A 72,089-nucleotide genomic window follows, 5' to 3' on the forward strand; every position below is an offset into this window, starting at 1 on the left:
AAAATTTTTTTGAAGTTTAATACAGCGAACACGGCAGTTTCAAGCAATTAACAAACATTCTTATTTAACTAAAATCAGATAGACATACTCAAAATAAAAAAACTTCTGGTTAACCTTCATTTTTTTCAATATTTATTTGTTTTATTCATATACTAAGTCATGAAAAATAAAATATCTATAATAAAAAACTACCTATGAATCTATGAAAAAAACACTGCTTCTAAAACTTCTAACATCAATGGCAAATCTGAAAGGAATACCATATTACAAATAGCTTATAACCTAATGCTTAGCCTATCTTAGCTTAGTGTTGCTTGTGTAAAGAGTGTATATTTTGTGACGCTTGTCAGATATTGTGAAACTTTACTTTGATTTGTTTATTTATTTTAGACATGCATATTTTAGTCTGCTTTTAGCCTAAAATACACCCACTTTTGCTGAATATATTAGTTATTAGTTGCAGTGCTTGCAATGTTTTTTTGTTTCTGCTCAGTTCAATTTTGTTGCTTGTCATATGCAGTCTCAAAGACAAAAAAACCAAACCATCATGATTTTTTTCTTTGGGACCAAATTTTTATATTCATCTACTAACTTTTTCATATTCCAACTTGTAAAAATCTTTTTTTACAGTGCTAAACACCCTCCACATATTTCTGCACAAGCCAGCATCAAACATTCAAAACTTCACTGCACCATTTGAGTTGATCATATGTGCTATATAGATTTTTAAGCACTTTATAATTCAAACTCATTTACACCACTGGTTACTTTTCCTAATAATTTACTAGCCAACTGTGATGCGTTCTTTAAACCACATTCTCAAAACTAATATTTCATCGCATCTTTGTTGACCTTGAACAAAAACAAATGTTTTTTTCTTTACAAATCTTGCTTATATTGTAACATTTTATCTTGTCGCACTACTTTAAGAACTTCCTGAGCAGAACAAATAAATTTATCTCTTCTCTTTTAACTATTTTCCATCGATTAATACTTGATTTCCTCAACAAACCTTAGAGCTGCCACATTATACAGCCACTGATATTTGCTAACAGGAATCACATTTTCAACTTTAAAGAAATGTATGTTTAGGCTGTGCAACTAATTTTACCAACAGTCACATTTACAAAAAGCTTGTAAAAAGCTGCATGAAAACAAAAACATTTATTGGCAATTGAAAAATTCGTTTTTGGTGAACATGATTTATACAAACCTGAACAAAATGTTTATGCTTTTTAATTTTTATATAACCCAACCTGAAACTGAAACCTTTGCTTGGCAAAAATATTTTTGATAATTTTTAATATACATATATATTTTTAATAATTTTAATATACATGTAAACACTAAACACTGGTTGCTATTTTAGTTAGTTTAAATCATTTTTATTATATAAGTTCAGCTTTTTATATAAGTTAATTATGTTTGGCATAACAAGTAGGGCCTTGTTTTCTATCAAGTCACTGTATAATTGGTTGCAGAGTTATTTCTTGTTGGTTAGAGTGAACATCTTATAATAACTTGTGAGTTGCAAGCATTTATATCTGAGATAAAGGAACTTTTCCTTATTGATATTAACAAGCTTCAGAAACAAAAAAACTAGAGTGAACAAGACTTTTGAGCATTAAAAATGATAATCAGTGTAACTATATTAAGTGAGCTATATTATATATAAAAGAAGTTTATGAACATAAATTTACGCTTGTCATTAACTTGGTTTGTTGATGTCAAAGTTTGTTGTTCATGACAATAGTTTCTTTTGGTTCATTTTGTTCTTGATTCGTGTCGTTGGTGTTTTTCAGCCTCTTTTTGCAATCCTTTCAACTATCGGCTTTCACAGATTGTCTCCTTCTCTTTGAATTTAGGTTTTTTAAAAGATAAAATCGTACTATCATAACAACTCTTAAACAAAATCATCACTGAAGGAAACTAGACTACAAAATGACCAATAAAAATCAAAGAGATGCAATTTTTATCAAATATTATTTTGTAGCTATAAGCTGTTATATTATTTTTGCAAACTACAGTATTTTTGGAGCTTTTTATGCCATTAAGATGTAAAGCTAGTTTGATTGGGAACTAGAACCTGCCCAATTTTTTTCATAACATTTGCAGTTTAGGAGTTGGAAACAGATAGCTGTTGTTAGATCTACTGTCTTAAGATCATCATCAAATGCTTCTGCCATTTTGTTCTGAAACAATTTTTTAAGTTTTGTATACAAGCACTGAAAGTAGACTAAGAATGTAGCCAATGGTAGCACACTTACCTTTTCAAAGATCCTGTCTTTTGTAAAGTATCGCAAAAGCTATACCAGCAGTGACCTGCTGGTAAATCAATTAGTAGCAACTGGTAGCATAATTGCCAAGTCACCATTTAGTTGTGCAATTACTGTTTGCACCACCAAGTAACAAATTGTAACATTTTGAATACATGTAGCTATCTCTAAACCAATCGTCTAAAACAAAAATGTGTGAAATTAAAAAATAACCTGTTCTCAAACTTTAGTCAGAGATACTTTAACATACATGTAGTTACCATCTTTATGTGTAACTTGATATTGCAGGTCAGTATATGGATTAATATAATTTGAAGTATTTATTAATTAGACATTTATTAAATGCAATAAAATTAAACCAGCTTTAGAAACAATACAAAATTTCTTTTTGCGGAAGTGACCAAGAATTTTTGTTTAAAACAATAAAGCTACCATAAGCCTTTGGTTCATCTTGCAGTGCCCCAATTTACAAAAACTCAGCTGCACTAAAACTTATAATTCTTTGGTCACAAATATAACATGGGCTTATTACTCTTTTAGTTCTCAATACATATCTCAGGGTCTGTAATTGTGAGATCAGGTTCATTAAGGCAGATATTATGTACCTCACGTCACTACAGAATGTCACCACCATCTTTGCCTAACATTTAGTATAAATTAGTTTTTTTAATTTGCAAAAATTTTCTTTAAATTTTACTTTGTAATTTTTTCTTGAATTGATAAAATTAACATTCTAAAATTAAAAACATTCTAAAAGTTTAGGTTTTGATTTATATACTCTCAAAGACTATATTTTTTTAATAAAAAACTAGACACCAATCAGCCTTGTTGAGTTAATAACATCTATCAACTGTCTGAAACTAGCTGACTGTCCCTGATTGTAACTGATTGTCCCTGTAATGTTCTTGGGGAGCAGTTTGTTGTAGAGTGAAGGTAGCAAAACTACCCTAACACAAAGTGTTTTGTGTTAGATTTATTGAATAGCTAACTAGTCTATAACTCTGCAGTTTGACAGTGGCACAACTGTAGATAGCAGCTTGATGTTATTGCAAAAACCTTATTATCTATTATCTATTTACCTGTTGTGTATATTAAATTTGCAGTAAAGAGTTATCTTCTCTAGTATGATTTGTTGAGTGTTGCGCAAACAACTTCTGGATTAACCACACTATATCTTTGGGTATTCTAAAGTTTAGTTACAAATGAAAACAAGCAGGAATAAAAGGTTATGCCAAAATCAGTAGTTATTTTTTAAGCAAACTCAATTAATGCTCGTAGCTAAATGAGCCAGAGCTGTAATTTTAACTGAACAAGTGTGTGTAAGTGAAAATATATTACCAGCTACTACAGCTCGTGGCAAGAAATATTGACTTAGTGAAATGTGAGCATGTAGCGGCATTAGCAGAGAGGTTGCCTTTTGAAACTTTTCTCTACGTAATTTAACCAAATTTATGAACTGTTTTTGTAATACGTGACTAGAACTGTATATTTATAGGCAGGCTACAAATGCCTCTAAAATAGCTCAAGGTAGTCATCTAGTGTTAAAATTGTGTAAGTTGAAGCTGTTTAAAGTGATGATACAAAATATTTAAATGGGGAAGTTCATTAAGTAGTTTCCTTTTATTTTATTCCTAGTAGCGTTAGGCCTGCATCAGTGGTAACAAAAAATCAGGCAGTCTGAAGGAAGGAAAGACAAAAGGTACTCAGTGTTAGAGAGCAATTTTTATAGCCTCATTTTTATCATCTTCCATGAATGACCAGCTCAGACAGGTTAGTCTGTCTATACTCATGATAAGTAAGTTAAACTTAGTTTCTATTTATTTTAAGAGTTATCTTCTCGTATCATAGAAATAGGTTGTATTTAAAAACAACATTCCTTTGTTCTTGTTGTTACTAGGCTGCATTATGCTGCTATTTCAATGCATTCTAAAGTGCTAGCAAAAACAATCCCACTTCAGGACCTACTACAACAAATACGATCAGCAAAAGAGATGTTATTAGCAAATTGTTTTCAGGTTTGAGCTCTCTCAATACATGTTTAATTATTGATGGTAATTTTTATAGTAAGAAACTGTTTCTTTCACTTTTTTGCAAATGTGATAGAGTCAGAATGCAAGAATTCATAAAAAAGTTCACCTACCAAAATGTTTAATTATTGAAAAGAACTACAATGTTTTGAACCCGATCAGTCGAAGCGTCTCCTAAAAAGATTTGGCAAGTTGAAAGTTTTCTTAATGTTTCAGATCCTTGTGTGAAAAAAACTTTAACTTTTATGCTATATTCATACACTTATACACTCATATGTATGCATCAAAAAACTGCAAACATAACGTGGAATTCATAAAATTATATAAGATTTGGTTAAAGCACATAAATTACATAATTTTTTATTATATATTTCAATACATCAGAGTCTTGTCTTTCGAATGAGCCTATATTCAATACACAAAGAATAATAGAACTATGAAAAACGGGGTGTCAAAAGTACGTTCTGCTACAAAAAACGCTTGGTTCAGGTACTCAAAATGTGATGTCATAATTCTCATTTAGCCTTAGGTCGTCGATCCCTTTCGCTGCCATTGAGGCTGCCTTTTTCTGTGACAACCGGTGCTGTTAAACCCAGAGAGCGCTAATAATAGGTAAAAGGTAGCGCAAGTAAAAAAATTGATATCATGATAGGTATTATTATAGTCCTTTATTTGTGTTTCTTTTGACAATCATCAACATACTGTTAGATTTTCAATTGTATTTAAAAGGCTGCAAACTAAGCACACAAACACTTTTTAAAAGATTTGTAATGTTGGTTTTTCTTAATAATCTAACTACCAAAAGTGTTATGAAAATTTAGCTGTAAGCCCTGTAATATTTGTAACAACTCAGATGCTAAATATGCTATTTGACAAAAAATAAACTCAGCTAAAATTTCAACAAAGCTCAAATACAACAAACTGTTACTGTCAATTTGTCTGTTAGAAACAAATTCAACCTTCAATTGATGCAGGTAAACTCAGGCGTGCTGATTGTCAAATGTGCTTTACTAAACAAGTTTTGCAATTAGTACCCCAAAATTTTGATGTAACCAAATAAAACCGAACCGCAAACATTTAAAGAATGATTATAGTTTTTGAAAATAGTGATAGTTATTAGAAACTATACAAGCTTTAGAGGCACTGATAGTTTCCTCTTTTAAGACCTGAATTCAGAGTTTTAAAAAAGTACATATTCAAAATTCAAAGTGCACCAATTTTGCATGTACGTTTAGTACTTACCTCATGTCATTCAAACTACACTTACTTTTTAGACAATAGAGATAAATGGAGGCAATTAGGTACTGGTAGCTATAGAAGAGCATCGGCACTATCATAACAAGAAAAATGTGGAATGAAATTTTGACAACTCTTTTTTAAAAAAGTGCTACCATATAGAATTTCTCCATGTAAACTAGGCTTTAATCATTGATCCTTTAGTCTGTTTGTGCCCAAATTGCCAATAGATATATCAAAGTTGACTGTATAAAATTTTAACTTTGCAACTGAATTTCTTTAAACCACTATATTCTGTGTGGGTGCATACTAGTAAGTTTGTGGTAGACTCTTTATAATAAATCTACTGGTACTGACCAAACTGTCATGAGAGAAATGCCATTACAACGTATTGCTAATTTATTTCATCAAATGTGCAAAATACCTGGTGATTCAAAGAAGACTTAAATTTTAAAGCCGTTATTTCATGCCGCAGCGTAATAAATAATTTTCAAAAGATCAAGACTTATTTTGGTGGAGTGGCCACTTAGATGCGTAACTAACATACTCAGTGATTGGAGGTAATACTGCTCTATCTGTCTATTTACATACACCTTGTAGCTTGTCAAAATGTCTTGCTACCTCAATTAATAATGTTTTGATAATGCTATGCTCTATGTATTTGTTTTCATATGACTTTGAAATTAACTTGTTGCAAAAAATTTACAGCAAATTGGAAACAGCATTATTTCAAATATCACATAGTTGGCTCAAGCTGTTTATGGTTAATAAGAATCTTTTTTTGGAAATTCTTTGTTCTTTTGAAATATTTGCCACTGGTAAAAATACCTTTTGCAAATTTTATTATAAACATTCTTCTTTCTATAGTTGGGCAGCATGTACTGCCCAAATTCCTCATTGGTCTCTCCGAGAGCTCATTTACTGCTCGTATTCCTTATTGGTCTCTCCCAGAACTCATTTACCGCCCCTATTCTTTATTGGTCTTTTCCAGAGCTCATTTACGGCCCCTATTTCTCATTGGTCTTTCCCAGAGCTCATTTTCTGCCCCTGTTTCTAATTGGTCTCTCCGATAGCTAATTTACTGCTCCTATTCCCCATTAGCCTGTCCCAGAGCTCATTCACTGTCCCTGTTCCTTATTGGCATCTCCTAGAGCTCATTTACTGTCCCTATTCCTTATTGGTCTCTCCCAGAGCTCATTTACTGCGCCCATTCCTCATTTGTTACTCCCAGAGCTCATTTACTATCCCTATGTTTTATTGGTCTCACCCAGAGTTCCCTTAAATCAGAATGTCAAATATATTTCTTGTGGTTGCTGTATCCACTTGTCAAGCCTAATGTATGGCTAACCGTAAGTGATTTGCGGTACATCAACCAGATAATATAATTTGTTTTTGCTTGAATTGACTTATCATGTCAGGTCAGGAAGGTCGAATATTACTTATAGCATTAATTGTTATTAGTTGTTACTTTAAACTGATTTTTTTAACCCTTCTAGCAGTTGCAATTGTTACAGATATTGATTAGGCATATGCCAACCAACATGATGCAAAGCAGCTGTCAAGCTGATTGGAGTTTTTTACAAGTCCGGTAATAGAAATGGAGAAAATTATTATTGTGTGGTGCTGACTCGTTTATGTAAAAGCTGTGTTCAAAGTTGCTTTTATAATCACAACTAAACTAGACACGTTTATCACTATAGAGCAGTTAATCTTTAACTTGGAAAGCATGATTTATGCATTAATTTCTCTCCCCCTTCCCCATACATCAAGTTAAAAGGTCAGCATTTACCAGGGACTGAAAGCTCTCCAATATTTCTAAGTTTTTGTCCGCTTCAATAATAAAAATTGAATTTTTCTGACAAATTGTGCTGCAAAAGGTTAGATGAGACTTATTATACGGTAGATAGTACATAAACCTCTGGGCAATGCTTTACTTATAAAAAAGAAGAAATCCGAAGCAAATGGCTATCTTTTGCATCATTTTAGTAATCATTACAGCACTGTTCAATGCTACACTAAAAAGCAAAACATTTTAGTCAATGGTCTAAATAGAGACTGCCTTATGGAATTAGGTTGCATTGGTCATATATTGGGTAATTGCAAAAAAGTCCTAATCTCCTGCATATTCAAGCTAATTTATATCATTTTTTGGCAAAAATGACAGATTTATGCTTATTTTATTGGGCTTAAAAGATGATTGTTTGACAAAGCTGTTGGTAATCATAAGAGAAATAAAAAAATCAGCTAAATATTTAAAAGGCAACTAAGCAAGAAATACAGTTCATCATATAGTAATAAAATATTTTAATCTTATGTTGACCCCAACATAGAAAGCCTGTCTCTACTGCCTGGTGTTTATGATAGTTCAATAAAAGCCTGCAGAATCTTCTAAAAGTGTGTCTCTGACCAGTTGAGTAAAACTTGCTTTCAATAGCCAATCAATTATTTAGTTGGGTATGGTTAGTAACATGTAGCTGTTTTATCATTAGCCATAACTTCGAAACTAAGTTTGCGAAGAATATGAATTCCTCTTCATTAGTAGCAAAATATATTGTTTAGTTTTGTGAATAGAAAAAAATTATAATATCCCATTGGCCAAGTTAACTAGGTAGATGTAGAATATTATTGGCAAGAATGATCAGCTGCAAACTCTGTCCTGTTTTATTGTGCCATTGAATTGGATAGTGTTTGAGGCACAATCTGCCTGCTAGCAGCGCTGTTTTAGACAGAGCATGAGCCAGGCATGACAGTATTGGTTGCTTACAGAATGAGACAAATTAGAACCGATGTTTATATAAGCATTTTGCAATTATCGAATCGCATGACAAAATATTGAAAAGTAATTACATATATTGTTGAATGAGTATTTGTTGTTCAGCCTTGTGTGTCGGTGAACGTGGAGTTGGTGTAAAGAGAAAAAACCACACCCTTATTGCTGTACCGATAGCAACAAATAAATCTAATAAAAACAATTTTGCAATATATTAAACGCGACTGTTTTAAGTTCGCCTTCTCCAGCAATAAATTATCAATAAAATTTTGGTCCACACCTTTCAACTATGCACTATACATATGCATCTACTGTAAATGAACCCTTCGCCGTTTAGCTATTATTTACCATGATGCATTCGATCCACAACACAAAAATACCCTTTCCCTTTTACATCTGAGTAGTACATTATTTGAGTTTGAGTATCACACATGCACCCCATGGCATGCCCCTACACTCAGAGAATTCAAAGTTGTCCAATGCATAGCTACGCTGGAGCATGCAATATAAACTGGCAGGCTATCTGTAACAAGCTTTAAAGCTCTAATGATGGTCTAATGTCAGACTTGATTGCTTAGAGCTCATAACACAAGTAACACTAGCAACACAAGTAACGTTAATATTAATAACACTAATGTGAACTTGTGAGGCAAATATTGATTATTGACATTGTATGTTGAGTAATTGGTGTAAGAAGATGTATTTCTTGGTTATGTTTATTATGAAGACTAGGTTTGTTTTATGAATGCCATACAATTATTTCTCCTTTAGTATTGCAGAAAAATACATGACTAGACACAATTTCATAAGCCACAACCAAAAATATTTTTAGTCACCTTAACAAGTGGGAAAAGATAAAATGAGAGCGAGAGATAAAAAGAGCAAAAACGCAAACGAAAAAAAACCAAAATGTCCCATTGTTTACGCATGTTGCACTTCATAGCTCCGGAACTACTATTTTGAAAACAGTAAATTTTAAATTATCTGAAAGCCAAGAAAGCACTGCATCAATTAAATTAAAAATTTTTATAATGGGAGCAAATGTGCTTGTGTAGTCGGCATCAAACAACTCTAAACGTCAAATTATTATTTATAGATACTCCCAAATAGAAAAATAGAAATAGGGGGAGAGGCAATAATGAGACTAACTTGCAGTAGTATTTTGAGATACAAGTGTCTCGACATACGAACAATCTGAGGTACAAGGAAAATTTTGAGCAAATTAATGCTTTCAAATGCAAGACTAATTTGGGATATGAGAATTCAACACAGTTTTTGATGCGGTCGCTAGGTGGCCAGGTATGTAAGGGGCTACTAATAAAAACAACATCGTTCGGTATTTTTAGTAGATCAGCACAAAAAAGTTTTAAAGAGGCAGGTTAAAAGTGAAATTAAAAGCGAGGCAAAAAGAGTTCCAAGAAAAGAAAAAAAGGGAAAAAAAACAGAAACAATATCATAAGTAAGTTTCATGTACCATAAAAATGAAATGTTAATTTGGTGTATAGTATGTTAAGTTCATTTAGTTTAAATTTATAGTTTGTGTTATGCTAAAAAACCGAGTGTTTGCTGTCAAGTCTTACTTACATCATTGTTAGAGAGCGGCCAAGGGAGAGAGGGAAAGCGAAGGGTAGAACACACTATAAGCTGGCATTAATTTTGACATTTACACGCATCAAACCTATAGCTATCTCCATCCCTGAACTGTGTGAAGCGCAAGCTTGACTGAGTTTGTGAAAAATCATTTCCCATTTTATTGGCTTCACTGTCATAAATTTATTTCAAGTGAACCACAAAGTCAAACATTAGTTACGTAGCAAGCTGCATTCCAATTAATGCAGTTTTTTATAATTATTACATGTAGTTGTGCACTGAGCATACTGTGTAGTTGAATTATAAAGTTTTCGAAAGTAGCAAACTCTATCGTACTGGTTACAATTTATTTTATCACTTTGCTGGTTTTAGAGGGCATATTTAACTTTGGTGACCATCAATAGCAATTCCCATGACAAGATTCTTGTTGCTTATCAAGTGTCTACTGCTTAAACTCCTAATAACCTTTCTTTGAATCAACAGAGGGTGTTTATGACAACCAAAACACATTAGAACATTCATTTGAAGGTATCAAACCAAAGAGACCTGAAGTCTTCCCAAACTTTTTCACAAAATTATATATTTACCAAAAGGGTGCATTTGTTTTTTAGATTCTCAACTTTGAGTTTTTTTGTTTGATAGTATTGTTTGATAGTTTCTATGTGTAACATAGAAACTATCAATCTTTGCAATAAACAAGCAACAATATAAACTTACAAAGTGAAACTATAGTACAGAGTGTTGTCATGGTTACGCTCAAAGACAAATCTTCATTGAAAAGTTTTGCGAACATGTTAGTAGTTCCTCCTTTCGGAGGACATCCAAGCATAAAAGACTCAAAAACTTTACCGCCAGTGTGTCCCATTAGCTAGATTATTCCATAAGCTATCTGCAAGTTTTGCGAAAACAAGTGAATGGATGGGTTCTCTCTGGAAGAGCTGAGAAAGCAAATAGTTAGAAGTTTTCACAAAAAATATAATTGCACCACATCAGCTATATCTGGTTAATTGAAGTATGAAAATCTTGTATTACTAGAGGCATTATAGTGAGCTGTGATAGCAAGTTTATAACATGAGCTTGTGGTTTTTCAAGTTTTCTTTTATTGTTTTGAGGTTGAGGTCATTTCTAGTCGCAAGCATCATAACAGACACCTGCAATGAATAAGAAGCCGATCACAGAATTCACATGCGATCCAACTAGTCTAATGTTATAAACATAAACTTTTGTACCAATGAATAATCAGATAAAACAGGAACCTCTGAAATACCTTAATAACTGATCTATCCAAGAAATTCCTACCACAAGCAAATACTTTGCAGCTTGTCATGTTTGTTTTCTAAAGCAGTGACAAATATCCTAAAGATTAAAAAATATTGACATTTAACATAATTAGTTAGTCATGATAGCATTAGGTCATGAGAAAATAAAGAAATGAATAAATGACTTATTAAAGAACTGACATATTTTCTTAGCCAAGATAATTTAAAAGCATTATTGCAGATATACCAAGGCTACTATAAACATATGTTTAAAAATACTACATGTACTATGGTTGACAATGGAATACCAAATGTCATCATTGAATTTCAGCATTTCATCACAAAAACTTGTTATATTTTTACTGCTAATCTACGTATTAGATGGCATATGAACAATTTCAAAAGCTAAACAAGTGGCTTGAGAGCAAACAAACAAACTATCTGTCTCGAAACTAGTTAGCAAGATGATAATCTCTTAGACCAAATAACTGCTAATTTTATAGCACAAATAATGTCTGTCTGTTCATGAGTTGCATCTCTAAGAGCATGTGAAAGATGAAACTTGAAATTTTTTGAGTTGTGGGCAGACCTAATTGGATTTATACATTAAATGGTGCTAAGTTACATGTTTTAATGCATAATGTTGGCTTTTACAGCCAACCAACCGACATGTTGGTTTTAGTTTATAGTGATTGATCTCTTTTTTATTGATTCTAGTAACGCTACCGCTGCTAACGCTGCTAGCAGTATTTATACAACCAATTCAAAATGTAGATTGGTTTCATGATATAAATACAGACTCAGCTTCATGGATTGTGAGTAACAGATGTAATAGAAACAATATCTCTCTGTATTACTCGTTACAATGATTATGGCCACTTCATGAACAGCAAGACTGTAGTTTCTGTAGGCAGGAAAAAACAGCTAAACTGGAGCTATCTTTAAAACTATAATCACGGGATTTCCATGCTTTGAATGGGTTCCGAGTTGACCTATGCCAATAATTTTGCACTCCAATGTTCCAAAGATTCGAATTTGCAGTTAATCAATTTTTCTAAGACTAGCGATGTATTCCTCAAAACAGAACTCAAAAGTACCCTCGTTTTTGGGTTACATTCAATTTTTAATTTATGGTTTAATAAAGACAGTTCATGCCTTGTTTAATAAAACAAGGCATGAACTGTCTTTGGCTTTTAAAATTTATATGAAGGCTAAAGTTATACTGTTTTATACCTTAATTATAAAGCACATGCCTGAGTAAACTGCTAACAACTTATTTCAAATGTTCTTCATTTTTTTGGTTAAAAATATCTTCCAGGTAAACCATAAAGTTAAACATTAGTTATACGGCACACTGAATTTCGTTTGAAGTGAATTTTAATAATAGTTTTTTTGTAAATTGCAAATGCTAGATGAAGTGAAATATTTCAGAATGTTCCAAATTTGATCACACCAATTGAAATATGGTTATTTGGTGGTTTTCAAAAAACACCTTCGACTTTCTTGAGTATTAGTAACCATTCATACTAGTGATTGATCACTGGCCCTTACACAAAAAATTGTATTTATCTTTTTGTGAAGAAAGTTTATCTTAATTTATTTGTTTAAATGAATTTTAAAACATTTGTGAACCCTAACAACTTGCTGGCATGTAAAATGTTATTAAAACTATTCCAATGTGATGTCAGTAAGACATAATGTCACAGCTCAACAAATGGTCTGAAGAGAGAAAAGTTTTCATTTCTCCTAATACAGGGCTTTCCGATTAGGGGTGCAATTTTTTGTTTGTAGGGTTCAGGAATCAATCATAAAGACAAAGAAAATGTATTTATTGTCACAAAAATCAATGGTAATTTTTTTTATCGTAGCTGGTCACAAACTTTCAGCAAATTAACAAACAGAAAGAACTATGCTTTGTTTATACAAATTCACCAACAAGAAACCACATCTTGGTCAGATAATAGCAAAGGAGAGTAAAAAAGGCACGTTTTTCTTTGCGTTTTGTATATTTTTGATCAGTCAGAACAATAGGTGCGAGATTGCTTTTGGGGAGGTTCATAAGGATAGTCATAGATGTTCGGCAATGAAAACAAATAGAGAAACACTGTTCTTATAACACTTGATGATACAAGTTAAATCATTGAAAAAACATCTTCAAAGTTTATTTATGTGCCCATACTTGTATCAGAAAAGACAATGTGAAAGATAGACCACATCATTAACAAAAAGCTTACCAAGATCATGATGTAAACATTATAAACCGTGTCGATGAGTGTACAATGTCAGATTACTCGAACTGGAACGCTACGGATGTAGACATCCTTACAATTGCCTTCAAGTGAAGCAGAGAATCTCAAATGAGAATATCCTATATAGACTGTGGACCCTAAGAAAAATAGCAAATTCTCAATGCTTCATAGACACCATTGAAGGTAATACAACTTTAGAGCTTCTATGCCTTAATCTATGGGTTAAACGATCAATGAGCTTTTCAAAAACTCATCAAGTATGGTGCATTGTGTAGAAATGTAGAGCACACTTTTTACACATATTCTACCTGTGTAAACTATTTCAATCTATACTATCCTAGAATGGTAGAATTTTACGACAGATCTAAAATCTTTAGAATATTTTTGTCACATGTAGATAACATATTTTTTTGATACTTGACAAAAATTTACAAAATATTTGGTTTTTTGCCTACTAACACAGTTTGTCTAAATATCTTCTACAGATAGTAGCAAGTGCTTTGTTTGATACTACCATATTGCATGCAGAAATCAAGTTATGTGTGCCTGTTATCTTGATCAAAATTTAAACCAAGAATTAGTGTTAACGCTAAAAAGTGTTTGCTTTTTCTCATCTGTAAACTGACAAGTGTGGATTGCAATAATATATGAACTTACGAATCTGCTCAGTCTTTTTTTGTTAAGCAAATTTTAATTGTTTATATTTCACATTAAACCTTGCGTCAAGACAGTAATCAGGTTTAACCTAAAACACAAAAAAACAAAAAAGATGAAATAGCAATCACTAATTAATGGGTAGGCAATTCAAAAACATTTGTTATTAGCTAGCTATCTTTTGAGGAAACAGTTTTTTTTAGAAAAATAGGGCATTTCTCCCCATTTTGACAAAAATGAAGGGACTATATGAAAAAGTATGTTAGATAAAGGCAAAAGATAGAGTCTCATTAGCAAGTGATTTTTTCTCCCTTTTTTGACTATTTCTATGAAAAATAAAAATTTATTTCAATTTTGGGAAGATTTGCTTTGATATATTCTGATAATTTTCTTGCAAACTATATGTAAACCCAAAAAGTTTGGAACACAATTAAAATATTTTGGCTATAATGTACCCCTTTTTAATATGGAGTTATCTACATCTTCGTTTTGAGTAATCTAGCAAGCTTTACAGGCTCAGTGTTACAGGCTCTATAACGGAATGCTTCAACAAATTTATATCATCAATGTGTGGCTTCACAAGTGCTCAAAAAGGCTGCTCTGCAGGAATCGAGCATATCTCAGCTAATTCATCCGTCTAGTCGCCTTGCGGAGAAAGAAACTTGGTAGCAAGCACTTGGTTTACTGAAATTGTTTTTGTAATTTCTCTCATTTGATAAGCCCATTTCTGCCAGAGTGAGGTTTGTGTTAATGGCTTCTTGACAAGAGACTATTAAAGCTGTATTCTGTAATACACAATCTACCATGACATACATATAGACAATGTCAAACTTGGTCTAAAAATTTAAGATGCTATGCAATTTGGTCATTGCAGTGGGAAAATAAATCAGTAAAATTTTGAACTAACATAAATTAATTTTTTGTTTTTATCTCAGTTGATTTGCTTTATCGTTTGATTAAAAGAGGATGTGGTTTTTTTGGCTTAAAGTAACCAAGCAGCTACTAGTAACTCTTTTTTTTTAATCTAAAAAAGCACTATTTAAAGCTGCTAATGAATGTCAGATGTATCCACTAAAATTTACATAAACGAGCTTTGAAGCGTGGGAGATGAATTTTACTATTTGCAAAACCAGAAAAGACAAAAAGCAAGAGTTTTATGGACTTAAATTTGAATGTTAGGTGGATACAATTAAATAGGAGCAGAACATAAATTTTTGCTCAAGGCTTTCCAGTAAAGAAAAAATTCAAAGCTCAAACTGAAAAGTATAAATAATGACTAAAAATTTTGGATATAAAATAGTCTTTGTCTCTTATGAAAGAAACACAAAGATTTACTAAGTCGTTGTGAGGACAACCAATTTTGCATCAATAAAGCAAATTGCCTGTTAAATCGTTTTGTTATTTCAAAGCAAAAATTGATAAATCTGTAAAAAGGCTGCAAGGAATTGTAGAATCTTTATGCTTTACCTTATTGTTTTATGACAAATTACTTTTTAGTTTAGTTGAACAGCAACTGTTCACTCAGCTGCAGTGTGAACATAAGTGAATATGTTGATGAAGTACGACACTGCTCAAAAGAAGTGAGCTTAGCAGTTATAGTTACAAAATTTTGTGATGGTATAACAAAAACTTGTAACACTGTTTTTATCTCTTTCGTCGGTGAACGATCTTCTTAAAACATTTCATTATCCCCGAGATGTTGTTTCCAAGCTTGAAATTTTGACCACTAATCCATGACTGCTCCTAATCAAAATCTACATTTCTAAAGTAATCAAAGATATTATTATCTAAGATATTGAAGGCTTGAGGCTAAACAACTTTTGTTGGTTTTATTGTATGCATCGCTCCTGGTCTGAAGGCGGGTTGGCTTTGTATTTGAAAAAAAAGCAAATTCATGGATAGACTGTTGACTGAAACACCTATGTGAAATGTAGTAAGACTGCATGCTTGTAATAAAATGCTGTATCGTACCTTTCATATTACCTTAGATCTATATGTACCTTAGATGTTAGAGTTCTTGAAATAAAACTATTATTCTGAGAATACAAACTTAAATTTTGAGCAATTTAAAATTTTAAGGGTCACCTAAGGTCAATTTTTAAAAATTCTAGTGAAAGGTATAGACATTATTGTTTTATTTAAAATTTTATATGTTTTTTGAGACGGTCTATTTATCTCTTGCATACGAAGTGCATAACTATTGACGCCGTTTTTAGAGGAGTCCGCACACATATTTTTCTATTGAGCGTTTTAGCTGCCATCAAGTTTGGCTGGTTACAATCTGAAGCATCCTGGCAGTCCGATCGATTCAATTAACAAACAAAAAGTTAAATGATAGAACAATACCTACACTATGTAATAAAGTCTTTTAAAACTATTATACTATATGAATATTGAAGAAGACTCTTTGCAGTTACAGAGTTCGTTGCTGCAATTTTACATAGACTAACAATGTGTGTTGCACATATTAGTATCTCTTACCACAATTAGATTCAATTGAAGCAAACAAACTTGATTTTTATTAGAATCTACTGGTAACCAGCAATTGCTATTTTTAGGGTTCTTTGAAACGTCGCCGCATTTGAAATGTGTTATTATTTTCGGAAGAGAACTTACTTTAGTGGTTTTACAAGTAGACTTTGACTAAAAGAGACACGCATGAGAGCAAATAAGGCTCAATAGTGCCTCCTTCTGTTGCTATGTGAGAGGCTTGACAGCACCACTAATAATATCTCAACGTGTGCTCATCTGGTATTTACCAAAGTACCAGCATTGATACGTTTAATTCCTCTGATATCTTCAACCAAAATGCCCTACGCCTTAAAATATTTTGTGTGCAGACCAATATGTAAGAGAAATGCACTGTCTATAAAGTCATACCATAATTTATGATCAAGCCCAAAAATGTTTGAAAAGTTTAGCTTAGGAATATCTCAAATGATGCAGTACTAGGCAATGTAATATGTCCTTCAAGCTGTTTAAATATGACTTGTGCAATGGCCATCTGCTATGTTTGTATTGTTTCCTGTAAGCCTGTAGCGACATTAGCATACAGTTTGCCTTTTGAAACTTTTCTCTTCAGGACCTAACCAAATTTAAGGCTACAGATGCCTCTAAATAATAGCTTAAAGTGATCATCTAGCGTTAAAACTGTGTATTTATAAGCTATCTGAAGTGATGATACAAAAACATTTAAATTGAGAAGTTCATTGAGTACGGTCCTTTCACATTATTCCTAATAGCTTTAGGCCTGTCCTAGTAGCAAAAAAAATTAGGCAGCCTGAAAGAAAGAAAGACAGAAGGCACTTTGCGAGAAGGAGCAATATTTTTAGCCTCATATTCATCATTTTCCATAGATGACCAACTCAAGCAGGTTAGTCTGTTCATGCTCATGAAACGTCAATCACAATTTGTTTCTATTTAATTTAAGATTTATCTTCTTGTGCCATAGAAATAAATTGTATTTAAAAACAACGCTCTTTCATTTTTGTTGTTACTGGTGGCAATATGCTGGTATTTTAATGCATTCCACAGTGCTAACACAAACAACGCTATTTCTACAGTATTACAACAAATGCAGTGAACAAAAGAGCTGTTATTAGCAAATTGTTTTCAGGTTTGAGTTTTTTCAATAAATATTTAATTCTTTCATGCAAAATTGTTTTGTAAGAAATTGCTTTCTTTGCATTTCTGCAGATGTGATGGTTTCAGAACAAAGAACTGCACAAAAATTTTACCTTCCGAAATTTTTAAACAGTAAGAACTACAACGCTTCAAACCCGATCAGTCGAATCACCGTCAAAAAACCTTTAGCACGTTGAAAGTGCTCATAATATTTCAGATTTTTGTGCAAAGAGAAAATTTGAAACTTTCATCATATAACCATATACTTATACAGTCATAAAATTATGCACCCAAAAGCTGCAAACATAACAAGGAATGCATAATATTATATAAAATTAGGGTACCTGAGATAAAATTCTTGTTTTACACAGGTTTTCTAACAAGACTAAGGCAAGGACATTAGAAGTGAAAAATTCACTATGACTCAGTAAATTGCTTTCCAGATAGCATGTGTTAGCAGGTGTCATAACAGATTTAGGTGGAAAAATTTTATATCTTAAAGCTTTAATACAGTGGAGGCAGTGATATTGGACAATGTAAATGTAATTACCTTTTCAGACTGGCAGCAAGCTTTAAAAATAAGAATATAAACAGCTATTATAAGGCTTTACATAACATTAAAAAGTTCATCAAAGAAATAAAACACCATTCAAAAGTAGTAAATGATTACTTAAGCATTTACAAACACTATCTTGTTAGGTAGGTGTTTGAAAACATTTGAAGTTTGTTCGTAAGCCAATTGCCTATTTTGAATAATAGTTGTCGTTTTAATTTTACGAATACGGTTGTTGGGTTTGAAAGAATAAGAATAAGAAGAAGCCCATTAATAGTAAAATGAACTAAATGAAAAAATAAATGTCAAAGCAGAAGAAGTCATTTGTTTTCATGTATTAGCTTGGTCTCTGCAATAAGGTCTGCGGCAGCAGTGGTCTCTCCAGCCTCAATCTGGCACAAGTGTTCTTTAGAATCCTTTTCAGAGTCAGTCAAATCTATGCTGCATTTTTCAGCTGTAAGTCGACTTTTTTTCTACAAAATATAATGAGTTACATTGTAGAGTGGTTCTTAACCATTGAAGAAATTGTCTATAGTTGATTAAAAGCTTGAAACATAATATTATATTTTTAATAGCTTTTAAAGATGGACCGGCACAAATTCTAGTAGATGCTATCAGAATGTGTGAGCATTTTCTAACATTTGTAATGTTTCTAATGTTTGAGGTAATCTGACTACTAGGATGTTTCAAGATTAAAATTGTAAAAATGTCACTGCGGCTAAAATGCCAAATAAAATGAAAGCGTTATTATGACGCCTATGAATGCCGAGTGAAGGCGTGTAACGCTGCAACGTGAACTCAATAACCAATATCAATGATGGGAAGATATTAACTAGATAGAAAAATACAAATACTTTCTGATATAATATACTGAAATTTTTGGGTAAGTTTTCCTTAAAATTTTTCTATACAGAGGTTTAGAAATAATAAAAATGCCTAAAGTCAGCATAAGGAATAATTGTTTTAAAACTAGAACACTATAAATATATTACAACTATCTCACATAATTTATAACGATTCCGGTACATATATAGCTACGAAAGTAGAGACAACTAACTTATCCCATAAGAGGGCCATGCTCTGCTTTGAACTCCTTAAAAACCCTAAGCCAAAGTTGGAAGCCAAACATTAATAATGTGTATTGCGTGTTTGCCAATGAGTAAATTGAAGTGTTTAGTTTATACACATATAGCATGTCGCTAGAAAATACCTTACGTAATAACTCTTGCCATATCTAGCACTACTTCACATCATTGCATTAAGCTTCATTTAAACATAAAAGAAAGTAATGGAAACTGTCAATACCCAAAGATAATGTAGAACAAATACTATCTATTTTACTTTTCAATGCTTAGTTTTTTGCACATCTCAGCTAAGAACTAAAACTCAACAACCGCTTGTTTGCTGTCATTCCATAAAATGAACTATCTTGACTCTATGCAACGCTTCTATAGTTTGTGTTTTGAGGAAAAGTAGTTATCTATGTCATTATTGATTTTAAAGAATTTTCTTCTTTCTTTTCAGATTTAAAACTTCAAACAGCTTTAGTTATTGCTCAACACTTGCAATTCAGAGTGCAGCAAAGCAAACAATCATATGACTATGGTAGAATTAAGAATATGAAAATAAACACTTACATGTAGAATGCATTATTTCTAAAAGTTTACAACTAGTTTCAAACAATACATTTTTTAATTAAAACTGACCTAACTTTAGAATTGGAAAAATTTCATGTTTTTGTTGTTAATAGAAGCCTATTGGTAAATATATTGATCAAGACAAAACATATAAATTTTTAATGAATACACATTGAATAAATTTATCAATATAATAAAGTAGTTTTGCACTTGTGCATTATAAGAGTGTAGTGATAGATGCGCTAGTTGTTCATTGTGGAGTCTGGCTAATAAAAGCCGTTATTTTTTAAATGCTTCGGTGATATTTTTATAATGAGCACCTATCAATGTACATGTATTTTGTTCTCACAATTTTGTCATGACCAATGGGTTAGACTAGTACATGTAAGTAGCTCATGATAGCAACTAGTACAAACCTTCTGAGAGATCTTCTGTCTCAGGAAGTATATTGGAAAGATGAGGTAAAACGGCAACCCAGCAACTATTGTCGATGCCATGGGAAGGATAATTGCCAGATCATTGTCAGGTTGCTCTGAGACTGACATTACAACTAAGATGCAAACAGCTACACTCTGCATTCCTGTTTCTATTGAAATAGTCTAAAACAGTAACACAAACAGCAAAACTACATAAAGCTTCGTTGTAGTTTATAAGTGAGAATAGTAGGCACGATAGATATATGTATGTAACGTGATAACTTGCCAAACATATTTTTTAGCCCTGATGTTAACAATCTTGTAAATAGTACAAGACTTTAATCTTGTTATGTAAAAGATTTCATAGAGCGAATTTAATAATTTTTTTCTAAAATGCCATCTCAGTTGACTGAGTTTAGCTTGCTTATTAGTTGCTAAATAATGTAGAAATATATCATTACTCTGTTCAATTTCACATCAATAATTGTATTGTACTGAAGTTTCATAACTCATATAAACTTCAACTATTCACTACGAATTTCATATAAGTCTCAAACAATTTTAATTAGCAATATTTGCAAGGAAGTGTACAAAAACTTCTAAGAGATTTAAACACCGTAGAATAATAAAATTTTATTTTTATAAATGTTGCATGGTTAATCTCAAGTTAAGCATTGCTATCATATAACCAGATGCCAAAAATAAATAGAACAGTTTTATACACGCTTGACTAAATGTAAAGCTAAAAGAATTTGGCAAATTATATTATATTCTGCGCTTTACTTTGTGTTTCAAAGCCCTAAAGAATATACAAACACTCTTAGTTTACAACAATAGTAAAAGGTCAGTTACGGAAATGTCATTTTTGCAAATATCAATAGAAAAAAAAACTTTATAAGAGTGCCAAAAGTTTTTTGCGTGATATTTTGAATTAAAAACAGATATACTCAATCGTTTAATTTGCAACTAGTTATTAAACTCATACAACAGCCAAACAAAAACTATTTTTTCTGTATGTTTCTATTCTAGTTTGTTGTCAAATTCAAAGGGAATTCAACTTCAGCTGTGCCATTATTTTTGGTATATACGCATAAAAGCTTTATGTCTCATTTAGCGCTGTCTGTAAAACACGACCTTATAAAAGCATTTTGCGTTTTTGTGTGGTCCAGTTCTGCTGCTCAGGAACCTTTAAAGAATCTTTGTAAGACAAACTGCTTTACGCTTTATATGAGCAAAGGATAAAGAATGCGGTAAAACAAAAAAAGTTTATGTGACACTTGTGAAGAATCTGATCTATTCTTTGCATTTTATTCCTATGACACCTTTGCATGTGTCATGGCTCATGGTTTAGAGGTAGCGAGAACATTTTTTAAGATTTTTTTGTTATCAGCCAAATCAGCTTTTGACCAGAAATTCAAAGTTTTTATGCTTTGGATTTTTACCAAGTTTTCAATTTTTGCCCAAACTAAAAGAAACGTTTATTTTGTTCTGCTATAGATAGTGAAAATAGAGGTCAATAGATGCTTTAGTTGTGTTTTTTTTTATTTTACACAATCTTTGCAAGAATATGTTTCTGTACTTTTTGATTGAAGTTTCTTAGAGAGTAACCTTAGTATAGAGAAGCCTTTGCTAGTTAAATTTTTATTGTGAAAACTGCAAAAATAAAGCATACAAAATGTTTATGTTATTTTCATGATCTTATATCAAATATTAGTTAATAAGACAAATCACTCAGCCTATTTTTTAACTTTCCTTTATAGTATACAATACACAAAATTCTGAGCAAACAAGGTCATAGTGCGAATTCCTACAGACACAGCTGTACAGAACATTTCCAGCATAGTTTAGTTAGTAAAAGCATTGTTTGAGAGTATACAGTATCAACTGTATACATGTACATATACCTTTGTATGTATGCAGTTGATTGTGTGAAATATAAAAAAATTAATTTACAAATTTATTTTTTGTTGTTTTAGAATGAACTTAAATTTGTTAAATAAATTATAATATGAAAATAGTTTTGGATTTCAAACAAACTGCTTTTGAACAGCCTTTTTAGCTTGGACTTTGCTAAAAATTGAGGTTTGATTGTATCTAGCAAATGGTATAGAAACTTCAATAGAATTACTTGAAATTAACGACTTTTAAGTAAAACGCAATATGAAAAATAGACTAATATAATATCAGAAAAACATTTAGATTTAAAGATTGATCGACTATCTATCTACTAGTTTTTTGTTGAGCAATCAGCTGTGAGCTAGCTAAAATATGCCATAAACACAAGTTGGGAATCAGTAAAGATTTTACTCACTTTAATAAGAGTCCAGTCAAATCGACAAATCCATGCTAAGAGGCCTCCAAACAGAAATCCTCCATAAGGTAGGAGACTCGCAGCTAGCATGAGCTCGGCATTCCATTGAGCAAATATGTAAAACTTGGCGTAGATGGCAAACACAAAGAAGAACAGAAGCCCAATTATAAATAAAACCTGTAAAAGATTTTACATTGAGTGTCTATTTAGAGTAATTAGATGGCAAACATGCAAATTGAAAGTGACTACTGTATTGAAGTCAACATAATTTCTAATAAAAAAGTACTGAGGTGGTGAAATATCAACAATATAGGAGGTGATTCAAGGTTTTCAAGTATAGCCTGCCTACTGCAGAAGACAATACAATGATTCATTATAGCAATTGAAATAGAAATCTATTTTCGACATATGATGCTAATTTATACATATAATCACAATTAACATAGATGCTGCTGGACAGAACATTTATATAAAGCTAGCTGACTTTTCTCTTAAATACATTTAGGGAAGCCGTGGTAATTTGTGCCATGGTGTAATAAGTGCCACCCAGGTTTTAACAAAATATATTTCAAATTGAGATTTGTCATCTCATACACACATCAGTTTTTACTTTCAGACATCTTGTTTCCTGTTTCTCAGGTCCAAATCTCATGGTGAGTGAAATATTTTACATTTCGTGATTTTGCTTGTCAAAAGTTAATTCTAGCCACAGTTTTTGAGTTGGAATATTCCTTAAGTAAATTATGATGATTGTGTTTAAGTGTGTGGCTTTGTCTTAGTGCTGCGTCATTTACATTCACATGTGTGTATAAATAGATTACAAGAATATTTTTTTCTCAGAATGGATTTTTATTCAAAATGAAGGATCGGGGTAAAATGTTGTTGGTGCAAAGAGAGCACCAAGCAGAGCCTTGTTCCGCATTGAACTTTTTAGCTTTGACATTCAGTGAACTATAACAGCCGCTTTAAACTGTAGGCCTACTGATATATAATAATGTATTTTAATTGCAGTAACTATTTAGTATTGTTGTACAGACAATCTTATTCATTATAAAGTTTATGATTACGTTTAACAATGAAGAAAAATCTTTTAGAGACACACAATCGTGTATTTCAGTAGCGGCACAATTAACCCCATGTGAATTGTACAGATAGAACAATTTACTCCGTGCCAGGGGTTACTTGAGCCACCAAACATGGCTTTTTATAAATGGTGTGATATCAATTTTTGTGGAATTTTGGTCATTGGAATTAATCTAATTATGGCAAACTCATTAAACTTTTTTCAAAATGAGTTCGACAGATACTCGTGGGAATAGAAAGTGAAAAAGGGAAAAAACTACCAAATGGCAGAATTTACCCAGACCTCCCTAGGTATTATACAACACCATTTAATGAGCAGTTTCATTATAGCTGCTTTATTTAGGCCGATTTCATTTACAAAAATCACCATTTGAATGTTTTGTAATGAAAAAATTTACAAATAATTATTTTGTGTACATTTAATCGATGCTTGATGTTTTAAGGTTTATAAAAAAAATTTTTAATTAGATGTAAGTGCACCAATTTTTTTGTAATATATTTTTACTTTATAATATACCAGGTTTGTCCCTAATAAGTTGCATATAGATTTGAAGAATTTAAAACATTTCACTACTGTACTATGAGCTACATTTCACCTTTGCATTACGCATATTAAATTTTTGAAAAATCGACCGCAGCCTTAGTGCTACCAACCATTATATTTACAACTGTTTTGGATTTATCTTACAAAAATACCTCAGATTTTACTTTCATTTATAACTCTTTGATGACTGTTTTTATTTTATGTGTAAGTTCTACAGTTAGTTGATCTTCTGGTCCCAAAAAGTATGCAATATTTTACTTTGCAAATGTCTTGAAGCAGACAGATTTGCACTTTAAAAAAAGGTTTTCTTTAGTAAACAATATACCGAGTTTAAACTATTATGATAGTTTTAAACAGCATTGTTCTAGTCAAGGATATTACAATCTAGCTAACCTAAACATCTATTTTATCTGCACTTAATATTTGAATTAAATTTATTGTAGATCCTACTCTAATATCAAGCATAGCAAAAAAAGAAAGTTTTTTCAGTTCTATAAAATGGAGAGCTAGATTATTTGAAATTTTTCATATCTTTTAGATAAAGCTAGTGAAAAATTAATTATATATATTGTTATCTCCTTAGAACTATGAAATGATCTATCTATAGTATGACTTCTCTATGATATAATTTATTTACAGTATGTACTAACAATGGTGCGATATATCTATAGTATGATCTAGTTATTGGCATAATCTACTTACAAAGTGTACTATTAATAAAGGTCTATCAATGTTGTGACATTTCTATTAAATATTTTATCTATGATGTATCCTACTTATAGCGTGTTTCATTTATAATGAGCTATTCATGATGCATCTATCTAAAATAAAGCCATCAATGTAAAGGCTGGCTTGAGCATGTCCTACCTCTATCCGTCAATGTACCTATCTGTTGTACGGTATATTAGAAAAGTTTTTTACCAGATATTTTGCGATAGAATGTATTACTGACATTTAAACAGTGTACTCTTTTTACATAATCTTTCTATGATGTGATGCATTTGCTTCAACTTGTGTTTGCGGCAAGCTTTAAGTAGTTTATGTTATATTAATGGTATACATTTAGTGCATGCTAAATAAATGACTTACGTTCAGCCATTTCTTTATGAATCTTGAAATCCTTTCGAGTTTGTACTTCATAAGAACTCCTACTGCCAGGGGCACCACAATGAATGCCAAACTTTGTAAAATATTCAGAAATGGAATTTGTATTTTATCTGCTCCTCCATCAGCTGGAATAGTCGCTCCAAGAGTGTACAACCAGAAAGGCAGCATTCCTGAAAACACATTATTTAAAAGTTTATTTATCACCAGTACGGATATTTTAACTATCCCACAAATAAAAGGTAAAAAATCTTTTTGAAACCTGATTGTACACCACAGCTAGTCATGAACGTTAACAAGGCTCTCAATACACTCTCATTGTTGTGAGATAATAGTTTTACCAGCAACTTTACTCATCATTGCGCCTGCAATTTGTATAACTTAGGAGTGTTTTTTCTGTGAAAGAATAACACCAGTTTTAAACACATCCAGGTAAAATCTAATAAGTGACCCCATATTTTAAATCTGAAGGTATGACAGTATAGCTAATAAATATGACTATATTACGTTGTTGCTGTTGTTAGGGAAGAATATGAGAAATGACAGCACATCTCACCAGAAATTTTATGAAAAAAGATAGTTTTAGAATGCTCCAGCTGGTCAGAGCCAGGTGCCAGTTTGTACATAACAGTATATAGCTGCCAAGCTATTGCATCTCTTGATTTGTCTACCTTGCGCGAGCCTTACTCATTACTAATTGTATTTAAAATGCTTAAAACTTTGCACAAAAACTAGTTTTAAAAGATTTGTAATGTTAACTTATTTTAATTATCTCACTACCAAAAGTGCTCAGAATATTTAGCTGTAAACACTCTGATATTTGTAACAGATAAAATGCTAGATAGGTTCCTTTCCAAATAATAAACTCAGCTAAAGTTTAAACCCTTGCAAATTATACAACAGAACTGTTACTCTCAGATTGTCAGTTGGAAATAAATTTACCTTTCAAATGTTTTAGGCAAACTCAAATATGCTGTTTGTCAAACGTATTTTACAACGCAAGTTTCACGTTTAGTAGCCTAACTTGTTGATGCTATCACATAAAACAGAACCACTATAATATGAAACACATTTCACAATAACTGTACTCAAACTGGTGAAATGACATCAGCAAAAACTCTTAAATGGTGATAAATGAGCGTTTATATATTTGTGACTGCTGAGCTTCTCTTTCGTACAAAAATGAATCAAGGAGTTTAAAGTTTTATAAAATTATGTGGCAAGAATGTTCATAGTTTCCAAAAATAATGATAACTATTACATGTAAAAACTATACAAACTTCAAAGGCGCTGATAGTTTCCCCTTTTAGGACATGAACTTAGAGTTTTAAAAGGGTATCTATTAAAAACTCAAAGTGCACTTTTATACTTGTTGAACTTACCTCGTGTCATTCAATTTACACTTATTTATTATGCAATAGAGATAAATAACAAGAGGCTATTAGGCCCTAGAAGCTATAGAAAAGCATTTGCATAATCATAGTAAGGAAAAGGTTAAGTGAAAACTTGACAATTGTTTTTAAGAATATGCTACCTTATAGAATTCATTTAAGAAAACTAGGCTTCAATCATTGATTACTTAGTCTGCTTGTGCCAAAAATACCAATAAGAAAATTAAGGGTAACTGCATAGAATTTTCATGTCGCAGCTGCATTGCTTCAAACCACTATATTCTGTGTGGGTACACATCAGTATCTTTGTGATAGATTCTAAATAAAAACTCTACTAGTACTAACCAAATTGTCATGAGAGGAATGCCATTACGACATATCGCTACTCTATTTCATCTAATGTGCAAAATACCTGGTGATTCAAGAAAGATTTAAATTTTTTAAAGCCATTATTTCGTGCCTCAACATAATAAGCAGTTTAAAAAAAACAAGACTTATTTTGGTGGGGTTGACATTTAGATGTGTAACTAACATACTCAGTGATTGGAAGTAATACTGCTCCATCTGTCTATTTACATACACCTCATAGCTTGAAAAAACGTCTTGCTATCTCAATTACTGATGTTTTGATAATATTACGTGCTTGTTTTTATATGATTTTGAAATTAGCTTGTTGCACAAAGTTTACAGCATACTGTAAACAGCATTATTTCAAATATTCTACAGTTGGTTCAAGTTATTTATGGCTGGGAAGAATTTTTTGTGAATAGTTTTTGCGAATTTCATTGTTATCATTCTTCTTTTTCTAGTTGGGCAACATTTAGTGCTTCTATTTCTCGTTGGTCCTTTCCAGAGCTCATTTACTGCCCCTATTCCTAATTGGCCTCTCCCAGAACTCACTTACTGCTCCTATGCCTCACTGGTTACTCCCAAAGCTCATTTACTGCCCCATTCCTTATTGGTCTCTCCCAGAGTTTACTTCAATCAGAATGTCAAATATAATCTTGTAGTAGCTGTATCAACTAGTCAAGCCTAACGTATGGCTAACCACTAGTGATTTGAGGTACATCAACCAGATAATCTAATTTGTTTTTGCTTGATCTGACCTATCATGTCAGGTCAAGAAGGTCAAATTTTACTTACACCAAGAATTCTTCATTAATCGTTACTGTAAATCGTTATATTTCAACCTTTCTAGCAGTTGCAATTGTTACAGATAAAGATTAGGCATATGCCAAACAGCAGGATGCTAAACAGCTTTCAAGTTGATTAAAGTTTTCCACAAGTAGGATAAAAGAAGTGCTGAAAGTTGTTATTGTATATTCTGACTTGTTTATGTAAAGGCTGTGTTCAGCAATGCTTTTATAATTACGGCTAAACTAAACAAGTTGATCGCTATAGAGCAGTCACTTTTTAACTTAAAATGCATGATTTATGCATTAAGTTTACTCGTCATACATCAGGTTAAAAGGTCAGTATTTACCAGTTGCTTAAAAGGTAAAAAAGTTGCTAAAAGTTGTAAAAGGTTGGATAAGACTTGTTATATGGCAAATGGTACATCAAACTTTGAGCGATGTCTAATTTATCAAAACAGAGAAGTGAAGAAATTCAAAGCAAGTTGTTATTTTTTGTGTCATTTTAGTAATAATTGAAGCATTATTCAATGCTACGCTGGAAAGGCCAAAAATTTTAACCACAGGCTCAGATAGAGATTGCCTCGTGGCATTAGGGTGTATTACTCATATATTGGGTAATTGCAAAAAATTCCTAATCTTATGTATATTCACGCTAATTTATATCAGTTTTTGGCAAAAATGACAGATTTATGCTTATTTTATTGGGCTTAAAAGATGATTGTTTGAGAAGACTGTTGCTAATCATAAGAGAAATAGGAAAATCAGCTAAAGATTTAAAGGCAACTAAGCAAGAAATACAGTTCATCATATAGTAATAAAATATGTTACTCTCGTGTTGACCCCAATATAGAAAGCCTGTCACTACTTCCTGGGGTTTATGATAATTCAATGAAAGTCTGCAGAATCTTCTAAAAGTGTGTCTCTGACCAGTTGAGTAAAACTTGCTATAAATAGCCAATCAATTATCTAGTTATATACGGTTAGTGACATGTAGCTCTTTTATCATCAGCCATAACTTTGAAACAAAGTTTGCAAAAAATATGATTTCCTCTTCATTAGTCGCAAAATATATCATTTAGTTTTGTGGATAAAATAAATTTATATAAAAACCAATTGGCCACATTAATTAGGTAGATGGAAAAGGTTATTGGCAAAAATGACCAGCTGCAAACTCTGTCTCGTTTTATTGTGCCAGTAAGTTGGATAGAGTTCGAGGCACTATCTGCCTGCTAGAAGCGATGCTTGAGACAGAACCTGAGTCAGGCATTAGATGACTAAAGAATAAAAAAAATTAGAAGCACAGTCTATAAAAGCATTTTGCAATTATCAAATCGCGTGACAAAATATTGCAAAGTAATTACATATATTGTGTAATGAGTATACGCTATTCAGCCTTGTGTGTCTGTAAACATGGAGTTGATGCAAAGACAAAAAATGGCATCCTAATTTCTGTACTGATACCAACAAATAAATCTAATAAGAACAACTTTTCTAGATATTAAACACGTCTGTTTAAAGTTCCCCTTCTCCAGCAATAAATTATCAATACAATTTCCGGCCACGCCTTTCAACTATGCACTATATGTACACATCTACTGTACAAGAACCCTTCGCCGTTTAGCTATCATTTACCATGGCGCACTCGATCCATAACACAAATGTACCCTTTCCCTTTTACATCTGAGTGGTACACTATTTGAGTCTGAGTATCACGCGTGTACACCATGGCATGCCCCTACACTCAAAGAATTCAAGATTTTCCAATGCATAGCTACACTGTAGCATGCAAAATAAACTAGCAGATTATCTGTAACAAGCTTTGAAACATAAATGATAGTCTAATGTCTCACTTAAATACTTAGAGCTAGTAACACAAGTAACACTAGCAACACAAGTAACGTTTATAATAATAACACTGGTGTGAACTTGTGAGGCAAGTATTGATTATTGACATTGTATGTTGAGTAATAGGTATGAGAAGGTGTATTTTTCGGTTTTCTTTATTATGCAGATTAGGTTTGTTTTGTGAATGGCATACAATAAATTCCTAGTTTGTATTATAAAAGAGTACATGTGTACACACAAATACATAAGCAACAACCATAAAAAGTCTTATTCACCTTAACAGGTTGTGAAAGATAAAAATAAGAGCAAGAGAAAAAAAAGAGCGAGAGAGCAAAGGCAAATGCGAAAGAGAGGGAAAGAGCGAGGTCAAAGACGAGAGAGAGAGAGAGAGAGAGAGAGAGAGAGAGAGAGAGAAAGAGTGAGGGCAAAGACAGGTGAGAGAGAGAGTGAGGGCAAAGACAGGTGAGAGAGGAGAGGGTGAAAGGGAGAGAGGGCGAGGGCGAGGACGAGGAAGTGAGTAAAAGATAGAAAGGAAAATAGAAAAAGAGATAGTGAGACAGAGAGAAAGAGGCACTAATAAAACTAACTTGCGGTAATACTTTGAGATACAAGTGTCTCGACATACAAGCAATTTGAGATATGAGGGAAATACTGAGCAAGTTAATGCCTTCAGATGCAAGACTAATTTGGGATATGAGAATTCAACACAGTTTTTGACGCGGTCGCTAGGTGGCCAGGTATGTGAAGGACTACTAATGAAAACAACATCGTTCGATAGTTTTAGTAGATCGGTTTAAAAGAGTTTTGAAAAGGCAGGTTAAAAAAGAAAATGATAGCGAGACAAAAAGAGTTCAAGGAAGAGAAAGAAAATTAAAAAAAGGAAAACAGAAACAATGTTGTAATTAAGTTTAATGTACCATAAAATTGAAGTGTTAATTTGGTGTATAGTATGCTAAATTCATTTAGTTTAAATTTATAGTTTGTGTTATGTTAAAAAAGCAAATGTTTGCTGTCAAGTCTTACTCACATCGTCGTTAGAGGACGGGCGAAAGAGAGAGAGAGAGAAAGCAAAAGAGAGAACAAACCATAAGCTGGTGCTATCTTTGACATTCACATGCATCAAATCTAAAGCTATCTTCATCACTGAACTGTGTGAAGCACAAGCTTGAGTGAGTTTGTGAAAAATATTTTCCATTTTACTGACTTTACAGCCATAAATCTATTTCAAGTAAACCACAAAGTCAAACATTAATTACGTAGCAAGCTGAATTCTAATTGAAGTAGTTTTTTTATAACTATTACATGTAGTGGTACACTGAGCATACTGTGTAATTGCATTAGAAAGTTTTGGAAAGTAGCAAACTCTATCTCACTGGTTACAATTTATTTGATCACTTTGCTGGTTTTAGAGGGCATATTTAACTTTGGAGACTATTAGTAGCAATCCTCATGACAAGAGTATTTTTGCCTATCAAGTGTCAACTGCTTAAACTCGTAACAACTTTCCTTTGAGTCACCAGGGAGTGTTTATGACAACTGGACCTCACAATGGAACATTCATTTGAAGCTATCAAATCAAAGATACCTAAAATCTTCCCGAGTTTTTTCAAATAATTGTCTACTTATCAGGAGGATGCATATACTTTTTAGATTCTGACTTCGAGTTCATTTTTTTGATGTGCAAAATATAAAAAATCCGTCTCTGCAATAAACTAGCAACAACATAAACTTACCAAGTGAGACTACAGTGCTGAGTGTTGTCATGGTTACGCTCAAAGACAAATCTCCATTGAAAAGTTTTGCGAACATATTACTAGTTCCCCCTCCCGGAGAACATCCAAGTGCAAAGAATCCAAGCGCTTTACCACCAGTGTATCCCATTAGCCAGATTATTCCATAGGCTATCTGCAAGGTTTGCAAAAATAGTTAAATGGATGGGTTCTATCTCTAAGAGCTGAGAAAACAAATAGTTAGAAGTTTTCAAAAACACATAATTGTACCACACCAGCTATGTCTGGTTAATTGAAGTATGAAAGTCTAGTACTACCAGAGGCATTATAGTGAACTGTGATAGCAAGGCTATAACAGGAGCTTTTGGTTTCTTTAAGTTTTCTTTTATCGTTTCAAGGTTGAGGTCGTTTCCTGTTGCAAGCATCATAACAGAAACCTGTAATGGATAAGGAAATGATCATAGAATTCAAATGCAATTCAACTAGTCTAATGTTATAAACATAAACCTTTGTATCAATGAATAATCAGATAAAACGGGAACCTCTGCAATACCTTAATAACTGATCTATCCAAGAAATTCCTACCACAAGCAAATACTTTGCAGCTTGTCATGTTTGTTTTCTAAAGCAGTGACAAATATCCTAAAGATTGAAAAATATTGACATTTAACATAATTAGTTAGTCATGATTGCATTAGGCCGTGAGAAAATGAAGAAATGAATAAATGACTTATTAAAGAACTGACATATTTTCTTAGCCAAGATAATTTAAAAGCATTATTGCAAAATACTAAGATTATTATAAACATAACTATGTTTAGAAATACTACATGTACTATGGTTGACAATGGAATGCCAAATGTCATCATTGAATTTCAGCATTTCATCACAAAAACTTGTTATATCTTTACTGCTGATCTATTAGATGGCATATGAACCATTTAAAAATCTATACAGGTGGCTTCAGAGCAAACAAACGAGCTACCTGGGTAGAAAATGGTTAGCAAGCTGATAATCTCTTAGACCAAATAACTACTAATTTTATAGCACAAAGAATATTGTGTTATAAAATATTGTGTTGTCGGTCTATTCATGAGTTGCATCTCTAAGAGCTTGTGAAATACGAAATTTGAAGTTTTGTGAGTTGTAGGCAGACTTGATTTGGTTTGTACACTAGTTCTGGCTAAGCTAAATGTTTTTAATACATAATATTTGGTTTTACAGCCAAAATACCGACATGCTAGTTTTAGTGTATTAATAGTGGTTTGCCTGAAAATTCTTTGAATTAATACTAGTGATGGTACCAATGATAGCAATGCTAGCAGTATTTATACAACCAATTCAAAATTTACCTTGGTTTCATGATATAAATACTAATTAAGCTCTATGGACTGTGAGTAAGAGATGTAATAAAAGCAATATCTCTCTGTATTAGTTGTTATAATGATTATGAACATGAACAGCAAGACTGCAGTTTCTGTAAGCAGTACAAACAGCTAAACTAGAGCTATCATTGAAACTATAATCACTGGGTTTCCATGCTTTGAAAGGGTTCAAAGTTGACCTCTGTCAACGATTTTGCATTGTAATGTTCCAACAATTCGGAGTTGCACTTTGTCAATTTCTTCAAGACTAGCGATGTATTCCTCAAAACAGAACTCAAAAGTAGACTCATTTTTGGGTCACATTAACTCAGCCAGGATACCTGATCAGAATTTTCTCTATAATTAATAGTATTATTATTCTTTTGTACTACAAAGCATCATCAGAATTTACTACTCACTCTACAATTTTTGCTTCAAAACTTGCATGAACAACAATCGCTTTTAGTAAAACCTTTTTCCGTGCTGGAAGAGTTAAGCTTAGGAAGAGGTCAGCACCTGTGCAGTGGGAATTTGTACAAATGCTAGTTTAGGTTATTTAAGGTTATTTCATTGTCGTATGAGCAAGATATTTTTGGCAATAGCAGTAATAGTATATCTGCAAAGTAGTGGGATAAAATATGCTGAATGTTTTACTTCCTCTGGAAAGAGGTAACTACATATCATTATTTTGACTCCATCCGCAGTAAGCGTTTCTGTGACGTCAAATAGTAGTCTCACTGCGAATGTCTCCGCACAAGCTTTGTGATGTGAAATGGCATCGCTTCCATTAAGAAATAACCATTTCCTTGATTTGGGGCAAAAAACAATCAAAATGCATTCCAAGCATAGAAACCTAGTAAATAACTAGAGCCAGGCATGAACTATGTTTGGTGTTTAAATTCATATGAAGGGTAAAGTTACGCTGTTTTATACCTTACTTATAACCAGTTTACTCAAACCTTACAGGTTTGAGTAAACTGCTAAAATATGTTTCACGTGTTAATCACTTCTTTGGTTAAAAATGTTTTCCAGGTAAACCATAAAGTTAAACATTAGTTATACGGCACACTGAATTTTGATTGAAGTGGTTTTAATGATAATTATTTGTAAATTGCCAATTCTATATGAAGTGAAATATTTCAAAAAGTTCAAAATTTAACCACACCAATTGAAGTATGTTTGTTTATTTGGTGGTTGGCAAAAAGCACCTTAAACTTTGCTGATTATTAGTAACATTTCTTGCTGGTAACTGATCACTGGTCTTTTACACAAAAAAATGTTTTATATCTCTTTACGAAATAAATTTATTTCAGTTTATTTTTTTAAATAAATTTTAAAACATATGTGAATCCATGCAACTTGCTGGCATGTAAAATGTTATTAAAAGTATTTCTATCTAATGTCAGTAAGACATAATGTCATAGCTCAACAAGTGGTCTAAAGAGACAAAAGTGTTCATTTTTTTTAATACAGGGCTTTCCAATTAGGGATGTAATCTTTTGTTTGCGGGATTCAGGAATCAATCATGAAGACAAAGAAAATTTATTTATTGTCACAAAACTAAGTTAACTTTTTTATCGTGACTAATCACAACCTATCAGCAAGTTCAAAAAACCAAAAGCATTTCGCTTTGTTAATACTGATTCACCAACAAAGAACCACATCTTTATCAGATAATAGCAGAAAAGAAGCAGGAAAAAAACATGTTTTTCATTACGTTTTGCGAATTTTTTGTCATTCAAAATAAGAGGTGTGGGAATGCCGTTATAGGGGTTGAAAAAGATAGTCATAGAGGTTTGGCAATAAGAAAAAATAGGGAAACGCAGTTCTCATAACATTCACCCATAAGAATAAAACCATAGAAAAACATCTTTAAATTCTATTTGTGTGCCCATATTTGTAACATAAAAGACGATGTGAGAGATAGACCACATCATTAATAAAAGTCTTACCAAAATCATGATGGAAAGATTATAAACCGTGTCGATAAGTGTATAAGGTCGGATTACCCGAAGTGGAACGCTACCAATGTAGACATTCTCACGATTTTCTTCAAGTGAAGCAGAGAACCTCAAATGAGCATATCCTATATAGACTGTGGATCCTAATAAAAATAGAAAATTCTCATTACTTCATAGACACAATTGAAGGTAATAGAACTTTAAAGCTTCTATGAGTTAAAAAATCAATGAGCTTGCGAAAAAACTCATCAAGTATAGTGCATTGTGTGAAAATGTAAAGTGCACTTTCCACACAATGTACCTGTGTAAGCTACATATTTCAATCTATTTTATCTTAGACTGGTAGAGTTTCACAAAAGATCTAGTCTTTAGAATAGTTTTACCACCTGTAGATAGCTTATTTTTGCAATAAGTTCTTATCACAGATTAAAAAACTATTTGGTTTTTGCCTATTAACACAGTCTGTCTGCGGGTTGTCAGAAAATGGCAGAAATTTTTCTACAAAAATGTTTATTTAGCTGAACAATTGAAAGCCTTGCAACAATTTAAAACACATCGAGTGAGCGTAATAGTTTCAGGATTGACTGTGCACTGTGCACATCTTAAACTGCGAGCTTTTAGCACAACTGTTGGTGACAACTATAGTATGCATTTTTTCAGCAATCGCTTCTACCAATTCATGCTGCCCACACACGTAGCACAAGCAAATACATTTGGCACACTAAACCGAAGTCGTTGTGGGTAGCAAAGTGGAACTTCACCCTTGGTCCTCTATGATTGATAGTCATTGCAAAAAATCCATCTGCAAGTAAACACTATTAAACTACATTTTGACCCATATTTTAGCATTTTTTATTCAGCTAACAATAAAGATAGTAAGAAGTGGTCTGTTTGATGCTACTATATTGTATGTAAAAATCAAATTATGTATGCTTGTTATTCTGATAAAAATTTAAACCAAGAAAAAAATGTTAACACTAGAACTTATTTGCTTTTTATTTATCTGTGAACTGACGACTTGTAGACTGCAATAATCTATGGACAAAACATTTAAGAATCTGCTTGGTCATTTTTGTCGAGCAAATTTTTATTGTTTATTTTTTGGTATTAATTCTTGCGTCAAGACGGTAATCAGGCTTAATTTGAAACACCAAAAATAAAATGATGAAATAGTAATTAGTAATTAATAAGTAGGCAATTTGAAAGCATTTGCTATTAGCTAGCTATCTATTTTTCAATGAAATAACTTTCTAGCATATCTTTGCGTTTCTCTCCGTTTTGACCCAAACAAAGGGACCTTATAAAAAAGTATGTTAAATAAGGCCAAAAAGTAGAGTCTCATTAACCAGTGATTTTTATTTCCTTTATTGGCTATTTCTACAAAAGATAAAAATATTGTTTCAGTTTTGGTAAGGTATATCGTATTGGTTATGGTATTTTGTTTTGGTATATTTAGATAATTTTCTTGCAAACTATATGTAAAACAAAAGATTTTTGCACACAAGTAAGATAAGTTTGATATAATGCATCCTTTTATAATTTGGAGTTATCCACATCTTTGTTTTGAGTGATTTGATAAGCTTCATAGTATCAGTGTTAAAAGCATTACAAAATGCTTCAACAATTTTATATCGTCAATATACGGCTTGACATGTGCTCAAAAAGGCTGATTTGCAGAAATCAAGTTAGGTTATTCAGTTAGTCACCTACCGGAAAAAGAAACTTGATAGCAAGCACTTAGCTTACTGAAGTTGCCCTTGTAATTTATTTCATCAGATAAGCCCATTTGGGCTAGAGTGAGGTTTGGGTTTATGGCTTCCTGACAAGGGACAACTACAGCTGTATCCTGTAATGCACAATATACATTCATATACACATAAACAATGTCAAACACCGTGTAAATTTTAAGATGATGTGCAATTTTGTCTGTGCAGGGGAAAAATAGATCAGTAAATATTTGAAATAATATAATTTCAATCTATGTATTTACCTCAACTAATTTGCTTTTTTGCCTGATTAAAAAAGGAAGTGGTTTTTCGGCTCAAAGTAACCAAGTGGCTACTAAAGACTCCATTTCTGTTAATCTGCAAAACAACACTATTTAAAGCTTTTAATGAATGTCAGGTGTATCCACTATAATTTACACAAACGAGCTTTCAAGAGTGGCACAAGAATTTTACTATTTTCCAAACTGGACAAAACAGCACATGGATTTCAAGGACTCAAATTTTAATGCTAGGAGATAAAATTAAATTGGACCAAACCATAAATTTGTGCTTGAGTTTTTTCAGTCCAACAAAAACTCAAAATACAAACTGAAAAGTATAACTAATGACAAACAATATTGTATATAAAATAGTCTCTGCCTCTTATAAAAAGGAACACAAAAATTTATCAAGTCATTGTGAGGACAACCATGTTTCCATCAATAAAGGGGGATGGTTGTTAAATCATTTTGTTAATTTAGAGCACGAAATGAGAAATCTGTTAAAAAACGCTGCGAGGAATTATAGAACCTTTATCCTTTACCTTATTTTTATGTCAACTTTTTAGTTTGGTTGAACAACAACTGTTCATTCAGCTGCACTGTCAATATAAGTAAATTAGCTGTGCTACCCAATGTTACCCGGGTAATAAAAGAGCTCTTGGACAGAAAATTTATTCTTATTGAACATATAGCAAAATTTTCCATTCTAACTTTCAAACTAAATATCATGAGAAAAGTGTTTTGTGTCGTTGAAATAAATTAGGAGAGAAAATAAACACAACAGTAAAAGTTTTCAAACTTTGCCAAACAGCTATAACTTTCAAACTTCACATCATGAGGAAAATGTTTCGTGCAGAAGAACTAAACTAAAGATAAATAAAGCAACTGTAAAGGTTTTCAAACCACTGTGAATTTAAATTTCATAACTTTCAGCGCTGTATATCTTTTGATAACGTACAGTGGAACCTCCGTTCTTAAACGTAATCCGTTCCAGAAGGTTGCTCGAAAACCGAGTTGTTCGAGATCCGAAACAATTTTTCCCATTAGAATAAATTTATCCAAAACGAATAGATCTAAATCGTGTTTAATTTTAATAAAAAGTTTTTTATTTATGATGATGAAAAAGAGAACAAAAGTAAACATTTTGTATGTTTTGCTCTTAAAACATTAAAAAAATTAAAGGTTAAAATACAATAACAAAAACTGCAGAAATTTATAGTGCAACAACAAAAAAATGCAACAGATCAGTTACACCAAAAATCGTAGGAAAAAAATATAAACAGCAATGACACGTTTACTTCACATTTTTAAAGGAAATTACTCCTCCAAAACATTTTAGGGTAACTCGACAGGAGGGGTTATCTTCCTAGCAAATCTCTTCGGTAAAGGCGACAGCATCCCAGATGATTTCTCCCTTTTTGTAAATAATTTATGAAGCATAAATTACTTCTTCATTTGTTAACAAATGTTTCCATGCTTTTTCCAGAGCTGTTTCAATTCCAATGCGCGTGTTCCGGTTTGGTCGAGAACCAAATTTGTGTTTGAGATTCAAGACAAACAAATCTCAAATTCTATGGTCAAAAACTGAATTGGTCAACAATCGAAGCGTTTGAGAACTGCAGCTTGATTGTATATAATCAGTACAAAAATCGCTAAATTTCAAGTTCGAGATAAATTAATACCTTTAACAAAAAAGACGAAAAAGCATGGCGTTGCATATACTTATGTCCCAAAATATTTTGAACAGGAGCATCATAACTCCTGGATGCAAGGCTAAAATAATTAGCACGCGTACGGTGTATGCGGTATATGAAAAGGTCACTATGCCGTTCTAGCTCAATGGTAGAGCGTCCGGATAACAAACTGGTCGATGCATTTGTCGATAGTTCAAATCCATCAACATGCTAAATTTCAGTATCAAAATTTTAATAGATATAGCCGGATTGCAGACAGACGACATACAATGACGCATGACATACTTTGAGAAATATACATATAGATACGCTGATGATCTACAACACGGCTCTAAAGAGTCAGCTTAGCAATTATAGTTACAAAACCTGGCTATGATATAACCAAAACTTGTAAGACAGCTTTTATCTTGTTTTTCAATAAACAATCTTCCTAAAATTTTTACAAAGTGTTGAAAGGTTTCAAGATTGTCATTTATTTAACAGCTTCAGCTGAACTTTGCGCAACAAATTTCAGGTGTCAAGAACTCGTATTAGTAATTCTAGGAATTATTAATAAGGGTTTAGGCTGTTGACACCAGACAGGCAAAGAGATCCTAATCAAATGAGTTATCATTACTCATCGACACTGATTGTTCTCTCTAAAAACATCTGAGTAACCAAACTTGGCTGTTTACCGGACAGCTGAGTAACCGCTGTCTTAATCTGCATGGTAAACATTTGAAAAATCTGCTCCCTAATTCTGAACTTATTATAGTCATGATAAGTATTTTAGTGACTGCAAAAACATTTTGGTCATATTTCTATTTTTTTTCAACAGTTTAAAAGCTGCTAACAGACACCAAATAACTAGTAGCGAGTTGAAACAGTTTACTATCAACAATAATAGCTACTTCGCTAAACACCTTATTTTTTATGTTTAGGAGAAAATGGTAAGAGTTAACTGCTGTATGAAAAGCAGCTCCTTATGGCTTAACTAAAAAAATAAATCAAGTTGATAGATAGTACCATTCAATATGTCAACTAAAGTAGTCATTTTCCAGTTGAGAAAGAAAACTGTTTGTAGATGATAATAAGACCAGCTTATCGAAAAAAATAGCAGTTTATACAAAACTAATGTTATTAGATAGAACTTTAGTGACGATTCTAACAAGTGCTTGCAGGTAAGCCATATTTTCAAGCAAATGTTAATACTTTAACAAGTTTGGTTCGTGTAAAAAAGAAAAACTAAGTTAAAAAACGTATAACCAGTTTTGTTACATACGGCTAGTAGCAATGGCGTAACAAACATGCTAGACTTTAGTAACCTTTTCTAAGGCAGCAGCAGTATTAGTTCGATAATCAAACAGTACAGTCATATTTTAAATACCAACCTCCACCGTGGCCACATTCATCTCAGAACTAGACACAGATATAGAAAAGTTTTGTATGCTTCTCTGTACATATAGGAGGGAAGAAAGAGAGAAAGCTTTGTGCCCATAATAAGAAGTAAAGAATCCATCAGTGGGTAGAAGTATTGTAAAAAAATCTGTAGCATTTCCTAAAATAAAAAATAATTTACTAATTTCAAGTACAGAAGAAACCGGTAACCGGAAGCATTGAATATAACGAGTGAAAACGATGATTTGTTATTCTCATTCATTAATCTGCATAAATACAATCATATTAAAGTATTTTTGTGTGAGCAAACCTTCAAAATAAAGTATGCTTTCTGTTTCGGTTTTTGCGTTTTTAAGAGCAGTGCTCTATGAGGTTAAAAGACCTCTGTTAGTTTTGTTGTCTGCAATGTACCTGCTCAGTAGGTGGGTCTTCTTTGTATTTAAAGAAATAGCAAATTCATGGATAGACTGTTGACTGAAAAACTTATGTGAAGTGTAGTAAGACTGCATGCTTGTAATAATATGCTATATCATACCTTTCATATTATCTTAATCATAACAATCACTCTTGGAGTGTTGGAGTGATTGCTTAGTGACTGAAAGAGATACACATGAGTGCAAACAAGGTTAAAGGGTGCGCCCTTCGGTTGCTATGCAAGATACTTGATGGCATCATTAATAATATGTCAAATCATGCTCTTCAGGTATTTATTAAAGCTCCCACAATGTTACGTCTAATTCTTCTAATATCTTCAACCACAATTCCTTATGCCTTGAAATACTTTGCGTGTAGACCTTGCGTGCAAACCGACACGTCGAAGAAACGTGCAGACCGACACATTAAAGAAACGCACTGCCTATAAAGTAATTCCCGTATTTGCGATCAATTTTTCTCATGATTTTTAAGCAAGTAAAGCAAAGTTTTTGCAAATTTTTTGCTGTTATTCATCAAATAAATCTAAAACTAGAAATTCCACTGTCATACAACCCACGACCAAAGTGATATTGGAAAAAAGAATGGGTACTGATGGTTGAGAAATGCAATATTAGCAGTCAAATGGCACTGCAGTGCAATAGGATAACTGCAATGGTAGCTTCAATGTACTGGGTCTGGGTGTTATTATATACAACAAACAGCAATAATGAAAGGAAAAGATTATATGTTTATATCTCTCCCCCTGCAATAGGAGAAATGCAATATTGGCCAATATTAGAAGTAAAATGCACTGATTTTATTAGAATAACCAATATTATTAATATAGTATTAATATAAAACCAATGCACTATTTTGTTTACATTTCAAAACGTCATAGCTAACAATATCAAGAAGTGATATTTATATAGATTTTTAGAAATCTACTTAAAAAAGTGTTTGGTCATGACAAACAGCAATAATGAAAGGAAAAGATTATATGTTTATATCTCTCCCCCTGCAATAGGAGAAATGCAATATTAGAAGTAAAATGAACTAATATTATTAGAATAACTAATATTATTAATATAGTAATACAGTAATAATAGAAAACCAATGCAAAATTTTGTTTACATTTAAAAACGCCATAGCTAACAATATCAAGAAGTATGAAGAAGAATATCCAAACTTATAATTAAATATCGTAATAATCTCATAAGAATCGTTAGAAAAAAATATTATTGTCATTTTCTTTACTTACACTGTGTTGGACATCAGTTAGAATACCAAAGTACTCAAATGTGTCTAAAATGTCAGTTACTTTGGAATCGGCAAAAATGAAGCGATTTCTGTACTCCTACGTTAATTACAGAAACCTTCGGCAATTCGAAAATGCTATAGATTGGTGAAATGTGCACGTTGTTTTTTTGTAAAATGCGCACGACTTAATCGTTCTATTCTCTGTCACTCGGCGTTTCAATTTCCGGTCTTAACTTTGATAAAATTGCGGCTTAGCTAGTTTTAATAACGATTTTCGTCCAAATAAATCTGTCTATTTGTGTATAATCCGATCAGATGGGTGAGTTTTAAGATAATGTCGACCGTTTACAAAGACTTGGTAACATATTTAAATAGGATTATATGTGTTTTGTATCGTTATTATACTTTAACGACTCTACAAATTGATGGTTAAATTTGTTGATGAAATTTTGAGACAAGGGTTCGTCTCATTGTTGATGAATAATTTTTGGGAGTTGTGTGCGCCATGTGCATTTATCATAAATTTCCCAACCAATCGCTTCGCTCGTGTTTGGCTGTGGGAATATCACATTAAGTTACAATAACAGTAAGAGGAATGACAGGATGTACAGTTTTTGAGATGAATCTGTAAACAAATATCTAAAACTAAAAAACAATGCATTGCTGATTGCGTATCCCAACTATTTTGTTCGTTGCTGTATGATCAAAGATTTTTTTGACACTGCTCTTTCATAATCAATAGTATAAACAAAAACAATTAAAGATAAAGAGTTAAGAATATATGAGTAAAGTTAATCCAAGTAATGTTTAGTGTAAATTAAAGTACAGCGGACCACATATTTTATTAGTTAATTTTCACAGTTTTTATGCATTAGACTGAGTTTACTTTTCTTTTTTAAGTAGTGCTTACTTCTTTTTTCACAATTTGGGTTTAACGTTTAATTTTTTCATAGCATTATATAATGTATCTTAATGCTACATGTAATTAAATATAGTACTAATAATTTTTTAAGCTCTAGAAAGAATTAAACAAAATACCATGTAGTCAAAAATGGTTGCGAAATACAAAGCAAGTTTTCAATGAATAACAGTAATGTGTGTAGATGGGACTCTATAGCTAATTAACTTAGCGTATACACGCCTGAGTTCACGCATCACTTACATGCCAATAGCATAAGAATAAAAAAATGTGAAACCTTTGTAAGCTTTTCACAAAAGTTGCTGGGAAAAATTTAAATACCGCACAAAAAACTTATTTGCAAAAAATCATAAGCATTCAAAATTAATTTGTTCAAAATTTTTGTAGATTCCATCAGTAAGTATCAGTATTTTAAATTTTTGTTTTTTATGTTTGAGATAATCAGACTGCCAGAATGTTTCAAGGTTAAAAACAACAAAAAAGTTAACGCTCCGACTTGAATTCAACAGGCAATATCTATTGTAGCGACGATAGCAGTCAGTGACGTCAGTTCATAAGCATTTTTCTTTTGAGTATTTACTTAAAAACTATTCTTAAAGACTACCTACTCCTTTACTATTATTAAATAAAGAAAAAGAAAAATGTGCTTCTGCGTAAGGTATTTCACTGTCATGAGAAGATAATGAGTTCGGCAGTTGGCAGTTAAGTGCTAGACACCAAAACTACTGTTTTTATCAGCAGGTTGGTCTTAGGCTATTCTCTTTTTGTTACCAGTTATTTCAGAAAATTTTGTTCACATACCTTATTAGAACTTTGTACACTCTCATTTTCTCAGATTTACAAAAAGCTAATATCTAAGCAATATGACCTATTTCTTCTGTTGGTTCCTGAAATTATGACCTAGAAAAAAGCTACATACTTTTCCACATTTTTGTTACTGGTTTTAAAATCCTGAGTAAACTAATTCCAAAATATTTGTATTTATCCTTTCACACATGAAGTTGGAACTTACGCGTCGAGTACCGCCGAGGACCGCCGGTAGTCGCCGGCAACAACGCAATAGTTTAGCGCGGTTCAAATTTCGAAAAAGGCCACAGACAAGAACTTTCCCGAAATGCGCTGTACAGGTGAAGGTCACCATTATCGAAATGGCATGGCGAGCAAAAATTTTATTTGATTACATGATTATATTTAGCAATGCAGGTTTATATGGGAACAGATGCCGCCAAGCTTAGCGTCGCAAGCGTTTTGCAGTGCAAGTCACCACCAGAGTCTCGCAATCGATATGGGAGCTAGGCTCTACGCAATACTTACTAAAACTTAGCTTATTTGTCTTCAATAGTAAAATGAAGTATATTGCATCAAATCAGAAAACATACTTGGAAGTTAGAGTTGCTACAAAATAGAACTTCCCTTTAGTGATATAAATTCCACTTAGATTGTACATTACAGGAACACCTTATGGTAGGTCCTTATGTGGAGTGGTTTTTCAGTATTAGCAACTGATTAAGAAGAATTTACAGATGTAAACTCAGATGCCCTTGCTGACAGAAAAGGCATGTATTCTTGAAAATGGGCCTAACCGGTTGTTCGCGAATCATGCAGTTGGGATTGGTTAGCCGTGTCTACTCCCCTTAATTTATTAATGTAAATCACCGATGGCTACAGACAAAAAATCATAAATATTTTCCAAGGTTTTGCCAATGACACCTGTTGACCTTATTTTTCATACTAGGCCAAATTATCTGGTTGGTTAATGAGCTTAAATGAATTACTTTAAAAGCTTAGAATATTGGTTAATTATGGTGCATTTAAGATGTCTGGTATTTAGACAAAATTATCTCTAATTAGGTCTTGTATTTAATGTTGTTTATTTAGAGAGGTTACACTTCATGGGATATGTTGGAACATATTTAAGAAATTAGCTAAAAAATAGGTTTCATAAAAATGAAACTTTACAATTAATTACATGTAAAGAAGTTGAAAATTAAGTTGGGTTTCTTTTTAAACAAAACATGATTTAGCAAGCTTTAGCATGCTATACCCCAATTAATGATAGAGTTAAGGTACGGCCACACGTAACAAATTATTCGTTCAATCTGACCGAAACCACAAAATGAACAGAATTGTCTGAGCTGTGCATGCACACCGAATTCGTCGACGAAACGTTTTTAATCGACTAAACGATTTATTAGCAAGCACAATTCTAGCAGCTTTTGCAATTAGTATAGTCCAAGACACGTATGACGACCCACAATAAAAGTAGAAGTGCAATTCAACATAGTACACATGATGCAACTGCTTAGATTGCGCTATTGTTGGTTTTTATCATTCGGACACTATGGCTACAAATCATTTCTTTTTTAAAAATAACAGTTTTCTTTTTAGCAGCAAAAGTTCCATGGTAGAAAGAGTTGCCATTTTTAGCGCACTCAAGTCAGTTGCATTGTGTTTACTATGGCAAATTGTCGTGATATTTTTCTTGCGTGTTGCTTTATGTGCTTCGGACTACGTAAATTTTAATAGTGCAACTTAAGCATTTTCATTGTGTCTATTATCTTGAATTATAGTCATACTTTCATTGTGTGTCGTGGTACGTGTCTCGGACTATACCAACTGCAAAAAGTTGCTAAAATGGTGCTTGCTAAAATAACAATTGTTTAGCCAATTAAAAGCGTTTCGTCAACGACTTCAGAGTGCATGCACAGCTCAAATAATTCTGTGATATTTGGCCGAATAAATCTGTGAATTTTGTCAGATTAACGAATAGTTCGTTACGTGTGGCCATGGCTTTAGAATGCGCAATGACTAGCAGTTTAATTATAAAGAAGTGTCTCCAATTATTTATTTGTAAAAGTTTAGATTAAAGCTTTGCTTAGTGCTTTTGGCTCTCAGAAACATAGAAGCTATTAAGGTATGCATATATATACATGTATGTATAAAACAATACACTGGCAAATACACTGTACTCTAGTCATGAACATTGCAATTATTTGAATACAAATTCTTGGATACTACATTATATGTAAAGAAATTTTTTTTAATTTGAGTTTAAAATTATATTAATTTAATCTAATTTGATCCAGTTACACAATAAAGTAATGCAGCATTCAATGCTTGTTGCAAAAAGCTACAGTACTATTGGTTCAATGAAATGAAAGTAGTTATACTTATCAAAGTCTGGAGAGAGGTATCAGTGTCAAGTAGAAGCACCAACTTCCCTTCACCACACAAATAACACGACATATTACTAAATAAAATTGCATTTGCTGCAAGTCGGATGTTAACAGAAATTGATACTGAGCAAATTTTTTATAATTTAATGGTAACTGCATTGTAAATATTAAGTTAACAATATTTAATTGAATGAATTGAAAAGGAACATGCATTTAATTGTTAAAGCGGTTTTAAAGCAAAATGATTTTAGTCAACTGATTAGAGACTGATTTAACAGAAATTTAAGGTTTAACTACAGTTGTGGAACTTCTTGACATAGGATAACTAGGAGCCATTATTTTAATGTTAAATTTAAAGTCACTCGCAAAATTTATACTCAGCTCAGTATACAATCATTAGTAAACATGCTTTATTGTATAACTAACATTTGTGGCCCAACATGAGGAATCACTAAAAGATTTTGATTTTAAATGTCTGCCCAACATTAAATACTGTAAAACCTTAAATAAAGAAAAAGCTAGTTTTCTTTCTCTATCTTTCTTTATCTCTATCTATTTCTCTATCTTTTATTAATCTTTTTTTCTTTCCTTTCCTCTTTCTTGCAGTCGGTAGTTTAAAAATGTTTGTCTGACTGCATAAGATTTTTGATGTAGCTCTATTATTAGTTCTACTAACCATTACAAAGCTAAATGGGAATGAAGGTTTGACCAATAAAGACCATGCTTGTAGACTACAGCGTTGGATCAGTATGTCTAAAGTTTGTAATTCACAGCTCTCCACAGACCTACTCTCTGGTTGTCTAAGTTCACTACCTTTTTGCAATATAAAGCTTGTTAAACCTTAAAGTTATAAGTCTAAAAAATATATTTGATGTCAGAAAGCATGACAATTTTAAACTTAGGCTTTTAACAGAAAGCCTCACTAATTGGCAATCTCATTAACATATACATGCTGGTAAACTATATTTTGCAATAGAACTATGATTGAATCCACAAAACTCAAACTGTTTTTAATTTGGCTTAAACTTATGAACATGAAATACTGACAATGAATTTTCATGTTTTTATTTTATGTACATTTTATGTAGTTTCTTGCTTTAGAAAAAGATGTTCTGGCTATACCATACTGTGTTAATCTACAAGGTTTTTAAAATCTTTGTGACCTTGTTACCGTTTCCATTTAAACAGGAGTTTTTCATTGCATACTATTATGATTGGTGAAATATCTTCATATAAATGAATATATTAACAATACATCAATAGTATTACTTTAAAATCATAGACTATCCGTAGTCTAACAAAACACAAATATTTTGCAAACTAATTGAATTTGTGATAGATTTTGAAGAAATTGTTGTACCCCTTCAAACTATTGCAATACTTTCGAAACATTAGTTTACAAGATGAACCATATGCAAGTTGTTATTTAGTTCCAAAACACAAATCTCAAAAGTTGTTGGCAACTGTTGCCTCTTACAAGCAAAAAACATTCTATTTGCTTGCAAAAGCATGGACCAACATCAACTTGTTTTCTTCAAGGTCAGAGAATTCCAAAAGGATTATGCAAGCAATTAATAAAGTGTCTGAGCCTAATCCTAAATTATTGTAATATTTTTATAATTATTATGATGTGGCTTATGGTACAATTGGGTTATAGGTTTTTATACTTCTTTGCAGCATGGATGACCATTTTCAAACTCAATGGTCTATGACAAGAACTCTCACAAAAAATAAGTGAGTTAGAAAAAACTTTTCAGCTGCTGGAGTTTGATCAATTAAATTGATCAAACTCTAGCAGCTGAAGAGTTTTTTCCAACTCACTAATAAATTTTATTAAATTGTGAGCTGATTCGACTTCTTGCAATTAAAGTTCTTTAGATATGTACTTACATGTAGCTATTTGATTACTACAGTTTTTAAAACTAGTCCTTTGGAGTCAGGTACATATATCATTGACTTATGCAACTGTGCTTCGGTACTCTCCGTCATATTTTCTAATAAAATGACAGTGTTTTGTCTTCTCCAACAATGTAAAAGCTGTTTCCTATTTCACCTAGTTAATTTACAAATTTATCGTGGTGAGTAATTTTTTTAGTTTTATCTTTAACATCATAACTGCTTGGTTGATGGTAGATATTGCACTATAACCTCTTGGTATTTTTTAACATTAGATATGGAATTGCCATCTAAAACAGTCTACAAAAATTCTATGATTCAAATAAAGGTTTAGCTACTTGCAAAGCTAAAGCATGTATGCTTATCAGGTTTCTAACAAATTTAATGTAATGTAGCACTGTTTAGCAGCAGCAATATATACGAAGATGTAAACCTATGAATGAAATGGCAAGAAAAATGCTATTAGCTTTGCTAACTTTATCAGTAAAGTTGAATAGAAAAAAATACCTTAGTCTTTTTTGTTGTCAAAATTTCAGAGGACTAAAATTCAGATTATATATTGACTATTATAATAAATAAAGTTACGCATAGTTTTAATTAATTTTATCAGAAAGTACAGATATTTGTTTATCATTTGCAGTTCTTTTTAATGTGTAACGTGGCCTGAAACTAAGATGTTTGAAGATTAAAGTCAGCAAAACCTAATCGCAGCTACAATGCTCAAATCAAGCAAATGCGCAATGCTGATGCTTATAGTTTTAAAGAGACTGACAGAATAGAGAGGGGTAGTGAGTGCGAATTGAGTGCAATAGCCGATATCAACTACCGCAGTGACAAAACTTAGTGACATGATGTTTGCATGTATTTGTCTTCTGAGCATTTTAACTGTGGTAAAGTCTTTTTAATTTTAATTTAGAAGTCTCCTAGCTGTCAAATCACTTTAAACACAATAAGCAGTCGCAAATGATAAAAAAAGTACTAATACTTACTGATAAAATTTACTGAAGTTTTCTGTAAGTTCACTTTTAAAGCACTTTTAGTTCATATTCTAAAGACTACAGCATGCAGTGTAGATTTACTTACCTTCCTGTTCAACAGCTATGCAAGCTACTGTATTTATTAAAAGAAGGCAAATGACACACCGAGAGTACATTCTACCGGTCGAAACTGCTATGTGATAAGTGAGCTGAGATATCTTGAGTGAAGTGTAGCAGAGAAAAACATGCCCTTCAGAAGTAGAGCATCCCATCATCATAAATAAGGATTATTGCTTATGTGCTGGTAAAACACCTGCACTACCGTGTCAGGAATTCTTGATGCTTCACGCTTACTCAAGTGATTCATTAATCCTCATGCTTACGTTATGCGTACTCAAGTAAATCTACACTAACTCATAGCTATCTTACCATTTATAAAACAATTCAAAGGCTAAAAATCAAGTACACAAAAATAATAAACTTGTAAGTATTTAGCATATTATAAGGCGTTTATGTTTCATTGCGCCATATCAATATTTTGGCTTAAAACCAAGTGACCTACACTGTATTTAGCTTGATATTTACATTCAACAGTTTTAAACAGTGGGTGAATAGTTTATGAAGTAAATCAGTTTCGTAAATGATTGCTGATATATTTCATTCAACCTTGGCTTATTCTTGCAATATATGGGCAGAGCAAAAACATTTCCTATCATGATCACTTTGGTCAAAAGTTGACCTAGTTTGCTTTTATTAATAGAAACCCAAAGATAAACACTCGCCTGATAATATTTTAGGTATGAGAACGATTTAAGCACTGTAGTCTAGCAATATAGTTCAATATGTTTCTCTCACTTGTTTCTACAAATTTGACATATCTTTAAAAATATGTTTACTGAGATTTAAAATGGCAAGCTAGTTGTTGGAAGCTCTTCATTGTAAAGATAAAGAAAATAATTATGAACAGTTTAGAAATGTCAGATAACCACCTGGTCAATGGATCTTGTCAAATGGTCACCTGGTCACCGGGCCACCTGGTAGCTTTTATTGACTGCCTTTGCAGATCACATTTTTTTCTGTTTGATTGTTCAGCCAATATTTTTAACTACAGCATCCAATTCAAGACAAAAACCTAACAAACAATCACAAAAAATACTCACCAGTTCAAGTTTTTCAGAGAGATGTATAAAAATAGTCTTCTTCATATGTACAATCATACACATAATTTTAAATTAATGTTCAGTAGTAGTGCCTCTACAAGTGAAATAAGTTCAACCTGTTTTATCTTAGTAATACAAAACTGCTTTGCAATGCAAGCAGTTGCATTTTATTTTGTTTTACAAGTTCTTAGGTCTGAATGATACAGGTAAAAGAATATTTTAGAAGTTTGGTTTAACAATCACTTCATTAAGTTTGCTAACAATGATCTGATTGCTGTTACTAGAATTTTGGAGTTTAACTTTTTCTGAGTATTGCTCCATCTTATGATACCATGGATGTCAATTGGGGTAAACAACTCTCATCATACTTCAAGGTAATTTCCCATCAGATTACCCCCATGTACTTAGTTGACATCCATAGCCATGAAACTAAGTAGGTTAGTGTCCATAGCCTGCTCAGTGTTATGGGCATTTACAAGAGTATAATTTTGTTTGAACCCCTTTATCCTGTAGCCGCTTTAATGTTTCTTAAAGTGTCAATGCATGTTGGCCTGGCATGTACCCACTAGAGCCATTGCATCATAGTTCGGTTTGTCATTTTTATCTTTAACATGCTAAAAACTTTGTAGCTAATTTTATACATTTTGTTGCAAGTATTTGTCAAATCCGTTTTTAAATATTTTTAGTAATTAAGATACTTGCTTCAATGAGGTCATAAAAGTATTATTAGTATTTCACAAATTTTATCTACTAATACAAGGCTGCCGTGCCAGTTCTGCTATCTTGTGACATTCAACAGAGCACTGAATGATGCATTATATAACATGCCAAGCCGCTCAGTATAGGATAATTAATGAAGTTCCAATACTCGAATTAAATGTGCTTGTACTGTATGTCTATAACTGTCAGTAATTTGTAATAAAGGGTTGCTTAGTAGCTAAAAAAATTGGTTCCTCTGTAATTATCTGGAGCAGTCATTTTACCTTACATGTTTGATAACTTTTTATGTGCGTAGCATTAACTCTACTCTTTTGCTTGCATTATTGTATATATTGTACATTTAAATTTTCAAATTATGGCAAGTAAGCAAGTTTTAAACTAAATATATGGCAACATAAAAAATTACTCTAGTTTATTCACTAGTAAAATAATTTGTAGCTACAAATTTTTAGCTGCTAAAATTTACATATGTCTATTTCAATGCTAAAGAACATTCAAATTTTTACTTAGATACATTTAGCAAATAATTAATTAAAATCAATAGTATTTCACTATAATTTGAAATTTATTTCAAAATCTAAAAATCGCTAATTGTAGATTATTTAGGGTTTGGAATAGCAACCTTTTAAAAAATGTTGCTTATCTTGGACTTGGTATTTTTGTCACTCAAATGTAATAGTGCAATATTGTTTTCTAATCAAACGTTTTGGAACAAGAATATAAAACAACATGGAAATATAAAACTAGACTATGTAGTTACATCTTGGAGCAGGTGTTTTTTAGGTTATGCTTTCATCTCATAAAATATTAGCATTTTTCCATGCGATCCCGTTTTGTTTATAGACAATATTTGTTTGGTATCACAAAATAACAATATAACTCACTTTTTATATTATTATTGTATTGGATGTTTGCTCTGTCAAGCTTTAAAATTGATAGATAGTTATGAAAAAGCGTTGAGTTAATATTCTATTTGTTATTAAACGATTGTTCTTCACACTGATTGAATTTATTGATTGATTGAATTTATGATATTGTACAGCATATACTTATTATTTGTTTGTTTGAATTTTATTTTATCTTTTTATTTACTAGTGTTAAGAATAAAATATTCCCTTTTTTAGAAATGCTGTAGTACCAAAAGCGCTAAACTAAAACACTTCTATTTTTATTACTATTAAAAAAAATTACAAAAGAAAATTGAGTGAATTCAAAACAGCTATTTTCTCTTTCATCGTCAACGCATTGTACATCTAATTATCTTATACATGCTGTTATTGTTTTTGAAAACTTCAGTAGTCTTTAGCTATTATTTTGATTGTTTCCTCATCGAGTAGGCAAATCCAAAGTTATTTAAAGAGAAGACAACTACTGAGATATGTTATGGTGCTTTGGCCCACAAAAACATAGAAGGAAGACAAATAAAAAAAATAAATGTGTGGTTGTCTTGCAACAAATTACATTTATCGATCAACAAATCAAGGAGATTTGCTGATTCTGCTGTAAGGAAAGCATTTTTCGTTAGGTAGCTTATGGTGTAAACTAGCAAAGCATTTCATGATGATTAATGGCAGTGCAAAAAATGGTTGAGGTAGAATAGTTAGAAAGTGAATAAGACTTAACCAAGACTTCGATATGACTTGAACAAGAGTAGATTACGACTTGACTAATAATAGATTAAAACTACTTGCTAAAGACTTGACTGAGACTTGGCTAAAATTTGATTATGAAGTGACTAATAAATGTATTTGATGATCACTTGACCAAAACTTGACTTAAACATAATAAAGACTTCATCATGCCTTGAATAAAACTTGACTTAAACATAATAAAGACTTCATCATGCCTTGAATAAAACTTGATTTAAACATAATAAAGACTTCATCATGCCTTGAATAAAACTTGACTTAAACATAATAAAGACTTCATCATGCCTTGAATAAAACTTGACTTAAACATAATAAAGACTTCATCATGCCTTGAATAAAACTTGACTTAAACATAATAAAGACTTCATCATGCCTTGAATAAAATTTGACTTAAACATAATAAAGACTTCATTATGCCTTGACTAAAACTTGACTTAAACATAATAAAGACTTCATCATGCCTTGAATAAAACTTGACTTAAACATAATAAAGACTTCATTATGCCTTGAATAAAACTTGACTTAAACATAATAAAGACTTCATCATGCCTTGAATAAAACTTGACTTAAACATAATAAAGACTTCATCATGCCTTGAATAAAACTTGACTTAAACATAATAAAGACTTCATCATGCCTTGAATAAAACTTGATTTAAACATAATAAAGACTTCATCATGCCTTGAATAAAACTTGACTTAAACATAATAAAGACTTCATCATGCCTTGAATAAAACTTGACTTAAACATAATAAAGACTTCATCATGCCTTGAATAAAACTTGACTTAAACATAATAAAGACTTCATCATGCCTTGAATAAAATTTGACTTAAACATAATAAAGACTTCATTATGCCTTGACTAAAACTTGACTTAAACATAATAAAGACTTCATCATGCCTTGAATAAAACTTGACTTAAACATAATAAAGACTTCATTATGCCTTGAATAAAACTTGACTTAAACATAATAAAGACTTCATCATGCCTTGAATAAAACTTGACTTAAACATAATAAAGACTTCATTATGCCTTGAATAAAACTTGACTTAAATTTTATTAACACTTTCATTACCAAATTAATTTTTTTATTGGAACATAACTTCATATTGTGTAAAGCTTATTTTTGTACACTAAAAGGTAATATATAGCCTGAGATGGTACCACAGAACAGTAAAATGCTACATAGACAACAATTTTTTAAAGAGCAGTTCGTGATATAGCCGTCTTCTTATAAAAAAATGATTTTTGGTTTGTCTTCTCCTGCACTAACCCACTTTTTGTTTTTATTGTTTAAATTTAGTAGCATCCAGTATTACTCTTTAAGTTTTGCTAACTCTACTGTGATGACAGACTGGCAATACTAGAAAAAGCACCACAGGACTCTACCGCATTGGAAAACTGGCAATATGCAATGGCATGCCTACAAACTCGGAAAAATAAAAAAAAACAATTTGCGAAGTGTTTAAAGCAAACAATTTAAAAATTAACAATTTTAAGCAAGCATGAAAACTGTCAGTTTTTCAGATGTCACTATTGACTTAAACAGAAATTCATACAGCCCTCACACTAGTAGTCCAGTGCATGTGATGCTGAATTGCTGAATTTTTTTTTTAGTTTAGGAAGCCAAAAGCGGAGCAGGATTTGATTGTTCTAAAATATAGCTGTAATTTATGTCTTTAAAAATTCATTCTGTCAGAATGGCCAACCTTGCCAATACTCAATCATCGTCAAATTTATTGGCGGCGACATTTGCCATTTACACATGTACTGTGTGCGTGGCAGTCTAAGGTGACCTAAAGGCTTTTAAACAACTATTTAACTTTGTTTTATATATAAGGTGACTATATCAATGTATTTCATACCTAGTCGCTGAACTATTACACAAGTGAATAGATGCATTATGCTATTAAATGTATTTTCTACATACTCAAGGGAGACAACTTCAACAAATAATTGTGGTTTTTATTGAGATTTGATAAATAACAATACATACATATTGATAACTTAATAATAGGATTTAGCTCTCATCTTTCTCATCATCATCCTCCTCATCCTCTTCCACACCCCTGTTAGTGCATTCTGTATTGGTGCAGCCACAAAGGTCGCAGCATGGTAAGTTGGCCATCTTACATGAGCATCTTTGGCGGCAGCCAATTTTGTCGCACTTGCAATGTACCGTCTTCAGAACTTGTGGTGGTATGACAGATTTCTGATACCAAGTTAATTCTAGTGTGTCTTCTTTAGTCATGTGCCAGCCATTACCTTGAGGTGGAGGAATGTTGGGCTTGGCATCTAGGCAGCGGAGCCATATTGCAGCTTGGTAGCAGGCCCTCTTGATGTGCTGTTGAAGACAATCATCATTTGGTAGTAGCATTTAATTCAGCATTTCCGCTTTTGAATTGATGGTAGCAAGCATCATTGACAGCAAGTCACTTGGTGTTATACATTAAGCAGACCAGTTTTTCAGTTACAGCTGTTGGGGTTGTTGTTTTGTCTCAACTACAACTGAAATAGATTGTCAACCTCTATAGCCGAAGGCCACACAAATCACAACATATACCATACACCTTTTATACCTATTATTCTACACACTCTATACATACCACATCATCTTTCCTGTGTAATCTGTTAAATAAAATCATGCTTTGCAGTGTTGAGTGTATCACATGACAAACAAATATCAAAGATAGAATACCTGTTCACACAGAGACTATAAAGCACTAACAACAATAATATTGTTAAAAAGAAATAGAATAGGAAATTTACCTCTCGGCGTTATATACATATTTATCATCGCAGGATTTATGGTATTTCAGCTTTCGAGCGACAGCATCACTCCAGCTAAACTCCCGCAAAGTACGTTCATTTCCAAGGATCTCTGCACAGTCCTGGAGTTTACCTTTGAAAAATAGCACAACCAATAGCACAACACAAACATATACCATAAATCACAGGTTACCTTTAGTAGGTCAAAATCAAATGATATCGCCATAATAATACTATGCCATCAAACCAACTAGATCAAATCAGCCATCACAGGTTATTTAAACATTCTTCACTGACATACCTGCAGTTTTGGACTAGGTTTTTCGGAGTTTATCAATAGTAGTGGTTACACATCCAGTCTTGTACTTGCGTTCCTTCTGACCCAGAATACATATTGGAGGTAAGATTGGTTGCTGGTTTGCCACTTGTTTTCTCTTAGCAGGCCTAGATGTCTCCTCTATACCCTCGTTTTCCAATTGAGATTCATTAATATTGACAGCTGGGTCTGTCTCTGGCTGTGGTGATATTACGCAAATTGTGCAAACTTACTTTCACTTTTGCAAAGAATAGGTTTATATTATGATGGAATGAAAGACCAAGCTGGGGTGGCGGGTTCTCAACCAGGTAAATTGATAACACTGAGTCAGACCATTTTACTCATACACACTAGACTTTTGTGTACGCTGCGTAAAACAGTTGCATCTCATATATACATAAGCCTTAACCCTTTTGCGATATTAACGCTGGTGGGCAGAGCGACTATTATGTCACCACCCGAACGTTTTCTGTAAATTGATTTTTAGTTAGCTTATTGATTTTTTTTATTTAATTTTTTTACCAATAGTAAACTACAATAAATTGGTCTCTGCTAGCAACAAAAAGCCGTTTTGAGAAACAAAAACGATCATTTTTGTAACAGTGAATGAACGAAAAATCCGAAATAAAAATGTATTTAAATAAAATTGGGAATTTTGTTTGTAGCTTGTTGTTGCTTTTGTTTCTGCTTTCTGAATGTTTTCCCAGAGTGACAGAACTTTATTTTACTCTCATGGCGCCTTCCAAAGGCTATAAGCAAAGGAGATTGTTGTTTGTGATAGTATTACTCAACTCACTTCAGTTCTCCTTTGAGCTGATTGTAATGTTTTCTTGTGAGTAAAATGGCTGTGGCATTTCTCATGGCAGCTGATAGTGATATCTTGAAAGGTGTTGGTAGTGGTAGAAGATGATGATGCTTCTAGACCCTTAAAAGATCGTTGCAAATCGAGTCTGGATAAACTCCTTTGTGGCTCAAAATAATAGGTAGTATATTGCTGAGCATATGACTCCGCAGTGCCGAGCCGCTTTGATGATAAAACAATCACATTACAGTTGTCATTTTCTGATTTCAGACAGTAAAAGCACATGAGGTAGCAGTCTTGTTCTCCATTTCAACTTGCAAACATGCATGCAGCTTATGCACTACTTTCTTTAATAATAACAAACCGGATTACTCATAGTAAAGCACAATGTTTAACATGGCGTAGTAATTATAAAATCATGACTGCGCATTGTGAAATAGTGCAACTATGTTTTGTAACATTTTTACTAGAAATGGCAAGTTTTCAGATTCCAAGAACTTTATTTTAGTTAATTTATGCTACATTAACCATTTTAAATGATCAAAAAAACTTCTGCTGGCCAATTTCTGATTTTTTCCAATTCAGCATCACACGCACTGGACTATAGAGCTAACAACACTATTTTGTATGTACATAGACTGAGCAACTACCCCCTTGTATCACTAAAAGCTCACCCTTTAACATAAACAAAAGACTGAACAGACTTGCTTATGGCAAACAGGTTTTGTGATAAAACAAAACTACTGTACCAGATAGCACTGAAAAACAGCAGATACAGCCATATACTTACAGTAATTTTGAAACTGCAACCCTATCTGACCAAAAAGAAGCAAGTTAGCCAACGAACCATAGCTTGGTATAATCCACCATTGAATTCAAATGTAAAAAGTTAATACAGGAAAATACTATTTATAGAGGGAGCCAAACACTAAGGGTGCTAGTCGATATAACAGAATTATTCCGATTGCCTTTTAAAAGCTTAAAGCCATTCAAAGGCCTTCACAGAAAGTGACAAAGAAAAAATTTAGTAGCTATTTGAGATCAAGGATTAATTTGATAACAAATGATTAATCAATCAAAAGCACTCAAATTAATCTTTTTTAATGGAAAAAAATTACATAGCAAGATCATCCTTTTGTTCTGCATAGCAAAAGTCATTGCCTTAAAAATTGCAAAACATTTAAAAAAAAACTGCCAGTCAAAAAATGCATACTTTGTGTGTTTTATTTGTGCTTATTCTAAGGTCAGCTACTGGCTTTTCTAATCGATTTATGGTGAACATAGTTAAAAATTCCTTTTATAGCTATACTCGTAGCTAGACCAAAATGATTTGGTGATCCGGTTTTAACTCAAAAGTTAGAATTAAAAAGCTTTTAGCAACCACCAAGTTTCTCCGTGCGCTAATACTAAAGTATTTTATCAAAAATTATCCTTAGCAGGCGTTTCTGTATGTAAAACAATTCCTTTTGTTATATATTAGCCCGTGTACATAAGGAATTTAGCAAAAACCAGAAAAACTTTAAGATTTAAGGTGAGGTAGTTTCAAAGCTTAGACAAGATCGGTGTTGCATGATGAAAGCAAAATATTTTAAATATTGAAATAATATTCTTGTTCAAATGAAATACTTTAATATTTCTCAAATTTTAAAGAAATAAAGCAGACTGATTGAAGTTGACAACTGGTACTGACAACTGACTTACTCAACTTAAATGATAGAGAACCTACGTATCTGCTGACATATAATGAGCTTAAATGCTCATTTTGTCTGTAACCTGTAAAGTTTATTTTACTAAAGATTATGGAAATGCACTGAAATATTTATTTGTGGTCACATTCAACTTGTAAAGAGCCATTGACATGGAAAAGTTCTAAGAGTGCAAGTTGGGCAGCTCAAAGCAAAAGGCTTATAGCTCAAGCTGTAACTCGCTAATTTAGTGATGTACATGATTTAAGTACTGTATATCTTTCAGAATAGGTTGACCTTTCGACAACCTTCAAAGTAGCTAAAATACTTTATATGTTATTCTGTGTTTTGCCAGTATTGGTACAAAAGGTTTTATGTTTACATGTATACGGATGCCTTCTATGGCGGCAAATACCGGTCTACAAAATTGTATATCATTTTTATAGCTTATATTGAACAGCTATCGTCAAACCATTATTTGAATGTCATGGCAGTCTATTTTTCAACCCTCTTTTAGAGTGGCGCTTTATTACAGGTGAAATTCAAATAAAGGGTTTTTGCTGTGTTTTTAAATGCCCGCTAAGGAGTTGAGAAGATAAATTTAAGTCTTTCATGGGCGAATCAAATGTCGCCTATCTTTTGCACTTTTCTTGGGGCGGTATGACATTAACCCTCTTTGACTCTAGAAAATTGCTAACTTACGTTCAACTTGTTTCGCTCAAATTTTTTTACATAAATATGCAAGAGAAAGCTGATACAAGTCTCTACTAGTTGATTTCTAGTGTTTACAGTTAACCAATGATCTTATAGCCTGCATTGAAATTTGTTTGAGTTTTAAACTTTTGTTTACATCGTATATGTAAAAGTATATTTTCATTTTGTAATTCCGTTTAAAAAGGCTGTATAAAAACTCATTGCATTTATTGATATGTTTGTTAGAGTTTGCAGCCAAAAATGGCTTTTTATGCGCAATAGAACATGAGTTACGAGTGCAGATATTTTGAATGCTGAGTTCAGATTACCGCAATCATGCTATTAAATTATATAGTAGTTATATATAATGTAGTTAACTACATATATCTATATATACATATATATCTTATATCCATATATATATTTCTCAAAGTCCGTCTGTTGGAATTCCGGCTATAGCTATTATCAGAACAGCTGAGCTGGACAACAATACAGACTCAAAGTCATTGCTTACCGTCATTGAAAGCCTAACCTTATTAACTAGCTTAGTGGAGATTTCCATTGGCAATATGCCAGGCTACTAGCTTGAAAGGTACAGTTGTTTGACAAGTTTTAAAAACCTTTACAGTTGTTTTGATTTTTCTCTTAATTTATTTCAACTACACGACACACTTCTCTCATGATATGTAAAATGTTGTTATATGTTAAATACAAATCGATTTTCTGTCCAAAGACTCTTCTATTACACGGGCAACGCCGGGTGGCACAGCTAGTATATATATATATATATATAGTTATAATAATTTAACAAATGCTACAGATAAATATTAAAAAAAAATTGACATAAACAACCCGTAATTACTATACATGCAAGATAATTTAAAATTTTAAAATAATATTAACTTTTCTAAAACAACAATATTAACATCATTTACTTGGCCAGTTGCGTTCCCATGGTTGCCTTCGTTTGAAATCATTTCAGATTTTTCTTGCTGTTCAATACCTTCCATAATGTTATTTGATTACAATTCTTTTATCAGCACAGCTGAGTTAACCTATATTAGCGTCCAAACCAATGTTTAGCGAAACACAACTTTTACGCAGCCATTTTGAAAAGAAACTTCAGCATGACTAATCAAGACCGCATTAGAAAAGAAACTACTATCAGCCTAATACAGTTATCAATTTTTTTCTAGGGTGTTGCAATCAAAGTTACATAAAAAAACTCAAAACTTGGAGTTGGCGAAATGGACTCCGATACATAGGAAAGCGATGAACAAATTGATTGGCATTGATGTATGTATTCGAGCCATTACTAGTACGGTTTTGTGAACATTTTTCTACTGATCGCTTCCTATTATGGGTTCGCAAAGATTAAAAATGTCAAATAGTGTCTGACAATTAGAAGTAGCGTTCATATAGAAGAAGCGTTCAATTAAAGAGTAGTGCTCTAATTTCCAACCGTTCTGCCATAGTGGCGCTCAAATAGAGCTACTGTTCAAATAAAAGAGGCATTCAAATAGAGGTTTAACAGTACCTTTTTAGCGTGCTATAAATATCATTGACCCCATTTGAAACAAAGCTGAGGAGAATTTAATATTAAAATACTGCATGATGATTGACGCTCCAAGTCCATTTATTAGGATTAAAAAGATTCAAAGTTGACAAGTTGCCCAACACGAGTTGTCTAATTTTACAGCCACCTGTCTTGGTTGAGAATTCTCGCTTTGAGGTTATGAAATTAGGTTGTGACAGTCATTATTTTGTAAATGGGAGAAGATTACAGGTTTTTCATTGTTTTACTATTAAACTCCTAATGTATTTATATTCATATCTGCCTATTGACAGCTCTAAAGAGTCTAACAACTGAGTCAAACAATTCTCATTATTTTGGTTTTGCTAGCTTTTTATCCATTATTTCGCTGAAGTTAGACTTCCGGTTCAGTTGTTGCGATTGCCAAATTTTACTTCAACTTAAAATTAATGTATTTGTACGAAATTGAAGTATTGTTGACATGGGGGTTTTTCTAAATTATAACCACAAAAAAGACTTGGGATATTAAATTAACACAAGTTTTTAATTGCCTAGTGAACATATTTTTAATATTTTGTGCGTCTGAAGACACTCAACCCCAACGAATTGCCAGCATGATGCAACTCGAACTATATTACTTTATATCTACACATAACCATTGTCATGATCCATGAAGGATTGAGATATCATGGAAAAACCTATTTGATTCATATGCCACAGAATTGAGCTATCAAATGAAAAATATGTGACAGATTAAGTTGACACCAGCGGCTGACTGCTTGGAAAAACAAAACCCTTCATTTTATCAACGCCTGATTTAGCATATCGTTAGCTTACCCATCATAGATTCTTAGTTAATGCTTTTTAAAAGTAGCTCATTAAATATATTTTCAAGAAGCCTATTCAGTTTATCAAAGAATTAAATGCTGTCTTATACATATGCCAATTTGCAAATAATCTGGTCAACTCGGTGACCAGCCAGAACTACTTAGCTTGCTAAAAGTCAATAAGAAAAAAAATTAAGGTAATCATATCAACAAAAATTTGCAGGTGGTCAAAGAGTATTTCGACCAATGACATTGACAAGTGGGAGATACCTGCTTGCTAGGTTAAACTAAAAGTGCGGTTACACTAAGATGGTTTGTCAGAGTTGTGTTTCCCCTAAAAGAGTTGGAGTAAGAATGGCATCTAGTCTGTTTATGATATGAAATACATTTCTAAACTAAATTATTTGCAAAAAGTACTCCGAATAAGGCCTATACAAAATACATCACCAATTTTTAGCCAATGAAATACAACATCGATATCCATTCCATTTTGATTGCATATCAGCAACAACACAACAGAGAGTCATTCCATCGCTACATGCCTTGTACCTGTATATTTAATTATAATAATACTTAGCAATTAGTAGGGATTTCAGATTATACTGGAGTATCTGATAGCAATGCTATTAATTCTATTTTTAACAGATAAGAATATACTGTCATTGCATTTCCCATGCTATTGAAATATATGATTAGTCAAATTTATGCCATATGGCGTCAACGATGGACGCCTGAATTAGAGACATGTAGTGAGTGGCGTTTTACCTATACTGTGTTGGCGAATGTAACAAAGCCATTTTACAATCATTTTTTTCATTTTGCACTAAACATACTGCCGGCGTGAAAGCAATTCCATTAAGTTCTCATCATGTAAACACACCTTAAGCTAGGCAGGTACCTGACACTTACCAGCATGTGCTTGTACAAGGTATAAATACCAGCCAGCTAAGCGATTGTACATTTGTAAGAGCATTTACATGTTAATGTACATATACAAGTATCAGTATCTATGTTTCGATGTACCTTCATGTTGAGGTGTGAGTGTCAAATACCTGCCAGGTACATACATACGTACATACGTATGTACATACGTACATACGTATATACGTACATACGTACATACGTACATACGTACATATGTACATACGTACATACGTACATACGTACATACATACATACAAACACACTGACACACATGCATACATACACACAAACATGCATACATACACACATACATACATACATACATACGTACATACATACATACATACATACACACATACGTACACACATACATTCATACGTAAATACGTACATACGTACATTTGTACATACATACATACATACATACACACATACATACATACATACATGCATACATACATACGTACATACATACGTACGAACATACATACGTACGTACATACATACGTATGTACATACATACGTACGTACATACGCACGTACATACATACGTACATACATACATACACACGTACGTACACACGTATGTACACACGTACGTACATATGTACGTACACACATACGTACATTCATACATACATACATACACACATAAATACACACATACATACGTACATATGTACATACGTACGTACATACGTACATATGTACGTACATACATATGTACGTATGTATGTACATACGTACATACATACATACATACATTCGTACATACATTTGTACATACGTGTCTATGTACATACGTACATACATACATACATACGTACATGACATTCTGGAAGATTTTTTATCTGTCAATTATGAAGTTAAAACAGAATTCAATGTAAAACTTAGAGTTTTAAGCCAGCACCATAAATCAAGAGATAAATATGTCACCAAAGTAGATCAGTGCTTTAAGTACTAATATTTGATAATAGATGTTGTTTACCACACTTGGTGAGCTTCAATGGTTTTTATACTTATCAGAGACTTTTAATATTTACTATACCTACTAGCTATTTAATAATGCTTGTAATGGCTGTTTAATAATGCCTGCACTCGCTACTTAATAATGCTCAAAAGGGCTAGCAGCAGATACTTAATAAGGCCTGCACTGGCTACTTCATTGTAACCACACTAATTATTTCTAGTTCAGTAAAAATCAGCAGGCAGTTTTATGACCTTTTTCTATTGATCCTTGTAAAAAATTTAAGCTGCAGTCTAAATATGACATAATTAGCTATACTGATTCTATTGCTAATCTATTGAACGCATTTGTCCTACACACCAGTGCACACATCAGCATGTGTTACACAGTAGTTGAAATTTAACCCAAAGCATGAACTTGATGTGACAGTGGTGAAATAAAAATGAAATACAAATGTGTTGTCTTCTAACCTATTTATAAAAAAGTTTTACTAGCTCTCAACCGTTCATCTTCAGACTTTTGGTTTTCACACTCTGTTGTCAGTACTTACTAAAAGCATAAAGCACTTACTTTCATATATTAGCCTGGTGCATGCCAAACTACTCATCGCCATGCAGAAAAAGACAGCATACTAATAATACAGTTGTACTTTTTAGCTGATCTGTAGCTGTTTCTGAGCAATGTACGCTAAACCTACAAAAGAAAAACGCGCGATTTTGCTCATATACAATTATAATTATGTTATTGCCGATATTTTTTCTTTCTTGGGCATCAATTCTAATCTCGAAAAGTTCAAATTTATAGCTCACCAAACATAAATTATAGCTCTGCAATGAATCCTAACAATTTACAAAAGGATTTGCTATGATTAGGATCTTGCTTTACACGGCTATACAGTTAGCTGCTACAGAAGGTTGGTTCATTGTTATAATGTAGTTTTTAGAATTACAGTGGTACAAGTTTTGCATTACCAATGAGCAAATTTTAAAACATTCTAAACATTTCTGTCTAATTCTTACTGTCTGTGTAAATAGAGTAACTCAATTTTCAAAGATTTGATGCTCGCGAGAAAGTTGTTGAGAAGCTGTGAAAATTTCGACCCTGTTCTAGTTCAAACTTGAGGTAGTTAAAAAAGGTTTAGAGCTTGTCGGGTTATTAATTCACGCTTTCACCTAGATAGACTGAAGCTGATTTTATGAACAGTAAAATTATTAAAACAATTATTTTTCTGTCAAGAATATTTTATGTAAAATAGTCAGTGCCACTATATACATTAGTTACACTTCATAAGTGTCAGCCAATAGTTGGGAGGCAACTTAGAAGGCGAAGAGCAGAAGCCCTTTTTCAAGCAACGAGGTGACAAGTCAATCAATGGACATGTAACCAGCCTTGAAATTTTTTGTAAGACTTAAGATGACAATTGCAGTGTGTTGACTGTCGATACAATTGTGGCAGTTGCCAGATGGCTTCACGGTCGGCCTTGGCTCAGCTGAGAGGAAGCCAGCCACCCAGATACTTGTAGATGGAATGCTAAATAAATACGCTGATTATGATGCTCTGTTTCAAAACATGCAAATCACGCATAACCATTATATTACTTATATGCTTAAGCTCGTTCTGGATTATTGATTCCCAATTCATAATAAATATATCCAGCCATATATAAATGCTGTATGATAAAACCATAGACCTATTAACTATACTAGACTGGGCAATGCGAAGCCACGGTGTCCTACATAAATAGCCACATTCTTCACGACGTAACGTCAACGCTTTGTTCACTCGCAGCTGGTCAGGCAAGAGAGTCATCATTGTTTACATTGAAAGAATGGCAGAGACAGCTTTGTTGCTACATGTAATTTGACATAACTAATAAAGTACACAAGATATTGGTTTAAAATTTTAGATGCAAAGCTTATACACTATGCATTTCCTGCCCTGAAAATTTGTAAACATAAAGTTGAATATTTCATATGTAAAGTGCGAGTAAAAATGTATATTGATCTATTCAAAAAGTATTGCAAAATTATCAATGTTGCCCTATGCTATGGGCTAACATGTCAGATAGCTAGGTGTACAAAATGATTTCAAATGCATACACACTGGTAAATGGCACACTGATCGCAGTCTGCCATGAACATAAATGTTGGGTCTTAGGTGTTATGCAAACAGTATCAGAAAAATCGTAGAAAACAAATTACAAATGGTGCAATTTTCTAGACATATTGTGACAGGCTACACATGACTAAGGGCGACCAGTCGGCTGAGCTTTGATCTAAGATTACTTTTGTTAGCTGCTACCTTTGTAGCCTCATGGTAAATTCTAATTCTGACATATCTGGATGTGATAATTTTAAATAACGCTGCGCTGTGACTTGAGCATGGAAATTCCTCATGCAAATTGCTTTGTAAAACCAATAAAAGAGTCTTTGTGACTACCAGCTTGTGTATGTCTGCAGTGATTCCTTGTAAATCGACACACTGCCGTATGATCTGTTCTAAGCCTGGACATATCTTTGTGATGACAGGATGAGGTATAAACAGACCACCTCTATTTTTACACTGATTAGTATCGCATCATCCCTGGTGCATAAATCTGGACAGGAGGCCATAAAGCTGGTGCAGTCATTGCAGTTGCGTTTTAAGTTCCGTACTACATAGCCTGCTAAATAAATATCATATGCTAATATTATTATAAAAAGTTATATACTATAAAAGTTATAACTATTAACTATATGTTACGTAAGTCTAGGTGTTTTTCTTCTGATGGAAAGGTGTGGAAACAGAGTTAACTGTCTTTTGCTGGAGTATTAGAACAACCAAATGCACAGCAAAATTTTTTACTCCTCTTGTCCTGCAAAATAATCAGTAAATAATTGCATTCTTATGCAACCATCATAAAGTAAAAATCTTTTCGTTAGGTTTAGCTACACTTCTAAATATAGCACAGCCATCACCTTACTCATTTACTAGCCTATGTCCACCTGCCATGGTGATGAAAAACTTCATGAAATGGGCAACACTTCGTCTACTCCGGGGTTGACACCTCTTTGTGCGAAGCAACTTTTCAAATATTAGTGCCAGCAATGAACTCTAAGAAAACTTTTTGGAAAAAACTATTATTTGTATGCATATCTCAGAAAAATCCGCAAGATTTCTTGCTCTTCATATCTAGGTACCTCTCACAACCACACTTGAAAACAATTGGAGTAAAATTTACCTTCGAATCATTTCCAGTGCTGGTAGTTGCTCCTCTCTCAATGGCTTCCTACTTAAAACTATGGCCTGGACTAGGCAAAGTGAAAAAAGCAACAAAGTGAACATAAACCTATTTTCTGATGCTGTTTGCATGACACCTAAGACCCAACATTTATATTCATGGCAGACTGTGATCAGTGTACCATTTACCAGTGTGTATGCATTTGAAATCAGTTAGTACACCTAGTTATCTGACATGTTAGCCCATAGCATAGGGCAGCATTGATAATTTTGCAATATTTTTTGAATAGATCAATATACATTTTTACTGGCACTTTACATATGAAATATTCAACTTTATGTTTACAAATTTTCAGGGCAGGAAATGCATAGTGTATAAGCTTTGCATCTAAAATTTTAAACCAATATCTTGTGTACTTTAGTAGTTATGTCAAATTACATGTAGCAACAAAGCTGTCTCTGCCATTCTTTCAATGTAAACAATGATGACTCGCTTGCCTGACCAGCTGCGAGTGAACAAAGCGTTGACGTTACGTCGTGAAGAATGTGGCTATTTAAGTAGGACACAATGCTGAGCCGTGATGCATTGGATTGCCCAGTCTAGTATAGTTAATAGGTCTATGGATAAAACAGATTTAAACATTCACTCAGATAGCTTAAATGGCCTATTCAGGTCATCTAAATTTCACTTGTTATTGTTTTTCTGCACCAGAGCTCAAATGATAGTTTTTTGGCTTATTCTAAAAGATAAAACACACTGGAAGCAAGATAGAAGGTTTTGAGAATTGTCATAGCTAGTAACCAACTGCCTAACAAACTCTCTGAGATGTAGGGCAAAAATAAATAGTGAAAAAATTGTTTTTGTAGTTGCACACGTACATCTACATTGTATTTAGTGCAAATATTTAAAAAGTATCTTGTACAAACCAAGTTAGGTTGACTTACCTTAATTTTGTTTTAAAATTTTTAGCTTTAACATGATTAAAAAATATTTGGTGGACAGATTTCAAGTTTTAGTTTAAAACATACAAGCAGATCATCAGTGACCTGATCATAACCAATTAACAATTATTAACCCTGTAATCTTAGCAAATTCATTGTCAGTTACCTTCAGTCTTGCAACAGCAATGCTACTCAACAGTCACTTCTTGCAGCAGACAGACCCTGTGACAGCAACAATATGTGCAGCCGCACTCTGTGACCGCCAAAATCTCTGACAGCCACATTTTGCACCAGCCACATTCTGTGACAAACTCACTTTGCAACAGCGACTTCGCTTAAAAATTTGTCAGCTAACTCCTTGGTTAGCTTTTGCCTTCCTAGTAGGCAGTACAACTTCAAGAACAAAATAAATTAACTGGATATGACCTCTTTGCAACCTTTACCATTTTGAATGCATATCTTTTTTAGGAAATTTGACCTCATCAGCATTCATACTGACTATGCCTCACGGGATATCACTAACCATGCATTATGCCGGAGCTCCTATACACTGTTCATTCATATTGTACGCTGACAAAAATTTGCATAACTTTCAATTTCTGTAAAAAGTAACGAAGATGTAGCCAACCTATCAGTAAGTATTTACAAAAGATAGCTGGCTGTTTAGATTTTATAATCGTTAGCCAAAAGATTCAGCAGAAATAAACATCAATGGAAATCTGATGAATGAAAAATCTAGCAATGGTATTTATTGTAATAAATCCACATAACTTAACTTGATACCATTTACCATGGCCTTAACACTTTTGTTCAATAAATAAACAGTTGAAGTAGTAGACAAAAAGATAACTTTTTCGCCTCATTTCATTTGAAGGTACAGAAGATCTTGGCTAAAATAATGGACTAATAGTAAGAGTGAATGCTGTATAACTTTAACAAGATTACTGTAGAAGTTTAGATTTCTATATAGGTTAAAAGAAAACGATAATGGAATTTTTTTTAAAGATCAACTTTAAAAATCCCAGCCACAAATGATTAATACAAAAATTCTGCACAGTTTTTGGGAACGCAGCAAAATGAAAGAAGTCGTCACATTTAAAATTGATTAAACTGCCAAATAGTTGCCAAATAGTCTATTATGACCCCATTCATCTAGCTTTTAATGCCTGAGCTTCTACTTCAGTTTACTAGATAATGCAGAATTTCATGTATAGTCCTCACTAAGCATTTTATCTGATGAAAGTTACAAACTTTTTGTGTAATATGAAACATTTAGGAATTTTTATGCTTAGTCAAATTTTAATAAATTTCTTACCAATATTATTTCAAGCTCTACTTTAGTATTGAGCACTTTATGCTGAATTTTTTACAATCTGCAGTCTAATTTTCGATTGCTAAAGATAAGCAATATGGGCGATAGGAACTGATTACTAAGTCAGTAAATATTAAAATAATTCAGTCAAACCTTACTGAAAAAAAATTGAAAGTTTCTAATCAAACTTTCCGGTCTGTACCAAGGTTTGAATAAATAAATCAAGTTGTGTTTTTAAGACAATTTGGAGTTGTTTGTCCTATGCTAAACTAGAAATTCCACTGTCATACAGCCCACGACCACAGTGATATTGGAGAAAAGAAAATGGTGCTGATGGTTGAGAAATGCAATATTAGCAGTCAAATAGGATAACTGCAATGGTAGCTGTAATGTACTGGGTGTGGGTGTTATTATATACAACAAATAGCAATAATAAAAGGAAAAGATTATATGTTTATATCTCTCCTCCTGCAAAAAGAGAAATGCAATATTGGCCAATATTAGAAGTAAAATGCATTGATATTATTAGAATAACCAATATTATTTATATAGAAATAAGATAAAACCAAAGCATAAATTTTTTTACATTTCAAAACGGCATAGCTAACAATATCACGAAGTTGTGATGTTTATATAGGTTTTTAGAAAATCTGTACTACGTAGTCATTGTTCCGTAGTCATCCAAACTTATAATTAATTATTGTAATAATCTCATAAGAAACGTTACAAAAAATATCATCGTCATTTGCTTTACTGACACTGCATTGGACATCAGTTAGAATGCAAAAGTATTCAAATGTGTAGGCAAATGAAAATGAAAAAATTGAAATCGGCAAAAATGAAACGATTTCTATACTCCTATGTTAATTGCCAAAACCTTCAGCAATTCGACAATGCTATAGACTGGTGAAAAGCGCACGTTTTTTTTCGTGAAATGCTCAAGACTTCATCATTCTATTCTCTGTCGCCCGGCGTTTCAATTTCCGGTCTTAACTTTTATTAATCCAAGCTTTTCAAGCGTTTTGTGGCGACCTTCGTCCAAAAAAATCTGTCAATTTGTGTATAATCCGATCAGATGGGTCAGTTTTAGGAATTTTCGGTAACCTTTCAAAAGCTTGGTAACATATTTAAAAAGGTTCATATGCGTTTTGTATCATTATTATACTTAAACGACTTTACTGAAAAATAGTTCAATTTGTTGATAGGATTTTGTTGCAAGGGTTTGGTGACAGCCGTTAACGGATAATTTTTCGGGAGTTGTGTGCACATGTGCATTTATCATGATTCTCCCAATCAATGTTTCACTTTTGTTTGGTCGTGGGATTATTAAATGTCTTGGAAATTAAGTTTATGTTGCATACCGCAAAGTATTGCATTCTGTAACCAGAAATTAAAAGCTGAATTGAGCACTAAAATGGTCAAAGTCACTGGAAGCCACATTTAAAACAGATTGTGGAATATGTATGCAGTTGCATAAGTGTGCACGTAATATGGGGCAGTGATGTATGAGATCTAGGAATGTGGTTTGTGCATGCAGTGTGTGCAGTGTAACTACAGGGTGTGATGTAAATTTTGTTCATACTGTATTGCACACAATCATGTTTGTGAGTAAGCGTGCAATGTGGGATGTGATGCGTTTGGTCTGTATGAGTGTGTGTGTATGAATGTGCGTGCAGTGTGTGCAGCTTTTGCAGTGCATGCAGGGCATGCAGCGTGGAAAGCACGTACAGTGTGTCTAACTCATTTAACATGCGAGGGTGTACTTGCTCACTGTGTAGTTGTAGGGTACATTTGATGTGTGTGTTTTCAAGGTGTGTGCACCGAGTGTATGACGTTGGTGTAGTTTTGGGTATGTGCATAACTTATGGCTTGTTTCAAGTGCCTGGGGTGTGCATGTGCCTGCGGAAAGGCGCACATGTGTGTGCACATAATGAACCCGCATGTGAGCGCATTTGTGTATGCATGTGTATGTGCATGCATGCGTTTGTGTGCGCGTGATGTGTGTGACATGAAATGGTGTGTGTCTCGTTTAGCCTACGCAGTGTGTTTAAATTGAATAGAGTGGGATGGGCATTCTTACTGTTCGACTTGTGCTGCGCAGAGTACATAGTGTAGTATAGTGCTTTTCGAGTAGTGCAAAGTGTGAGATGTGTGTGCGTGCGTGAGTGTGTGTGCCCGCGCGCACCTGTGTATGCTTGCGTTCATCCAAGCATGTGTGTGCACATCCGCATGTTTATAGAATAGAAGCATAGACATAGACATAGACAGAAACATAGACAAGAATGAAAAAGATTATTTATAAAGTTTGAAAATCTAGATTCATTTGTTTACACTATTGATTATGATCAACTCAGGTAGCTATTGAGTTAGCTATATTATATTGAAATATAATACAAATCTTCTGCTATGTTCAACTGTTTCTAATGTCTCAATGAATCAGGTTTATATATTTTTAACTATTTGATGTGATTTTAAAATGAAATATCTTCTATTCATGCAAACCAATCAGCATTATCAAACTTTGACTACTCATTTCAAGTTTAAAGTCACATGTAGGCCAGTTGTCTTTAATATTGATAATTGAACAAATTCTATAGGATGTAATCATGTAGCTATTTCGACTTATACATTCTTAACTTGGTTAACTCTCAGCCTTACGTGTATAACAGCATCATGAGTAAAGGCTAATATTTTTAGCGTTGAATATAAAAGGAAAAAGTTCAAGTCAGGCCAGAGATTAGTTTAGATGAAAGATGCTACAATAGGTTCAATTCTGTATTTATGTCATTTGACTTTGCGCTTGCTTTCTCAAGATATTTAATGTTACAACCACATTTTTCTCTTCAGCTGAACTTTTGAGGCGCACCTATATAGAGTGTGCTTTCAAACTCTGTCTTCAAACTTTTACTCTCAGACATGAGTAAGTTTGAGCTGAATGTTACAAATAGCAGAGAACAAAACTTGAAACACATAAAATAAAACAAATAACTACTGGGCTCTCTACATAGATTTTGAGTTGACCCTTACCGATGAGTTTGCACCTTACCGTTTCAAAGATTCGGAGTTGCACTTTATCAATTTTTTGAAAACTAATAATTTACTCATCTAAACAGAAATTGCCAAACTAGACACGCTTTAGGGTCACGGTCACTTTTTAATTCTTTTTTTCATGTACTTGTCACACTAACTCAGTCAAGATACTTGATCAGAATTTTATTTATTTTTAGTAACTTTAGTATCCCTATACATTACAAAACACCAACATAATTTATTGCTTGCCCGACAATTTTTACTTCAAAGGTGGCATGAATGACAATCACTTTAAGTAAAAAAAATTGTTTATGCTAAAAGAGTTAAAATTAGGAAAAGGTTAGCACCAATACTTTAATAATCTGTACAATTGGTAGGTTCAGTTATAAAATAAATAAGGTGATAAAATAATCAAAAGGTAATTATCTCATCTTATCATGTGAGCAACCTATCATTACCAATAGGAGTTATAATATATCCAGGTGGTAGTGTTTTGAAATGGGTTGAAATTTTTTAGCCTTACTGGAAAGAGCCTAACTGGTTATTATCGGTTTAAATCTATTTGTAGTGAAAACTTTGCGAAGCGAAATTTGTGTGAAAGCAAGTATGGATTCAAGTGACTTTGAATGCATTTCATTGTCTTTATGATTCAGAGTAGAAGAAACTTCTAATCAATTTGAAGCATAGAAACCCAGTAAAAATGTTGCCAGATTTGACGGCTTGTAGCACTGTTATTAAACTATGTTTCACTACTTTCTTTTTTCCAAATCTGCAAAAGCCTGTTAGGTGACTTCAGACAAGCAAATGGTAGTTAGGTACTTTACTGAAAAAACCCATAACACTACATCGCTAAAGGCATGACCTTGATTTCAAATGAGGTCCCAGTCATAAAGTGAGATTGATTGACATAAAATGATCAACATCATAAAATAACCAGCTGCTACAAAGAGTATTGTGAAAACCTATCGCATGGGACCATAAATCAAGATTGATTGGTGTATAAGTTGTTTGTTGAAAATGTGACGAAAGATATAGCAAAACAGGGAAGTTGTGACTACTGTTGTTTTTCATACCAGTATACA

At 32.6% G+C, this 72,089-nt stretch overlaps 1 protein-coding gene across 1 annotated transcript; it reads right to left on the reverse strand.

Moving 5' to 3' along the window:
- Positions 1 to 17,989: 17,989 nt before the first annotated feature.
- On the reverse strand, positions 17,990 to 48,729 carry LOC137402799 (hepatic sodium/bile acid cotransporter-like). Its single transcript, XM_068089305.1, has 10 exons — positions 48,564 to 48,729; positions 39,812 to 39,978; positions 36,471 to 36,606; positions 34,752 to 34,903; positions 31,753 to 31,872; positions 31,439 to 31,610; positions 25,319 to 25,506; positions 22,603 to 22,779; positions 20,292 to 20,474; positions 17,990 to 18,711 (listed from the first exon to the last, which is right to left on the reverse strand). The coding sequence occupies exons 1-10, from the start codon at positions 48,727 to 48,729 to the stop codon at positions 18,559 to 18,561; spliced, it is 1,614 nt and encodes a 537-aa protein (XP_067945406.1). The 3' UTR covers positions 17,990 to 18,558.
- Between the last annotated feature and the right edge of the window lie 23,360 nt (positions 48,730 to 72,089).

The sequence above is a fragment of the Watersipora subatra genome, chromosome 8 (assembly GCF_963576615.1).
Source record: "Watersipora subatra chromosome 8, tzWatSuba1.1, whole genome shotgun sequence".
Taxonomy (NCBI): Eukaryota; Metazoa; Bryozoa; class Gymnolaemata; order Cheilostomatida; family Watersiporidae; genus Watersipora; species Watersipora subatra.

What these genes read in the sequence shown, in the direction of transcription:
- LOC137402799 (XM_068089305.1), bottom strand. Translation starts at nt 48,729, where the DNA reads ATGGGATGCTCTACTTCTGAAGGGCATGTTTTTCTCTGCTACACTTCA. An exon ending in CTATCAAGTTTCTTTTTCCG is followed by an intron (nt 34,904 to 36,470) that starts GTAGGTGACTAA and finishes TATTTTTATTAG; the next exon opens with GATCCACAGTCTATATAGGA. An exon ending in TTGACTGGACTCTTATTAAA is followed by an intron (nt 20,475 to 22,602) that starts GTGAGTAAAATC and finishes TTACTGTTTTAG; the next exon opens with ACTATTTCAATAGAAACAGG.